Consider the following 70405-nt stretch of genomic DNA (forward strand, 5'->3'; position numbering starts at 1 on the left):
GGGACTGGGACAGCAGCAGTGGCCAGGCTGAATCCCAGGGCCCTGTCCTGTCCCACGGGAACCAGGCCAGCAGTGAAAAGAAGCTCGCAGCCATCCCACAGGCAGGGCCCCCTCCCTTGTGGAGGGCTGCACCTGAGTCTGTCGGAGGGTACCTTTGCCATTTGGGATGACCACACAACACCGTCAGGGCAGAGAGGAAAAATGGTGAGTTTTTCTCCTGAGCCACCAACAGCGAGGGCCCAGATAGTTTGGATAAACTTTCGAAGCTATCCAAATAACCTAAATAATCATCAGGCCAGATTCCTGCTGGCCCCAGCAGTTGCTAGTGGTTGTTCTGAAACAAATACAAACCCAATTCGCTCACGAAGAGTCATTCTTGAAGCACGAGATAAACTTCATCCTCTCCAGTGCTGCTGCCAGAGGCCAAGCAGTGACCCCTCAAACAGCTCCCGACCGTGCCTGGGGCTGGGTGTCCCCTGCCTGACATCCCTGGGCTGTCCCTGCAGGAGCCATCTCAGGGCCTCGTGCTCTCGTGCTGCCAAACGCTCAGAGCTGCCCATGATCCCATGGCTGTGGCCATCTGAGTCTTACCTGGGCACAGGTGGGGGGGCGGCAGGCAGTGGTGCCATCACCCCTCCCCACAGCCCCTCCTTGTGCCAAAGCATCACCCAGAGCATCCTGGCATGAAGGCACACGTGGAAACAAGGGACTGGCACCCAGAGCTGTGTGTCACCTCCCTGGTGCCTGGTGTGGGGTGGGAGTCCGGCCACTCCTGGCAGATTTTAATAGAACTTCAACTATATTTAGATGAAAAATAAATACATTCTTGGCCTGCACACACTTCTTGATGCCTGATGAATGAGCAGGACCTCTTTCACAGGAAACTATTGCATTCCTGGGGCTCTGCTGGGTGCAGGGAGGGGGGCCCTGCCAGCCTGTGCTCGGTGTCGTCACTGCAGAGAGCACTGGCCATCGCTGTTATTAATAGCTGCACTCCGTGGTTATTATTAGTGCTGCATGGGAATGAGGAGAGCAACTTGGGGATGCTGACATCCTCAGCCTGTGTGTTTGTGAGGCCCTAGGGGTGAAGGCAGAGGGACCCTGGCTGGGTTGGACTGTCACTGATGCTGCTTGGGGACAGTACCTGAGTGTGGCCAGTTCCAGCCATCTCTTCCCAGCACCATGACTAGAGATGCTTGGGGCCTTGGCCAGCTCCTGAATTTCTCCTTACAGACTTGCTGCCCAGGAATTCCCACAGTGTGGTCCTGAGCACACCCACCCCATGTGTCTGTACAGCTGCCAGGGGTACAGATGCCACTCAGGCAGCTGCAGCTGGAGCACAGCTGTGGCTCTCATTAAATTGGCTGTTATTCCAGTCCTCCAGAATCTGAGTAACCCCTTGGTGAGGCCCCATCTCACCTTTCTGCCCAACGGAGCAAATTCTGCTGGGTGAGCCCAAATCTTCCCTCACCACCCCCCTGGACCTGGGTCTTGGTGGGGTTTATAAATCAAGTTCAATCTTTTGACACCGCAGCCCCTAAATTCAATTTCATCCAATAAATATGAAAACCTGGTAATGTCTGTGCTGTCAGCTCAGCCCCTCCTGCTCTGGGCATCAGGGGAGTGCAGTGTGGCAGAGGGGAGGTGGGCAGATTCCCAGTGTGTTTGGCTGGGCTCCCTCCGTGGAATCCTTGGCAGCTCTGTCCTTCCCTGGGTGCTGAGCACACCGGGACACCCCAAACAGCTCCTCCCTGCTGGGAGGGATGCAGCCTTGCACTGAAGCCCAGCAGCTTCCCAGCAGCTCCCAGCAGAGCCTGCCCCAGCCCTGCAGCTGGTGTAGGATCTGCACCCCTTCCCCTTCTTCAGCTCGGTCCAGCTTCCTCCCTGTGTTTGGCTTCAAGCCCCTTTAAAATCACATTTCTCCAATTGCCCAGAACAGGTTCATTGCTCTATGTTGAAAAGCCAAAATCATGTTGAAGGAACTCCTCAAAAAACTGTCTCTTACCAGGAAAAAAATTCTCACGGCATTGATGTGTCCATCTCTCCTAGCACTGGGATCCTTCCCACGCTGACCTCAGGCCCTGCCTGCATTTGGGGAGGAAAGAGCTCTGACTTCGGCTGATTTTCTCTCCCCTTTCCAGGTCCTGAAGGGATTTTTCCCAGCATTGGGACTGTGCGGGCTCTGGGCTCTCAACATGGTAATATCATCCCTGTGTCCTGTGCTTGCTGGTCATCAGTCCAACTCCCATTTTAGGACATATCCTCCCTAAATTGCTGCCTTATTTGGCCTTTCCCTCTGTGATTCCGGTGACATCACCCACCAGGCAGTCGGTTCCAGGGCCATCACCCGGTGGGACCCTGTGAGGAGCTGCTGTGGAGGGAGGATGGGGTGTGGGGTCCCCTCCCAGAGGGACCTGGGGACAGCGGGGCCGTGGGCCTGGAATGCAGCACAGGCATGGTGGGTTGGGTTTGGAAAGGAGCTCTGAACCTCCCTCCACAGGAGAGGCCGGGTGCTCTGGCTGTGCGGCTGGCACGTGGCAAGGGGGCAACATCGGCATCCTGCCCGGGCACCGGGGTGTGTTCGAGGGCCACCTGCCCCAGGCCACCCACCGAGCCTGTCACACGTGTCTCCATCCCCACGGGGTGGGGCAGCCGTGAACGGGGCGCTGGGGACGAGGCAGCTCTGTGCGGAGGGGAAGGCCGGTTCTGAGGAACGTGTGACAGTGACAGCAGTGTCTTGACTGTCATTTACCCCTGGGAACAGGTGTTTTCCCACTGGAACTGCCACCAAAGTCCTGCCCCTGGCACCAGCGGGGCTATTCTCCGTGCCCATGCTCCCATCCAAGGATGATGTGGGAGAACCAGCCCATTTCCCTGGGACACTTTGGGACAACCGCCTTTATTTCCCCGCTCTGGAACTTTTGTCTTGACAAGTCAGAAATTCACAGCCCAACTCATCTCCTTTTGGCTGAAACCTTGCTATAAAAAGCTTTTGTGCCAAGAGCTAATTAGAAATAGAAAGACTGATTTTGAAAAATCAGATGAAGGGGACATTTCTGGGTTAGGGATATTTCCTGATTGCAGAGACACAAACCAAACCAAACTCTCATATTAATGGTTCTTCAGAGATAAATCAATTTATTTTGCTACATTTAAGAATGAATCTGAGTTATTTTGCTACCAGAAGTGGTGTTGCCAGCTCGTGCTGCTGGTATTTCTGGTGATACAATGGCTGAGGAATATTGAGTTTTGGATGTCCATTGGCTGGACCAGGACAGGGCCCGCATTTTCCAGGGTAAGCTGCTCTGAGAACCCATTTATCATGAGAAGAGACTTTTATATATTTAGAATTAATTTAGAATTAATGAATTTAATTTAGAATTTGATTTATTATTTTTATTTCTAATTTTCTATACTATTTATGTAGAAAACCATAACGAAAATCTCTATTGGAGGAAGGTTCATGAAGCAGCAGCAGGAATTGTGCTCATTCCTTTGGTGACTCTGTGGGGGTTGGAGTCCCCTTGACTTGTTGCATCTATTTATGACATGGAACCACTCAGATGGTGAAGATATCAGCTGGCCACACTTGTCCTGCTCTATCGAAATCAAGGAAATGACTGTTCCATGAGGGAAGGGAAGGGAAGGGAAGGGAAGGGAAGGGAAGGGAAGGGAAGGGAAGGGAAGGGAAGGGAAGGGAAGGGAAGGGAAGGGCAGGAGGCCCTACAAATGACTGCAAGGGTACAATAATCCTTCAGGCACTAAGAACATATGAAATAAATTGAATTTCATTCTAGGATTAAGGAGGAAAATCTAGGGAGGCTCCGAGACAAATCCGAGACCATGTGAGAGTTGCAGTTAATTGGAGTGTCTCAGACGTGTTTTTTCTTAACTGTTTGGAATTTGTTTTCCCAGAATTGGGATCTCTTTTGGAGAGTTGTGACTGGGGCTCACACACATCACTTTGAATTCAATACTTCAGAACTATCTGGGATTCCACATCCAGCTGCAGTTGAATGCAGTGCCAGGATACAGGGATTACTGTCAGCCTTTCATTTTCACAGGGGTTTTCTGCATGTTCTCTTCCTTTCCCGCTCTGCACCGGCTCATTCCCAGTGGAACAAGCACGGAATTCTGAGGTGCCCATGACACTGAGCACACAAAATGCCAAGGTGCCCACAAGCTGAGGGTGCAGCAGCTCAGCCCTCGGGGTGAGAGGGCACCACGTGCAGCTGTGTTATTGCTGAGGCAGATGTTTCACCACGGGCTCAGCGAATTCCTCCGCAGCCCCGCGGAAACGCTCAGAGATGGATATTGGCCCTGCACATGGACCCAACCAGCTGAACGAGACACAGGCCAGGGAATAAAGGTCTCTTTTATAAAAGAAGGCCATTAATGCTTTGCCAAGACCTTCCCTTGAGACTGCCTAAATAAATTTCCCCGGGTTGACAGCGCTTGCAGAGCAGCCCTGTGAGAGAGAGGGGACTCAGGGCCGCTCAGCTGGGAGGCACCTGCCTTCTGGGTGTGCAGCTCTGAATTCCCTCGGGCAAGGAAGGTCATTTTTCATATCCAAGGAAAACTTGTTGCAGCAATTTTTCTTTTCTGGTGACTTTACAGAGACTAAACATATTCTGGAAATCTCCAAATTAATAACAAGTGGCCTTTAATTAACTAATCTTGATAAACTGACTGTGCCTAATGTTGGGGGGTTTTCACAAAATTCCTGGCTTTGGGATGGACCTTCCTGCAGCTGGAAGACCACAGGGTTGCGACAGGCAGCTTTGGTGGTGCAACAGTGGCTTGGGAGAGGAGGGATCCTAGAATCACAGAATGGTTTTGGTTGGAAAGGACCTTAAAGCTCATCTTGGAGTGGAGTTAAACTCCCTTTTTTGAGGGGAAAAGAGCCAAACAGCTCTCACTGTGCTTCCTGCAGCCCCTGCACACATGCTTATGCCACAACCTGAAATTAAACGTTTTGTTCCTCTGCCTGTAATTCCCCAGCACTTCCTGCAGCTGCAGGGGCCGCAGAGCCACAGCTGTAGGGGCTGTGTGTGGGACAGACACAGCCCTGGGCTCGGGGTCCTTTTTCTGTGGGTGTCTCCAGGCTTTTCGGTGCCAAACCGCAGCTCCTGGTGAGTGCTGACAGCGAGGGCACAGGACCCAAACCGGGGGCACAGGACCCAAACCGGGGGCACAGTGTGGGCCCTGCCCTGCAGCTCAGGGCGTGCTGCCAAAGGGGACATGGCTGGGGCCACTGGTGCTCTGGGGCTGTGAGGAAACCCTGCTCTTCTCCTCAGACTCGCACCCAGGCTCCTCTCCTTGGGACATGAGGGAGTCCGGCCCGATTTCACACCACGTTATCAGGACTGATACACCAGGACCACCACCTTCCGCCTTTTCCAGCCTTTTCCGTAGTGTGCTAATTTGAGGAATGACAGACTGAACTGCAGAGGTGAACAGCTGGAGGGCTTCCTCACCCTCCTGCAAGCTAGTGCTGCCTGAGGACCAGCAGAGCCCCATGAATATTCAGAGCACAGCTCTCAACCTCAGGCTCCTTCTTTATTTTTGAGAGAGAAAAAACCCAGTATTTGCAGAGCCACTCTCCTAATATTTTGCCTGACCAGTTTAATTGTTTTTCTCCTCAGCCCTTAATCGTTGCTGTTCTGTGGCCACTGCTCAGGCATTCCTGCTGCAGATATTAAAGTGTGCTTTGTTTAAATCCCAAGCGCCGGTGTCAAGCCCCGAGCCCCGTGCAGCGGGAGGGGAGCCAGGCAGTGCCTCGCAGGTTGGAGAGGGCTGGGGCACAGCCAGGGCATTCAGAGGAATGAGCTGAGGAATGCTGGTTATATTTTAACACTGTCCAAATATTAACTCTGCCCAGAGGATGTGGAGGTGTTTCCTTGTCACACCAGCATCCGGAACAGCACCGGCCACTGCCAGACGCGGCATCTCCGAGACACCTCTTTAAATGCAGGCCTTGGCTAGAAACTCTGTGAAGGGAAAGGCAGGGAGTGAGCAGGCAGGAGAGCCCCTGGGACAGGGGTGACTTTACAGGACAGGCTTCTGCTGCCACTCCTGGGACACCACTGCCACACGGTGTCACTGGCTCCGGGAGCGGGTAGGCTGGACCTGCACACGGGACAGCGCTCAGGGTCTGGCCTTGCAGCAGTACCTCTTTGGAGCCACAATAAATACCGTTCCTGTATTTACCCTGCTTTGCTCCTAGTGATGTTAGCATTTTTTGTAACAGAGCCTTATTGTTTGCAGGTTGAAAAATGTGAATTTGTGTCACTTGAGATATTTCCCCACTTTCCAGGGAATTTTCAAAGAGAATGAGTATCCAGAGGGGTCAACACCGAATGGGAGGGACACCCAGTGCCTTTGCAGTAGCCCAAACCCCAGCTGTGGTGAAGGGTTGCTGGTCAGGCTCCAGCACCACTAAATGTAATTAAAGACAGAACAACCTGACCCCCAGGAAATCAGTTCCCAGGAGCTTCCAGTGATTTTGGAAGCCACAGCAGCTCCAGTCTGGGGGCAGCAGTTGCCCACCATGGCCACCAAGGATGCCTTTGTAGAGGCACATCAGTCACAGGAAAAGCCCCTTGACTGTTTTAGTACCAACAAACTGAAGGTTACAAATACCTTACCCTTTGAGATTTACTTTTCCCCATTGAGGGCAAAATGCAAACAAATGAATGTTTACAGCTGAAAGCAACCAGTGATGAGAGGGCAGCTCCTGCTTGGGTTACAACAGACCAGAATTTACTTGACTGTCAGGCAAAATATTTAAAGCATAAAGGTTCAAGAAATGACAAGTGCTTTCTGCTAACCATGGCAAATGCCACATGCCACCAAAGCACATGTCCTGCCCGGCTGCCCCCGTGTTCTTCTGATCCCCGGCACTGCTTGGCCCCTCCTGCTGGCTGTTTCACATCCCAGCCCGTAACACTTGGATGTAGATGGTTGCTTAGGGCAACAAGTAAAGCTGCTCTTAAAGAGGAACCTTATTTTTGGGGCTGCAGAAATCAAGTCAGTGTGAAAGGCTTTTTCCCTCTGGAAGGAGTAGGATGCAGCTGATGGCATCAGCGGCTCAATTCTGGTTTGCTTTGCTTTTCCAGAATCTCGTGCTTTTATTTTCCATGTCCCTGGGCACTCAAAATGGAACTGACCCATCTGAGGCTGCAGCCTACTCTGCAATCTTCAAGAAAAAACCTTCCTTGCCTTATATATATTTTTTCCCTTGGTCTGGCTTTAAACATCCTGGCATGGCATGGCATCTCCAGCTGCCACACCCCAGTCAACAGTCCCTGGTGTGACATAGCCATGCTTTAAAAGAGCAGGAAAGTGCCCTTGGATTAAACTCACTGGGTCACCTTCCCCTGTGGACTCTCGCTCCAGCCAGCTGAGCAGCAGCAGCGAAAACCTGACCTACTTCACCTGCAGGGAAGAATTTTGGCACCAGGTGTTGGGGGCTGAATAACAGCCTGGAGAGAGCTGGGGCTGTTGCAAGCACAAATCCTGGAGAGATGGAGACTGTAGTTAAGACTCTTCACGGCAAAGCAGAGAATTCCAGGAAGAATGTCTATTACAGCACCAGGAATTTTACCCCAGGATCTTTTACCAGCAGAAAGCCAGGATTATTCAAGGGGTTTCCTAAAAATGTTGTTGCCTGGGGAAAAAAAAACCATAATTGTTTTCAAAATCAGGACAAATTTTGAATTACCACGTGCAAAACCCTAAAGCTGAGTTTTGACCAATTTTGATTAAAATGTTGCACTGACCTTCCCTGCAGAAGCTGCTTTTTGGTGTCTTAAGTCATCAAAATGTCACTTGGAGAGGCTGCCAGGAAGGTGAGTGTTAATCTCCTGATCCTCTTCCGAGGGGGAGTAAGCATTCCATCAGGATTAAGTTCTGGGGTCACTTTTGGTTCCTGACTTCGCTCGGTTTGAGAACAAACTCCAGGCAGAGGTGAATCAGAGGCTGGGCAATTAAACAGCTCTAGCAGGGAGCCGGTGGGTTCGTGGGTTTCAGCGGTGGGGTTTGTCTGCTTGGGAAAGAGAGGTGGGACCAGGGGTGGGGCTGCTGGCATCAGCTGTGCCTGGCCATTGTGTGCCATGTCCCCGGCTCCATGCTGCAGCCACCACCCAGGGCACAGGGCGGAGGGTCAGATTTCCACAAAGACATCTGGCCAGCAGGTTGGCATTGAACATTTTGGGCTGGTTTTGAACCCCATCCCATTTTCAGCCCTGACCATCTGTTTGCAACCGAGACACAATGGGTTGGCAAAGCACCAGCCCCCTGTGGCAACGATGAAGGGATAAATCCAAGGACCCAAAGCAGATGCATTTGGTTGGAACAGGAAGCTCCTGGTCACTTCAGGGCTCCGATAAAGGGGATTTTCCAAGGGCTGACGATGGCCTAGGGCAATGAGCCCCTCGGTATTCAGGGCTGCCCACAGGCCATGCAGAGAGCCTGTGGCCTGTCCGGGCTGCCCCTCACAGCCAGGGGAATGCAGAGGCACCACGGCTGGGCAGGAACCCAGCCCCTCGCTCCGAGAACAGCATTACAGTGCTCTTCTTGTTTGGGCTGCTCTCAGCAAAAATTCCCACCAGACTGCTGCAGAGAGAGCTTTTCCTGGAGCTTCTGCCTGAATCCCAGAAACTTCCAGTGCTGCCAGCTCCTTCAGCATCCCCAGCCCTGCTCCAAGGGACACGGTGGAGTCGCTATCCCTGGAAGTGTTCAGAAGATGAGCTGGTGTGGCACTTCATGATAGGCTTTAGTGGGTGTGGTGAGTTTGGATCTCACTCCAAACCCCTGCCATGGGCAGGGCTGCTGCCCATTTACTTTATTACAACACCCCTCTGTGCATGGACATGCAAGAACATCAATCAGGTATTCCTGGGGGGAAGCACCGTGGGATGAGCCCTGTGCCCCAGGGCTGCTGGAGATCCTGAAATCAGGCAAAATCTACAAAACCATCACTGTGGAGAGGGTGATTTTTTGGTGATTTTGCTGAAGAAAGGGAGTTGAAAAGTAAATGAAAGCTCAAATTAGATTTATATAAACATAACCTCACTTTTTACAGAAGAACACACAGCCATATAGGCTTTCTTTAACTCTGCCCTAAAGTAGCAGCTGCTGCAGGTCTTGGAAGTTTCCACTGAAACACACCAGCACTTCATGAGTACTTGCTTTTTCACCTCTAAATTTTTCTCTCTGGGGCTTTTAAGCAAGTTTTATTGTAGTGTTTATACAGCCACCTCACTCTGCCTTTGGTTTATGTTTTTCTCGCCTGCAGCCACTGAATTTTGAGCTTTATTAGTTATAGGTACCTGAAATCACATTTTTTTAAAGAATTGACGGCCTAATAAAACCCCTTAAAAGTTTCTGTTTAAGGCAATTGTCCTCCACCCCAGGATCAGGTTCTTACTGAGTTATACCCAGGATCAACAACTTCTCTATGGCTGTTTGTTACCACCAAGGTAAATAACAAGAATCCCATCCATTCCAATAAATCAGGTCTGCATCAATTCACTGGAGAAGCATCGAAGCAAAGAGTTGTTTTTGGAAACAAACTGTAAAGGAGAAGGCTGATTTGCTTTTCTTGCCTGGAATGATACAAGCCAGAGCCCGAGCACCTTCAGTCCAAACCCCCACCCTGGGGCTCTGCTCTCACACCCAACGCCAGGCACTGCAGGGAAACACAGACCACTGTAGTTTTCCCCCCTCATTTAAGGATTTTCTGCACAGTTCCAGAAGCACAGGGGGTGCAGAGCTGGCTCCAGACTCCCCACAGCATCTGTGCCCCACAAATCCCTCCTCCTACCCACCAACCCCTGAGGACAGGGCTTCCACATGCGTCCAGTGCTAATCAATCAATCAATCAGTCAATCAATCTCAGTGTCCAGGTGTTTTCCATAGACCAGGGAAACCTGTTAAATGCCTCCAGACCTCCCTCTCTCCTGGCTGCCTGGAGAGACCTGTGTGGGGCAGTGGTGGGAGTGAGCCCTGCTGTGAGATGCCAACCAGCTTCCTCTGGTGGGTTCCTCTGGTGACCCCTGGCCTTGGAGTGGCAGCTCTTTAACAGTGAGTTACTGTCCTCCTCTCACTGGGACTAGGAGCTTTCTCTTATTCACAGGAGCTGAGAAATTGAATTTCAAGTTTGTTTGTTTTGGCCTGAATATTACAAATGTACACATGGAACCAGCAGTGACTGAAGGGCTCCCCCTGGCCCTCCCTCCCTCCCTCTCTGGGGTGTGTAACAGCATCGCTCCGGCCACTGCTCATTTCTCAATGGTTTCCTCCCTGCCTCAGCAGGTAAAGCTCCCTGTGCTCAGGTGCAGAGCACAGGCACCTCCCTGGCTGAGGCCAGGTCCTCCTCTGGTCCCACGGGACAATGGCCCCAGGTGGGGATGACCCCGGTGTCGATGGGGGATGTGGGGAGGAAGGTGAGCCCCACGCAGCCACTGTCCTTCAACAGCCTCTGCCTCTCCTGGGTTCAATCTCCCACATCACAGACAGATGGGCCCTTTCTCTGCCTTGAATATTTCTTAAAAAAAAAAAAAAAAAAAAAAAGGACACCACAAATGAGACAGCACTGCAAATATTTGCAGATTCAGAGCAGTTAAGCTCTGAAAAACTTCAGCTTGCAAAACTTCTACTGAAATGTGGCTTCAGCCCAGTCAGTGGCTATTTCTCTCTGTGGGGAGGCTCTGCCCTCCCTCTCTCCCACCCTTGCTCCTGGCTGGGTTGGCAGTGGGGGAGCAGGTGAAGGATTTTTGTATCCAGAAATACTTTATTTAAAGATTTAGGAACATTTAAATGTACTGTCAGTTGTATTTAGAACAACTATACAGAATGTTTTGAGTTTAAATTGGAGCTGGATGTTCACACAGGAGGCACAAATTCCCTGTGCTCACCTGCCCTGGTCATTGACAGGACACGAGGGGCTTTGTCCTTTGCAGCCCCACAAGTTAAAATACTGCCCTTGCTGGGGGGAGGATCAGCTCATGCCTACCCCTAGAATTTCCATTCTAATATCAACACTAAAGGCTCCCACATGCTTCGAGCTGTTTGATGCATTAATTTCACGCTTTTGCTCCTGACACTGGAGAGGCAAGTGCCACCCATGGGGGCTGGGAGAGACCTCACCCCTCTCTGCACCTCAGCACCTCCCTGCTCTGCTCCTTCCCACTGACTCCTGTAGGCACCCCAGTGTCCCCAGGAGCGTCACCACTCACAGGGGCTGTGACAGGGCTGCTCGAGGCACAGGAGGCACCCAGGAATGGCTGTGCCCCACATGGGGCTCAGCTGCCCCAGCACAGCCATGGGTTTGTCCCACTCCCCGAGGCAGGTCCACAGCTCACCTGCTCCAGCCCTGCAGCAGGTCCAGCTTCACCCAGCTCTCATCTCCCAAGTTATTTCAACAGAAGCAAGCAAACACCCACCAAATGGAGCAGGCCTTGAGGAGAAACCAGAGTCTGCTGAGCAGAAAGAGCCCCCAGCAGCTGTGAGCTCCATGGACACTCACCTTGGTGAGAAAATATTCCAGTTCTCTGGCAAATCATGTAGATACTCAGTATAACAAAACAGACTGAGCACAGGCACCTGCCAGCCTGGACTGCCTGATGTTTCCAGTGAGTACCAGAAGCATCACTGTATGTAGGGAATGAATATGATCCACAGGGACTCAGTGCCAGTTCCTGGGACAGCGCCACTGCCACCAGACCCAAGAGGCAACGGGAGAGCTGCGGGGCAGGGAGCAGGGCAGGGCCCAGGGCAAGGGGCTGCTGGCTCCGAGGGGAAGGTGCAGCTCCCTGGTACTTGGAAGGGTCACTGAAGTACTGCAGGGAAAAGTGACATTGCAGCATCTCAGGGACACGCACGCACGCACTCTGCCCCCCAAGACAGCTGAGGCTGTAAAGCTGTTTTCCACAAAATTGTTTACATTCCAGTTCCAGGGAGGCAGCTCCATGGGCTGAGCCAGTCGCTGCCCGGGCAGAGCCGTGCCCTGCCCCTCTCACCAGAGTGAACCCCTTGCCCTGTGTGCCCACTCCTTGGTTTTGCATCATTGCACAGGACAAAGCCCCAGCTGCGTGTGGTTGCGATTTTGTATCATTTGCTTTCAGCAAGTTGATCAAATTCCTCAAACCCACTGCTTTGGCACAGTGGCAGCAGCCTGTTAGCCTAATTCCAGTAAGGATTTAAAAACCACAAACACCCCTTGTTTTTCACCACAGCCGTAGGTTTAGTATGCCAGAGGTTATTGTTGAGATGTATTATTTCCAAAAGGCTATTGCAAGATCTTAGTCATAAGAAGGTTGGACACACTTGATAAAAACCAGCACAGACACAGCACAGACCCTCCGTTCCAGTTCCTCCTGGCCAGGTACACTGCACACCTCCCACCCCTGGGCATGAGGGCTCCCTGTCAGATCCAAGAGAACCCCAAGGAAATACTCTCCTCAGGCTGTGCTGGATGCAAGGGAACATGGAGTTGCTTGAAACTGAATAGTCAGACTGTTACATTTTCTAACCTTCTCCTTCTGCTGTATTTCCAAATGCCCCCAGTCCTGGTGGGACCTCGGGGAGCCCATGGGGCCCCAGCTGCCCCTGCTCAGACCCTGCTCTGGCTGCAGGTGGTGCACAGGAGGCTGGCATTGGCCAGGGAGAACGGTTTGCCCGTCAGCAGCGTCTCACACTCCAGGCAGGCAAAGTGCTTCTTGTGCCAGGTCAGCCCTTCCACCCGCTCGTAGTCCTCCGAGAAGATGATCTATGGGACAGATAGACAGACAGACAACTGCTTATTTCCACCACTACACCAAGCTGGAGGGTGGCTGGAGCAGGGAGAACCGGCCCCACACTTCCCACCAAGCCAATCAGCTGTGGAGGCCAGGCTTTGGGAATGGGTACATAAAATAATCACAGGATGGTTTGGGTTGGCAGGGACCTCTGAAGGTCACCTTGTTCCAACCCCCTGCCCTGGGCAGGGACACCTTCCACTAGACCAGGTTGCTCAGAAGCCCTGATGGGATCAGAGGGTCTCCAGCTTGTCCCCATGCTGGCACAGGGGGGGATCACAGGGACTCTGGTCAGTCCCCACGCTGGCACAGGGGGGGATCACAGGGACTCTGGTCAGTCCCCACGCTGGCACAGCTGGGATCACAGGGACTCTGGTCAATCCCCACGCTGGCACAGGGGGATCACAGGGACTCTGGTCAATCCCCACGGTGGCACAGGGGGAGCACAGGTCTCGGCTGGTCCGTACCTCGTCGCAGCCGGCGCAGCGGGGCCGGAGGCTCTCGCAGTAGTGGCGCCCGCACCAGGCAGCCCCGCTCTTCCAGAAGTAGATGAGGTCGACGAGGGGCTCGGCGCAGCGGCAGCACACGAAGCAGGCTGGGTGCCACTGCCGGGAGTAGCCGGCGCGGTCGGCGTAGACCACGGGGCAGTCCCCGGGCACCGGCTGCTTGCAGGTCTCGCAGCGCTGCAAGAGACAGGCAGCTGTCAGCGGGGCTGGGCAGCAGCAGGGCAGTGCTCGAGCCCACCACCGGAGCCCTGAGCTCTGCAGCCATGGGACAATATGTACGAGCACCATGGGCACAGGGGGAAGATGGTGCTGAGTAGCTTATTTTTGAGGGGCCTTTGGGACCCCTCCCAAACGAAAACCTTCACCAAAATCCAAAGGTTCTCGAAGAAAAGAATTCCTACAGCGCAGGAATGCAGCACATCAAAGATGTAATTTCGAAAAGAGATCAGGAATTTGGTCTCTTCTCATTGTTTTCTGTCTGTGCCTAACTCAGTTGTCACTCCACGGATTTCAGCAAGCGTTTTTCATTTCTAGCAGGCCAAAGAGCCAGAATTAGATGTGGTTAATCTCAAGATTAATGGCATCCGTGCACATTACACATGAGACCAACTGGGTTTGCTCTTTATCTGTGCCTGCAGAGAGATCCTGTGATTAGTGAAGAGCCAGTTTTAAAGCTCCACTTGAAGACTGGAAGGATGTTGTTCCAGTTCCCATTGAAGCTGGATAGTCCAGGTCAGGGTAAGAGCTTCTGAGTCTGGGCTTTGTCACTCCCTACAAGAAACTCTCTTCAGCAGCTGCTGGAATCTCTTCCAGCAGAGCCTTGCCTGGATTTCTACCAGCAATCCCGCAGCAGCCTGGGCGAGGCAGTGGGAGCAGCCTGTGTGTCACACGGGTTGTGGTTACACTGCTGTGCCCCATCAGAGCGTTGGCACAGCAGTGTCCCCCTCCAGCATGCTCCAAGTGGCACAGGATCAGGCACTGGGAATGTCCCTGTGATCAGATGGCGACTTACAAACACCCCAATTTAAGTCAACAGCTTCTAATAGGTATAATAATAGAACCATAGAATGATTTGGGTTGGAAGAGACCTTAAAGATGCCCCAGTTCTGACCCCCTCCATAGGCAGTGACACCTTCCACTTGCCCAGGCTGCTCAAGAGAAGAGGAGACGCAAACCCAAGATTTCTCAGTAGAAAAGGAAAACAACAGTCCCTGAGCTGCAGAAGGACATCAGGGATGGGGCAGGGACAGAAAAGAGACAATTCCCACCACTGTCAGCCCCTTGCCCCGGCTCACACAGGAGTGCTGGGAGGAGTACTGCTCTTTGCACTGATGGAGTTTCCTTCCCCTCTGCCCTCCCGTTCCAGTGGGGGCCACGGGGCATCTGCACCCCCCAGGTGGCTTTTCTCTGTTTGGCCACTGATCTTTCCAGCATCCCACGCATTTCACCATTGCCTCCTCCCTCCCTCAGCTGGGTTTTCAGAAACTGCCCCACTGTCCTTGGCATGGTTCCACCTCGTTGATGGGCATCTCCCATTTTCCCAGGAAATCCAGGCTGACGAGAACACGAGACAGAATGTTTCCTGGCTTGGCTGTTCTGTGCGGCTGAAAGGGGATATGTGTGCTGACACTGCTCCTTCCACCATGGAGGGCTTCAGACACATTTGCGAGCGCTCCCAGCCCCACGTCAGTGAAGGGGGAAACTCGGCACGGAGCAGGAGCTGTGGCGTTTCTGGGCTGGCTGAACAAGCACAGCACGGAGCAGCTGGCAGAGCTCTCATGGACAGACAGGCACTGAGGAATTCTGCACCCCTCACACCAGACTGAGGCCTTTTCGCTACGCCCCCAACACCTCCCTGAGGCACCAGATTTGGGGTCAGCCCCAGAGCCAGACCCTGCAGCTGCCTCTGCCCTGTCAGCCCCCAGAAGCCACAGACCCAGCAGCCCCAGCCCTGCTTATCTTGCAGGATCTAAAGCAAGAACAAACACAGCAGTTTCCAACCCTGAGCTCAAGTTTCTTGCCAACAAGAACTGTTAAAAAAACAACTTATTTTGCTGTTCCTTTCTATGGAAATTATTCACAGGGAAAAAACTATTCACAGGGCTTTTCCCAAGCATTGTATAACCTCCATATCCTGATATTTACACACTACAAAGAAGTGATTCTTCAAATTTGAGGTGGGATTACAGCTTGGTGCTCCTTTTACATCTCCATCATACAGGCAGAGGAGTGAAGACTTTATTAGCTGAATTACCAGAGGTGTTGGCCAAAACAGTGTCCTGTTCTCTGAAGCTTTCCCATCTCACTCTTCCCCAGCTCCTGTTCTGCAGTGCCAGCTCCCGTTCTGCAGTGCCAGCTCCCAGGGAAGGAGCTCCCAGACACCATCAGCCTTCCCCTGAGCACTCCCTGCATCGCTGGCCTCAAGCTTTTGGGAACAATGACTTATTTGGATCAACTGCCTCAGTACTTGATTTGATTCCAGTGCAGTGACTTGTAACACCAGAGCGTTTCTGGTTCTGGGGGGGTAAGGATTTTGTGCTCTGTGGAGAACACCCAGCTTGTGGGACAGACTTGCAGCAGGGATATGGAAGAAGATGAGGCCAGTGGTCAGCAGGGCCAGTGGCCCCAGTCCTTCCTGGGTCTGCCATGACCTAGGCTGCACAGTGTGGCTGTCCCAGTGGATCTGCCACTGCTGTGAAAGCTGCTCCATTTTTCAGCTGGTGCCTTGAGAGAAATGATGCTTCAAACTAAGGAGAATAACATCACAGTTATGTATTTATTTATTTGAAAGGACAAACTCGCAGTTTAAGTAAACCCGTATTGCTAGGATGACTTATTGATATGTTTAAAGGAAAACTTCCTTTTTTGGCTATTTTTTATCTTAAAATTCAGTGTTTTGTTGCAATAGTGAAAATCTTTACTGTGTCACTGGATTCGAAGTCAGAAGGACATTAACAGACCATGGCAGAGGGGAGACATTACCCAATATGGACTGAAAATGAAAACTGCTCTCAACATGTACAACCTCAGTGCAGGAATGGCAGGAAAGAATCTCCTCTTAAAAACACTTGGACACCATTTGTTTTTTCAGCTTTAAATCCTCTGCTGCAAGTCACCCTCACAAGGACCAGGACGAGGTATTTCCACTGACCATATTTTATGATAAGCATCTGTTCAGCAGCCACTCCAGACAGCACTGGGGGAATATAAATCTAAAAAGGTGTTGAGGAATCTCAGTCATTTCCCTGTGGAAGTGTATTTGTATGCCCAAGGGCACAGGGCAGCTGTTTACATCTCCCCAGAGCAATTACAGCCCTGGGAGCACTATCTCCATGTTCACAGCTCCTCGTTAATTGGACAGAGCCTTCACCTCCTGTCATTTGTGGTCTTTCTGGGCTGGAAGCCGACCTGGAAATACTGACTTGCATCACAGAACCGTGAAGGTTGGAAAAGACCTCCAAGATCATCAAGTTCAGCTTTCAACCAAACACCACCACACCCACGAACCATATCATCCAGGGACATGTCATGCCCAACCTTTCAGAGCTGCCGAGAACCCAGAGTTCAAACCAATTCCTACAGTGAGAATTCCCCTACCTTGGTGGCTCAGCAAGGCCTTTGCTGCAGAGAAAGGGAAATGAAAAAGAAGAGAACCCCCCTCACCAGCCCTGTCAGATGGATCCTTGTGCTCAGCAGGGCTGGCTGGAGCAGAGGGTCCCTCCAGGCTCTCTCACAGTGCTGCTCCAAAGCACCATGATGTGACCGAGCACCTGCAGCAGGCATGGAGAATCCCCTGCGAGCAGGATGGGGACAAGGCAGCACAGATCACCCTGGCTGCTGTGATCTCCTGCCCCTCGAGTTGAGGCTGACTCTATTCCCAGCTGCTCCCCGAGCCCGGAGCAGCCCCAGCAGTCCCGTCCCATCCCCTGGCAGCACTCACGTAGTGCCCGGCCGCGGGCGCGCTCTCCAGGGCCCCGTTGGGCGACTCGGGGGCTCTGCTGGGGTCGGTGCTCTTGTCCTGGAGCTTCTCCTCCTCCTTGCCGCCGCCGCCCTGGCCCGGCAGTGCCACCTCCCCGACTCCCAGTGCCTCGGCCTTGTACTTCCTCACGAACTCCTCCATCAGCTTCTGCTCGCCCTCGGCGAGGCCGCGGCACTGGGCCGGGTCCTGGTCGTAGAGCGGGAGCTGCCGTGTCAGCCGCCGGCGGCGATGGAAGGCCCCGTCCGTGCCCGCCACCGGCTGCAGCTCCTTGGGGATCAGCTCCATGTACTGCATGGCCTGCGACAGGAGACACGAGTCACCCGAGCTGCTGTGCCAGGGACACAGAGCTGGGCAGGGAGATGCTCCACTCCTGCGATGGAGCAGCAGCAGAAAACGGGCCCTTCCCCTCCCTTCTCCCTCTGAGGTGTTGGAGCCCACGGCTCAGAAATAAAAGGCTGAACTGGCTTGGATGCCAGTGGTAGCCAGGTTGTTATAAATAATTTCATCCTCAGAAAACAGACTGGGTATTTCGATGGTGTTTTAGATTACTTTTTGTTTGTTTGTTTGTTTAAAAACAAAACTCAGTCTGCCCAGGAAAGCAAAGCAGCACAGACAGACCTGCTTTGCACAAAAACCCCAGCACACACCCCCTTGCTGGCACTACCATGACACTTTTTCCATGAAATTTGATAACACAGCTGCTGAAAAGACTAAAAACTCATAAATATCAAAACCCATGAGCAGCTCTCTGTTGCCTTGTGCTGGGACAGGGAGAGCTGCAGGGAGCGAGTCGCCACTTGGAGCACTGCAGAGCCCCACGGGGCTGCGTGCAGAGCAGTCCAAAGTGAAAGATCATCCTTTATCAATTAACAAAATTATCATAATACAGGAAAAATTCAGATACCAGTTGGGTCCATGATACCAACAGCCACCAATTCCACCTGACTGCTGATTTCACAGCAGAGGGAAGGTGTTTGGTCACCGGTGCCCTGTGACACAGAAGGGAAATGCCCAGAGACTGCCCAAAATAAAGTCTCTGACTTAACTGGCCACTACCTCAACAGCAGAGTAAACCCATCTCAGTCTCAGGCTGGGTTAGTGCTTGTGGGCCACGGGGGCTGCACAGTTAACTTCTCCTGGCTGGGAATAAGGGAAGGGAGTTTCCCACTCCAGCATTTTTCCTATTGTAGTGTGAAGAGCGACAGGGCAGCCAGTTGGCTCCCTGCCATTCCCTGTTAGACCAGCATCCAGCTGCATTAGATTTGCTTCTTACTGGGTCAGCACTTGAAAACTCAATCTAAAAAAACTTAGCAAAAAGATTTAACTGTTTGTGGCACAGCAGCTGGCTCAGGCTGGGCTTTTCAACACAGACATGCCTGCACAGCACTGAACAACTCAGCATGTCAGGAGAAACTTCCAAGTCACTTCCACTTTGGCTACTCTGAGCCAGAGAGCAGCTCTGTCTCAGGCGGAATTCCTGACAGGAAATTTGGAACAGCAACAGATAATGATTTAATGGAAGCAGGGCTTCTTCCCCATGTCTTGGGGTGCAAGTTAAAATCACTGCACACTGGGACATGAGACATCAACACTCATACATTGTGCCCCTGTGCAAAGGTGGGCTTGATGTCCAGTTTCCCGGGAAGATTGTTGCCCTGTGCGAGAAGGTGGTGCTTGGGAACAGCTGGTTGGAGAGCTGTGGGATGCTGGGGCAGTGATCTGGTGCACAAATGCCTTTCACAGACGTGAGGAATCAATAAGAGGAATGACAGGAGAAAGAGACAGGAATTCCCTGACAGCTCCTCCCAGGCTCACACAGGCACTGCCCCACAACTGGAAAGGAGCTCGATGCTGTGTGACCAGGAACACCAGGCCAGCACGAGCTCCAGCAGAGCAGTAATGTGGTGGGATCTCAGTGGGAGAAATCCTTAATCCACTGATGTGCCAAGACTCATGAACACTTACACCAGAGCAAGGAGCCAGCACGGGCACCTGGAGCCTCCTGTTCCACTCCACCTCCAGGATCCCCCTTCCCAATACAAAGTGTCTGTGCTGAGAGTGAGAAAAGCAAAGCCCCAAGGCTTTTTTAAAGGCTTCCTTAAAGCCTGCTCAGAGGCAGGTTTCACTATCTGCCCAGACATGCAGTGGGATTTCACTCCCTGATCAAGGGAATGCTTACAGTTATAATTGCAGATGTCATAAAATGTGTCCAGAGAAAAGATTAGGGGGTGGAAAAAAATCCAACCTGACACCCAAAACTACCACGAAGAAAAAGAAAAAGTTGCTACATCTGCTGCTATCATTTATTGTTATGGCCAATGCTTCACTATGCTGCCTGAGTGCAGGTAATTTTGAGGAAGAGCATTTTAGGTTTTCACTGTTCACTACTGGATCTTGGAGCTATTTTATGATCTGTTCTTTTCACTCTCCCCAAGGACCTGAGTATCTACTTCATGACTTCTGCAGGCACGGCTTAAAGAGAACATGCCCTGAACTTCCTCCAATTATCGACCATCCACTTCAGCAAAACAAGGTTAAAAGCCATCCCAAGTTTCCTGGCTGCCTTCAGGAGGAAACCACTGGAGCGAGGCAGTTTTGCACTAACAGCTTTTTGGCCCAAATCCCTTTGAAACTATCCTGAGAGTGGCTGACATCCAACACTTCTCCTCAAAGTTTGTCAAGTTGATCTGCAAGCCGGAATTTATCAAGGTTGTCTCCAAAGCTCCTGCTTGTTGTTTACTTGAACCAAGATATATTCCAGCCTGTCCAGGCACTATAAAGAGATCAAAAGCTTTCATAAAATTTTTGAACCTCCCCCATCAGGAGGGTGGGGCTGGGCTGGGGGTTTAGTTTTGCATCCAGCTCCCCATCTCCCCTTTTTATCCTGAGTTCTCTTTATAAAACCTAAACAGATCTATTTTGTACCCTCGGAGCTGCCCCTCTGCCAGCAGCACAAGGATGGAGCTGGAAGCTGCAGGAGAGGGAGAACTGGGCTCTCCAGGGCTGCATTTGGGATCACCCCAAACACACACCCCCAGGAGGGTGGGTTCAGGGCCATGGAAGACGAAATCAGCCCAGGAGCCACAGAGTCTGGGCATCCTTTAGGGCAAGGGGCTGAGCCTGCCCGGGGCACCAGCAGCACCACGCTGCAGCCCATGGAACCCGGGTTCCTGACAATCCCAGGATGGCAGCGTGCTCAGTGACCAGGCTGCTGGAGCAGTGCCACCATTGTTCTCCCCATCCCTCAGCAGCTCCCTGATTCCCCCTGGTACCTGCGGAAGGCAAAGGCTGCTCACAAACATTCCTGCTGGGCCAGCTCCAAACAGGAAGGGAAGGGAAGGGAAGGGAAGGGAAGGGAAGGGAAGGGAAGGGAAGGGAAGGGAAGGGAAGGGGCACCTGTGAGCACCTCGATGGAGCATCCCCAGCACACAGCTCACTCCCACTGAGCCTGTCTGAGGCCCTCAGGGCAACTGGTTTTTCAGCAGAATTAACCACTCTGGCTCTGGGGGCTGCGGCTGCACTTTCACATCTGTATCCCCAATTCTTCTTTAAAACAGTCAGGTTGCATTTTCAGCAGCTTTCAGCTGTTTGTTATCAACAGCTTGCAGCTATTTGTTTCATTTGAGGAGCAGAGGCTCCTCACTGCCCACTCCTGACCGCGGAATACAGAACGGTTTTATACCATGGCACAGCGAAAAGCCAGCTAAATGCTTTCCCGCAAGAAATGCTCTGCTGGCTCACACTTCCACACGCTGAAAACCACTTCCACCCCTTCCCACACAGCTGGTCCAGATGGAAACCAGGCATGGGAGGGAGGTGGAGCTGGGCTGGGGGCTTGGTTTTGGACCCAGCCCTCGAAACGGGACCACACGCCCCATCTCGCCTTTTTACCCTGAGTTCTCTTTATAAAATATTTTTTTAGACCAGATTATGTTTAAACTGTAAGGAAAAAAAATTCCCAGATCCAGAGCTGGATGTGAGAGTGGTTCTGCCGGCAGCAGCACTGGGCACAGCTCCTGCCCACGCAGACAGGAGCTGCAGGCAGCAGCTCTCAGGCACAGAGCTGAGCTCGCGGCCAGGCTCGCACGCCCTGGCACAAGGAGCCCTCCCACTCCTGTTCCCGGGGGCAGGATCTCCACGAGGCTGCTGGAACAGGGATGGGCTGCTGCTGGTCTTCATCAAAGGGAGGGTGGGGGACCCCGGGAATGGGGCCTCTGAGCCCACTGCTCCAGGGAAGGACTCCCCCAGCAGCATAGGGATGCTCTCTGTGAGCAGGAGAGGAGAAGCCCTGAGGCACAACCACCCAGCTGCCCCCCAGAAGCCAAACTCCTTCCTGCTCCTCTGCTTGCCCAGCCCAGACACCCCAAGAAGGCCTGGAGGAATCATTCTCACATCCAGCCTGAGGCCTTGGAGCGGGCAGGGGCTGCACAGGGCTGCAGGACAGCAGGGATGGGATCTCTCCTCAGCCGTGCTTTTATTGCAGATGAGCTTCACTAAAGAGGGAGCTTTCTAGTTGTAAAATCCATTAAGACTTCTCCTAGAAATGTAAACAAACCCATAAAACCCAAAGGCATTCCATCCCCCTCTCCTACCTACTCTGCTTATTTACACAGTTTTCCGAAACACAGAGTGCTCTATACAGTTCTGCTCTCTGAGGCAAACCATGATTTACTACTTTTCCCCAATTACTTTATTCCAGAGCCGAGTTCCGTTCTGAAAAAGCGACCCCAGCCCACACCCAGCCCGCCAGGGATCCCCTTACCAGCTTCTGGGCGAGCCCTGGGGGAGCCCACTCGTAGGTGATGGTGTCGAAGGTGGGGTCCTTGCCCGAGATGTTGGGGTTGGTGACGATCATGCGGTTCCTCTTGTAGATGCGGATGCCGTCGCCGCCCTTGAGCCGGGCCGTGAGTGTGGAGTACTTGGAGTCCGAGAGCAGGCGCCCGATCTTGCGGTCATCCTCCAGCTCCGAGCTCAGGCTGTGCTCCTCCTGGCTGCACTTGCACGACTTGCAGATCTTCCTGTGCCCGACAAGAGAGCATCCCCTGGGTGTGAGCCGGGCCGCGGGGTCACACAAGGGCTCAGTCATGGGGCATCAGCCTCTCCCAAGGGTTAAACACAGCCTGGGCTTACAGCAAGGACAGAAAGCTTACCATGCAATTGTTTGGGTTGAAAAGGATCTTAAAGCCCAGCCAGTGCCACCCCTGCCATGGCAGGGACACATTCCACTGTCCCAGGCTGCTCCCAGCCCCAATGTCCAGCCTGGCCTTGGACACTCCAGGGATCCAGGGGCAGCCCCAGCTGCTCTGGGCACCCTGTGCCAGGGCCTGCCCACCCTCACAGGGAACAATTTCTCCCCAATAGCCCATCTAACCCTGCCCTCTGGCACTACAAAATCTGCTGCCTCCCACCTGCGGGGAGCTGTGGCTTCCCCTGAACTTTGGAAACCCCTTTAAGCATCACTAAATTGGAGATTGGTCTCCTCACCAGACTGCAACAGCCCAGCACCAGCCTCGCCTGTTATGAAGCTTTATGTGCCATTAAGAAAGTGACTGCTGGAAGGAACTGATGCTTAATTGACTGTAATAGGTATAAATCACCCAGACGAGTGTTTAAGGACACTCTGGTGGCCAGCACTGCCATCAAACACTAATAGCAAAAGGGGCAAAGTAACTCTGACACAACCCCGAGCATTTCAGCAGGATCTTGGAGTGAGAATGAGTCCAACCAGCCTTTAATGGAGTCAATAAAAAAAAAAAAAAAAGTTGTGCTTCCACCAAATGAGTGTTTTAAAGTTTGGATTTCACACAGCTGAGTTATCACAAGTGGGAACACAGCTGGACCACAGCCTCCCTGCACCACCACCACAGCCCACGCAGCCTGGGGAGCCCATGCTGCTCCTCAGGAGCAGAGAGGAGCCCAGTGTTTGTGAGGCGGCTCAGAGGGCACCAATTCTCTTTTAATTACTGACACCTGGACGTCTGCATTCCATTTTAAAGCCCCTTTGTAGTCCTGCTGGGGCAGGGAGCAGCCCCTGCCCTGCTCTGAGCCAGGCACTGTCTGGTCTGCTCCCACCAGCTGCTGCTAACAGGGCCTATTTACCCAAATTTGTGTTTTTAAGAGGAAAAACTGGAAATAAAGTATCAAATAATGAGATGTTCTGTCACTAAGCACGTTTCAGTCAGGATGCAGGATAGGACCAACGTTACCTCCAGGAGTGTGGCTCGAAGCCCGTGCACAGCCCTCTGCAGCGCAAACAAGGCACACCTCTTCCCATCTGTGGCTGGCTCCCCGACATCTGGAAAAGAGCAGGACACCGGGCTGGAAAGGCTTTAGCCTCAGAGGCTACCTGAGACAGCCCTGAGAGTGTATACTGTCCTTCAGACAGGCATTTCTTCAGCCATTCCTTGTGTTCCAAGAAGCCTCCGATCTCCCAAACACCATATGACCATATCCATGCAACCCTGATGTGAGTTTATTTAAGGATGCTCGGGATGAAGGTTTTCACTTCCAAGTGAGGGAAGATGGAGGGGCTGGCACATCAAACCCAGTGAACCTGTCCACACACTGGACAGCCACCTTAACCTCATCCACAGAGACCTCAGGTCTCATTTAAGGGCAGTTTTGATCCAGTCTATAGGGTTCATATATTGCACATGGATCTGTGCAAGTCAGAAGATCAGGCAGGAGACACGGAGATGCGCGGCCATAACCTGATGCTAAACTTGCTTTACTGCACCTTGGACCTCCTTGGTCTTTCTCCAAGTGTATTTTGGGAATGTGGCATGTTTCCATGCCTGTGGCACTGGACTTCATGGGTGGTTTCCACAGTGAACAGGAAATACAGTGGGGAAATGCTCTGGGGAGGAGAGGTGGTGGTGGAACGACATGGGGGGCTGTGGTTGTGCTGCCCTTTTTGCTGCTCACTGAAAACAGACGAAAGTCACTCATCCATGGGTGTTCACTGCTGCAGAGACATCCTAACAACCTCTCAGCAGGAGAAAGATGAGCAAAAATCCACACCAGGAGCCAGTAACATCAGAAAATAAACCTAGTGTCTGCCCCATGAATTTATCAAACATGGCTTTCTGAATGCGAAGAATGCAGGGGGTACAGCAGGAGACAAAAACAAAATGCTGCAGGAGGCATCAGGGCAAGGTGACACCACCAGACACTGAATTTATCTCAGCCTGGATGTTTATACAGGAGCTGCCAGGCTCCTGCCTGAAAGACATGCTTGTTCCCTGTAAAAATGAGCTGAAGGAAAACAAGGGCAGTCCCAGGCCCAGCAGGAGCAATGGCAGCACCACGGCAGCGTCACCCCAGCCCAGCACATCTGACCCTGTGCAGTCAGAGATCAAAGCACACGGCTTAACCCACCCTCCAGCACACCCCACACCTTTGGGCCCCAGGAAGCACTGCCAAGTGTCAGGGTTGGGCAGGTTTCTGACCACTCTGGGCATCACAGATGGCATTTCCCATTAGGGCCTGGGAACACGCACAGGTCTCGCAACTCCCGGCCTTTTTTGGGCCATTTATCAGATTTTGTAGAAGGTTTTTAATCTCTCTTGAGACCTGAGCTTGTTCTAGGAACTGACGATCCAGCTGTGCACACACCTTGAGAGCCTGTCTGACTCAGAATATCTGACATGGGAGGGACCCACAGGGATCATCCTCTTGCATCTCCCTGCTCCAGGACAGGCTCAGGAGCTCAGACCCCGGCAGAGCACGGGTGAGGCTGTGGAGGTGCCCAGTGCTGGAGAGGGCTGGTACCTGCCCATGCAACCTGACCCCAGTCCCTGCACTGTCACAGTCCTTCATTACAAGGTCATGCACTATTTAAATCGCTCTTTGGCACCTCGGAAGAGGCTGTCCTTGCCAAAGCCTATTTTCAAAGGGACAGATCAACAGCAGTGGAAGAACTGAAGCCAAAGAACAGATGCAGCTCCCCAGCCCCATGGGGACCATGGGCTGACCCAAGCTGTGTCCAGCAGCTCCAGGCTCTGAATCTCTGTTCAGAGGCAAACCCAGTGATGATGCTGGCAGCCCTCCTTCCTCCTGCTCCCTCCTACATCCACCTGTCCCACTTCCAGCACCAGGCTCCTCAAAGCTCCTGCATGGACCTGGGGCACCCTGAGCTCTCATCTGATGTTCAAACTCCTTCTGCAGCTTTTGGGAGGAAAAGGTTACTTGATGGCACTCAGGAAAGATATTTCACTTACTTGGAAAACACGATGTTGCTAACAAATACAAAGTTTTTATAAACAGATGTTCTAGAAATGACCAGATGTTTGTCTGCCAATTTCAAGGTAGATGACAGGACTTTACACGCCTTTTTTTCTTGCCCAGAACTATTAAGTCTCCACACAAGGCTGCTCATCCTGGAGAAATCCATCCCAAGGGGTAGGGAATGGTCTGTTTCAGCTCCCTTTGCCCCAGGACTGCTGTTTTATTTCTGCCTCACCTTTCACCTGTAATTTTCATCTCAATTTTCACCTGCAGTTTGTCCCAATATTTTGAAGCCAATGAAAAGACCTCTTACCCTCAGAGTTCATAAAAATACATCTTAAAAATGGCCCTAATATGCCCAAACACTCCCCTCTGCCTCTAATATCCAAACACAGGATGTTCTTGGTTCTTCAGCCATGTGCCAGCTCTCCAGGACAGATAAAGACACGGAGGATTCCCACAGGCCACTCACAACCCTGCCAGTTCTGGAGCCATGTGCCAGGTACCCACTGACTGCTGGGGCTTAGCTGACTCTGATCTTAGTGAGCCAAACAGGAGCTGAGTATCAGCAAGGGACTGCGAGGGGTGGTTTATCTAAAACATAAACATCTGGATTAAAGGAACTCATTTGGAAAAGGTTCATTACACACAAGGGAAAAGGCACAGGGAGAAGTGTGGTCAGTAGCACGAGGCAGCACCGGAACCTCCCCAGACAACCTGACCTCGAGTCATGGAAGTGTCAGTGCAGGAACTCACAGCCCTTTGGGGTGGCACCAGCCAGGGACCTCCACACGGAGGCACAAACCCTGTGTGCCACTGCACTGCTTCCCTGGGAACCAGCCCCTTTCCTGCTAACTTATTCTGCTTGTCCAAACACAACTCCTGCTCCCTGTCCAAGGTCCAGCTTTAACCAAGGTTAACTGCTCTGTGCTCCAAACACTGCCAGTGATGGCGTGGGCCCGGCTGTCCCTTGCCAAGGGCAGGGCGAGTGTCCTGCAGCCCCCAGGGGGCAGAGCTGGGGTCACTGGGGGTGACGGATGGACAGGTCTGACCAGTGGTCCCAATCCCAGGGGCCTTGGGGCTATAACCAAAAGCTGAGAACCCATTTCCTCAAGACAAGACTAATGAAGTCCGAGCCATTACTTTTGGGCACAAACAGCTCCAGACACATGCAGGCGACCTGACCACAAGCCCTCCCCCCTGGGCACTGCTCTAGCCAGGACCAGACACCTGTGAGACCAGAGGCTCCAAATCTGACCTCCCCATCCCTGGAAGTGTTCAAGGCCAGGCTGTACGGGGCTTGGAGCAACCTGGGACAGTAGAAGGTGCCCCTGCCCATGGTAGGGGTGGAATGAGATGATCTTTAAGGTCCCTTCCAACCCAAACCATTCTGTGATCATCTGGGGACCTCCTGTTACCAGTGTCAGCAGCAGGAGGCTCCTCACCTGAGCTGGAGCTACAGGAAAACACACGGGGGAACACTTGCAAACTGGGCGGCTCCTCAAGGCAACATGCGGCTCCAGGATGGCTCAGGCCTCCCTGCCCTTGGAGGTGCAGGTGTCCAGCAGCAGGGGAAGGTGCTGACATGGCAGCTGATCCCCACTGCTGCTCAAGTGATCCCATGGATAAACCTCAGGGACATCGCTGTGGCATGGGCAGACCTCTCCAGAGCACCAGGAGCAGCCCAGGCAAAGACACCTGAGCCCACCCCATGTGGGGAGGGGACACTGCCATGCCCAGCAAGCTCAGACCCCTCTGGGCAGCATCTCCTCGAGGTTCTGAAAGCCCAGGCAGGTTCTGTTTGCAGGAGAGTGCTATTTCTCACTCCTTCAGAAGCAGAGGGAGATTTGAGCCACACTCACTCCCATCCCTGAGCAGGGGCCAAACACAACAGGCGCCAGTGCCCGGTCACTGCACGTCCTGCCCAGGCACGGAGCTTCTCCTTGTGCTCTGCTACAGCTCCTCACATAGGCATAAAAGGAGATTTCTTCTTAAAAATTATGCAAGATACTGCAAAAAGCCCCAAACCCGTAAGATAATGTGAAACAAATGCTCCGACTGTCCCAGGCTCCACCTATGCCCAAGCCCATCCGGGAACTGCAGCTGAACTTCGGCATCACCTTAAGATAAAGAGTTTGGAGACATTTGTAATGCTTTAAAAAAGCGCCAAAAACCCCAAACCAGGCTTGTGTCAACAGACTGGGTGAAGAAAAGCAAATCCTGCTCACCAGGACTAGATAGACACTCCTTGCAAGATTTCTGTTTTGGCTTTCTGTGCCTCACAGCATTCTTGCTGCTAGGAGAAAGCATGTCAGGGCAGAGGAAATTCTTGGGTCGTGAAATGATAGGAAATCGAGGCTGTTCTACCCACAAAAACATTGCTGAGCAGTCTCAGGAACACACCAGTAATGCCATGGTTTGCTGTTACACCGGCCAAAGGCAGGGCCATCATTCGCTGAGCAGCTGGAAAATAGAGAGCCCAGAGTGACAAGTGACAAAGAAAGAACCCAAACATGGCTCCACCTTGGTTTAGAGCTCGAGGACTCCTCTGGAAAGGAGCACTGAGCTTCCCAGGCAGGTCTGGTGAGACAGAGTTCTGGCTAGCAGCTATGAGCAGGTCAGGCTCCAGCTGCACAGCCTGCTCTCTTTGCTGCTCAGCTGAGGCTCCAGAGAGGTCTTTGTTTTGTCACCTTCTGGCCAGCCCAGCACACCTTGGCCAAGGACCCTTTGCCGAAGGCTCTGCTGCAACCAGTTAGACAATTGGGTTTGGTGCCAGGGACTGTCCTCAGTGGCAGCAGAACCTGTAGAACTCAGGCCTGAAATCACATTCAGAGTTTCAGTAAGCTTGGCCAGTGTGGTGGTTAATCAAGGACCACCAAGGACCCATCACACATCCCAGCACAGCCGTCCTCACCACGGGCAGGACTTGGCTCTCTCCCACTGCTGTGCTCGATGCCAGCAGAGCACGAGTGTCACCGGGGCAGGTCCATGGGCAGGGTGAAGGGTATCCCACAGCAGTTATCCCTCCTGGCACTGCTGCCTGAGTCACCTGCGGCTCTCCAGCCCCCAAAAGGGCTCTGAGGACACAGTGCCACAGCCACAGGTCCAGAAGGAACTGGCAAAGGGGGCCCTCCTGCTTCCACAGAGGCTTCTGGATCCTGAAAGCATTTATTGCACAACACCCTATTTGGAGACTGAAAACGGTGCTGGAGACACGTAACTACCTCAAGTATGTTTTCCCCTCCTTTTTAGGGAGGGAAGAGGAAAAGCTGGTTTCCAAAAAGTTACTCCAAGTTCACAACAGCCCTTCACAGCTGAGGTCCTCATTTCACCTCTCCCCACAGCCAGTGCTCCCCAGTGGCCATGACAGGCTCAATCCAAACCCTTCCCTGCAGCCTCGGATCAGATACCCTACCCCTAAATCACAGCCATGGCAGGAGAGAGCTCCAGGGAGGCTGAAGGACCTCAAGAGCCCTTTGGGGGGTTCCTCCAGCTGCAACGAGTTTGGAAGATTAACAACCAACTCTGAAATAGACCCTTGGACAAAGGAACAGGGAAAAGCCACACAATATTCACATGGGTGGGACCAGTCTGCTGAGCACAATTGCTGAGGAGTTTTGGGATAGGGATGGACAGCAGATCATTTGTTGTCATTAATTGACTATAATAGAGCTAAGCTTGCATAATAATAGAGGGCTAGCTCAAAATTCATTATGGATTTGGGGCTAGCTCAAAGTTCCTTACGAATTTCCAGTAACTGGAGGGTGCAAAGGTTTACATCCAACAAAAGAGGTGTCTGTGCCAGCAAGGGGAATGCTGCATACTCCAGTTCACATATCGGGCATTTGGCTCAATTTCTCCTCTCCTGCTGATGCCCAACAAACAGAATGGTTTGGGCTGAAAGGGACCTTAAAGTTCAACATCCTCCTTGGCTGCACCTGATGTCTGGTGAGGTCCAGCCTCAGGTGTGCTCAGGAACCAACTCCCAGTCCTGGCACAGAACAGTCCAAAACATCCCCTGAACCTCCTGCAGGAGGGTTCAGCTTGGGTGGGACACTCGGGGCTGTTCTGGATTTCAGGAGAGGCTCCTTGACTCTGCAAGGGGAATAAACGGGTGCAAGGCAAGCAACTGCTCTTAGACGTGCATTAACCAATACGCACATTCACTACTGCAGTTCTGAGAACAGCAAAGGGATGTTTTATTTTCTTCTCATTTTCATAGAAAACATCCATTGTAGTCATGACCTGCAAGCAATTTGTTTCCCTGCCAGATTCCAAGCAAGCGCTATCCCAATTACCACACTCACAGGAAAAAAAATTCCCTTACAAAAGGCTGTCTTTCATCTCGAATTCTCTCTACTGGATTTATTCAAGGCACCAGTGAATGAGTTGATATCATCTCGAATACTGGAAGCACTTATTGTATTAAACTTTGCAGAGTAAGAAGTTTGCTGCCTTTTATTTTAGCAACATAAAGACCAGGGAAAGGCACTGATACTGGAGGAAAATATTTCAATGGAGCTGCCAGATCCCAACCTACAGGATGACAGAGCTCCAACAACCAGGGCCTCTGCAAATATCTCCCTCTTCCAAGAGCACATAGCTGGCAGCATTCCTTTCTTCACTAACAATGTGTGAATTAATGATAAGAGAAGGGCAAATGCTGAAAAATCAGATTTTTTCACGAGCCAGACAGTGCTTCAGATACTTGGACTTAATTATAAACCCAAACCAAGCTGTGAGGAAGTGTCTGGAATGGGAAGAACCCCCCTGAACCTAATTAAACAGCAGACATGCAGAGCTCCAGAGCACTCAGGTAAGAGTCTCGGTGATCTCCAGTTACCTGCCCAGAACCAGCTGTGTCCTCCCATCTCCCACAGGAGGAGAAGGTTCTGGATGCCACTGGGAATGGGGGGCCCTCAGAACCCTGACAGGATGCACCAATGGAGCTGCTTCCATCAGATTTCCATATAACAACTGATTTAGGACTTAGTAACTTCTCAGCAGTAGGAGAAGGATCTTTACAGTCGAGGAAACAGGAGAAAGCTGAAGGTGGGCACTTGGGCAGGGCCATGCCTGGGCCCCCCATCCCTTTCCTTCACCCTGTCCTGCACTGCAGCCTCTCTGTATCAGCCCTGAGCTTCACCATCTCAACACAATGGATGGAAAATAAAGTGAGGTGGTTTTGAGCAACACATTTGCAGGTCTTCAGAAACAGCATGAACAAGTCCAAGTCAATCTTGTGGCTGGTGATGCCCTGAAACCAAGGCAGAAGCTGAGGGACTGTGCCACCCCAAATACTGGCAAGACACAGGCAACCAGCCACGATGCTTTGGAGAGAATTTACTTTCCTGTGTTCATCTGATGGAACCAAGTGAGGGAGGCAAAGTGCTGGGAGTAGGTGAGATGGTAAAAGTGTGGGGAATCCAGCTGGTACCAGCATTAGGAAACTCCTGCTCTTCAAAAATTGCAAATAGCTGCCTGGAAATCTTTCCCTTTCTCTGAGCCTCATCTCTAAATGGAACAGTAGCTCCAAGATGGGACATCTGAGTACTGCCTTTCCTGGATGGCTGAAATACAGTATTTCCTTCTTTAAAAAAAAGGAGAAAAACCCCAGCCTAAACAAATATGCCAGACACTGCCTCCCTGCAGGACCAGAGGGATTTCTGTAATTTGTAAATTGCATTTTATTGGAGTCAGTTTAGCTCTGAGTCCAAGTCCCAAAATAAGGTCTTTAACCCCTGTGCTGCTTTATGATTTCATGTCTATAAATACTTGCCCAGAGCAGGTTTCTCTATTAAGATCCACATCTGCTTTCCAGTGGCAGCTGCTTCCTCCCGAGGACACTGCTCTGGGAGCAGGGATTTAGTCCCATGAGGACAAACCAGCTTTCAGGGCGGGTCACAGCCATCTCCCCAGGCCACCAGCCACGTGTGACCTGTCCCCAGCACTGGGACCAAGCTCCTCATCCTCAAGGAGTGGCTCTGCAGAGACAGTACCAGCTCCATAATGAAACCAAGCTTCTGCTAGAGGGGACTACAACCAGAAATGACAGGCATGAAAACTCTGCAAGGGACAAACAACTCCCAGGCGTGTAACTGTTCAAAGTCCGTGGTCCAACCCTACAGAGCTGGGATGAAGCTGTTTTGCAGCCCTGACAACGTTTACACAACAGAGCAGCAGCACCTTCAAGGGACTCGGGCGCTGCCTCCACAGCCCCTTGCTCAGCATCCTCACCAGCACCCACCCAAACTGCTCACAGAGCTTGGGGACACGACAGATGTGTCCCACAGAAAATCTCTGGGCAGAACCCCCTGTTATTTGGGAGCTGAGCATCCTTCCCACAGAGCCAGGCACCTGCCAGGCTGCAGGAACAGCTCGGGGCTCAGCCCAGGCACCCTGCACGCCCTGACCAAGGCACCCAGTTTGGGAAAACGTGAACGACAAAGCTGAGTTTCTAACTGCGATGGCAAGTTTTTAAAAGCTCCAAGTTTTTGGACTTTACCAATGGAAGCTCCCAGTCCCTACCAGCATTCCCATCCACATCTGCAGATACACGCAGAGGGCTCTTCAAGCATCCAGGTACTTTGCTGATAAAAAGGGAGCTCCTGCCTCTCCCTGAGGCACCAAGACCCCCAGACCATCCCCTGGAACCCATTTATCCCTGCAACAGCAGCACTTCTCTCCTGTCCTGCAGGATGCTTTGGATGTTTGCAAGTCCCATACTGAAGAACCGAAGAAAGAAAAAGTTAAAGAACCAAAATTTGTATTAACTGAGTAAACTTTACCTTGGCTTTGATGGGTGCTTTTAGCTTCGTGGGTTATTTTGTTCTGACAAGAAGGGACAGAGTTTAGTGAGAACAGTACACAAGCCCCAGGGCCCGCCCGGCCAGCTGGGCCTGCTCCAGTGCTCGCGCCGTGCCAGCCATCGCCTTCTCCCTGCTTTGAGCTTTAACTCTCCACTCAGAATTTAATCTAAACAAGCCCTGTGCCAAACAGAATGCTGTCCCACTCATGCTGCTTTAATTTCCTCAGAAAGAATCCCAGAATACGCTAGGCAAGACATCAACAATAATTAAACCCAACAGTGATTGAAAATCAAATTTTCGGGGCCTTGCAACAAGCTCTAATGAGTTCCAGACTTGCCTTCCCCGACTTGCTCAGACTGGCTGTGTGACACTGCCAAGCTAAATTAAAATTTGACAGTATTCCACACCATGCCCAGAAAAAGTGCCCGTCTTAGGATTCAGGAAATTAAACAGCCGTCTACTGCAGAGACACCCATTTATGTTTGGACATAGATTATTCAGACACTGATCCAGGGTCTGTATTATTCTTTTTCCTTGATTTCATTATGTCATTTCATATCCCTTTTGAAGTACAAACTAGCTGGGACATCTTTTTTTCATGCTGCAGTGTTCAGGTGAGAGGAGACAGGCAGTTGGGCAGCAGAAACGTGCAGAGCCCGGCATCCCCCGCCCACGCAGGGGCTTCACTCAGCACTGCCCACGGCAGCCCGAGAGGGTGCCCACAGAACTACCCCTTGCACTGCAGAATCTGTGCTACTGCCTCAGATCTAAGTGACTTTAAACGTGACATCTTGTCCTTTGCCCTGCCACCAATGGGAGCTGAGGGTCCAGCCGCACATTTTGGGAAGTCTCGGATGCTTTCTGCATTCACAAGCCTTTTGGGGTGCACTGTGAGCCCTCCCTGCTCCGTTCCCTGCAGATGATGCTTGAGAAGCTCCTGGGAGATGGCTCCAGTGCAGAAACAGCTTCGCCAGGGCACATCCCACAGCCAGGACTTGCTCAGTCCTCCTTGCTGTCCAAGTCCAGCCCTGCTCCTGCACTCCCTCCCCTGAGGAACCCTCAGCCTGGGGCTGCAGGCAGGAGCTTGGCCCTGCTCAGACCCCCCTGCTCCAGACAAGGCAGGAATTGAGCTGCTGCAGCAGACCCAGCCAGACCACAGCCAGCAGCCAGCACACAGCCCCATGAAAAAGGCTCAGTTTTCACTCCCGTGGGATCCATCTCCACTCAGTGCCTGGCAAGAGCTTCCTGAGGGCAACAGCTGGCACCCACGGGAGCTGTGGCAGGCAGCACCCTGTGGACATGCCTGAGGTATCAGCAGCACAGACCTGCTGGGAGAGGACACACTGCTCGGAGTCTCTGAGGATGGCACACCAGCAGGTCCCACCAAACCCCGACCACCTCCTGCAGGGACAGGGCCACCCTGCAGTGCCACGCTGGGGGTGCCTGCCCTTGTCAGCAAGCACTGACCGTGTCCCCATGGTGGGCAGCCAATGGGGTCAGCAGACAGGGAAGGAGGAATCCTGTATCCGTCAGCCCCACCTCAAAGCACTGTGTATTTCAGGGAGAGCAGGACAGGAGGATGCTGAGGAGCACAGCACAGCCCGGCCACCCAGACCGTGTCAGACAGCAGCTCCTGCTGCCAAACACCAACCTTTGCCCGGCTATCCTGCCGGATAGCCAGTTTTCAGTAAAACCTGGTACACAGTTTTCCTTGGGATCCAGCAGCGGCTCAGTTCAAACCTAATGGGACAGAAGGTGCTACACCTCGACAACAGCCAGGCTGACCTTCCCACCCCGACGGGCAGGATGGACCCCCAAGGCCAGCACTGGCAAGAAACTTCACGGCAGAGGGAACCACCCCCCATGCGGAAGGGTCTGAGGTGCCCCTGTGCCCTGGGAGATCCCTGGCCACTGGTCCCAGGGCACGGCTCTGGGCACTGCCCAGCGAGACGGGACCACACCAGGCTGATATGGGGTGTTGAACTCATCCCCAAACCACGCGGTGACAAAGGTGCAGCGAGGAAGGTCATGAGAGCAGCTGCTCCCGTTCCACACGCTTTTATCCGGCAATTAGAATCCCCTCCATCCAGCTCAGTGCCTGCCGGCTCACAGGACACTGTGCTAAGAGCCGGGATTTCTTGGAGTAAACACTTTCCAGAGGGTCTAGAAGGGGACAAGCAACTCCCTCACTCCCTCAGACTGTAGCTCAGCACAGCTGTGCCGTACACGAGTTAATTCAGACAACAAACAGTTGCTTTCCCAGCAAAAGCTTTGGTGGGGCGATTTTTGCACTGAAAAAAGCACAAAGGCAAGCACGGAGTTGGGCAGTCCCAGAGCCGGTCTGGGGACTGCAGCGCACGGCTCAGGTGCCTGTGAAAGGGCAGGAAGGAGGGAAGAACTTGAGGGACGGGGTCTGTCCCCCGCGGCCCCGAGTGGGGATGTCTGTCCCGTCCCAGCCCCGGGCGGGAGGGTTTGCCCGCTCGCAGCCCTGCCCAGCCGCCGGTACCGGGCGGGCTACGCGGGCAAGAAAACCAGGAGTTGAGGGATATTGGGAAAAAAAATAAACCCCCGGCGTTTCTCAGCCGTGCGGTGCCCGGTGCGCACCCGCCCCTCCCGGGCACCTCCGGACGCGGCTCCCGCTCGGGCGGCCCCCGGGAAGGGCAGGGAGCGCTCGGCCCCGGGCACCGCGCTCGGCCGGTCCCCGACCGGACCGCATCCTGTCCACCTGGACTGTCCCGGCACCGGGATCGCTCCCGCTGTCCCCCCGGGCTGTCCCTCGATCGGGATCGCTCCCGGTGTCCCCCCGGGCTGTCCCTCGATCGGGATCATTCCCGCTGTCCCCCCGGGCTGTCCCGGCACCGGGATCGCTCCCGGTGTCCCCCCGGGCTGTCCCTGGATCGGGATCATTCCCGGTGTCCCCCGGGCTGTCCCTCGATCGGGATCATTCCCGCTGTCCCTGGATCGGGATCATTCCCGGTGTCCCCCCGGGCTGTCCCTGGATCGGGATCATTCCCGCTGTCCCCCCGGGCTGTCCCTCGATCGGGATCGCTCCCGGTGTCCCCCCGGGCTGTCCCTCGATCGGGATCATTCCCGGTGTCCCCCGGGCTGTCCCTCGATCGGGATCATTCCCGCTGTCCCCCCGGGCTGTCCCTGGATCGGGATCATTCCCGCTGTCCTCCGGGCTGTCCCTGGATCGGGATCATTCCCGCTGTCCCCCCGGGCTGTCCCTCGATCGGGATCATTCCCGGTGTCCCCCGGGTTGTCCCTGGATCGGGATCGCTCCCGGTGTCCCCCGGGCTGTCCCTGGATCGGGATCGCTCCCGGTGTCCCCCCGGGCTGTCCCTGGATCGGGATCATTCCCGCTGTCCCCCCGGGCTGTCCCTGGATCGGGATCATTCCCGGTGTCCCCCGGGCTGTCCCTCGATCGGGATCGCTCCCGGTGTCCCCCGGGCTGTCCCTGGATCGGGATCGCTCCCGGTGTCCCCCCGGGCTGTCCCTGGATCGGGATCATTCCCGCTGTCCCCCCGGGCTGTCCCTGGATCGGGATCATTCCCGGTGTCCCCCCGGGCTGTCCCTGGATCGGGATCGCTCCCGGTGTCCCCCCGGGCTGTCCCTGGATCGGGATCGCTCCCGGTGTCCCCCCGGGCTGTCCCTGGATCGGGATCATTCCCGCTGTCCCCCCGGGCTGTCCCTGGATCGGGATCATTCCCGGTGTCCCCCGGGCTGTCCCTGGATCGGGATCATTCCCGGTGTCCCTCCGCACTCACCTCCGCCCGCTCCGCTGCTCGCGCGCCGCCGCCGCTCGCGCTGCCCGAGCGCCGCATTTCATTGGCGCGCGCGGGGGCCGCGCGCCGCTCTCAGCCAATCCGACACCGCCCCGGAACTTTTCTGGCCAATGGCGTGCGGGGGGCGGGGCGCGCGGGGGAACTCGCGCACGTGGGCGCGTGCCCGCGGCGGGAACGGGGATCGTGGAAAGGGGGACAGGGACAGGGCGGGGGGAATGGCTTCGGAGAGGGCACGGTGAGATCGGCAACTGGAGAAGAATCCTTCCCTGGGAGGGTGGTGAGGCCCTGGCGCAGGGTGCCCAGAGCAGCTGTGGCTGCCCCATCCCTGGAAGAGTCCAAGGCCAGGTTGGACGGGGCTTGGAGCAGCCTGGGACAGTGGAAGGTGTCCCTGCCCTTGGCAGGGAGGATGGAAGTGGATAAAGGTCATCCTTTTCAATAACCAAACCATTCTGGGATTCTGTGCTAGGACAGCACAGCCCCCGGGGCTTAAATAAAGAGGGCAAAGAAAGAAAAGAATGGTATTTATAAGCGTTCCTGCCCCAAAGCAGCGGTGCCAGAGAGGGGTGCGGAGGGGAGGGATGGGGCTGTTGCTTGTGGGTACCCAAGCACTGTGCAGCCCCTGGCTGGGGTGGAGTGAGCTGGCAGCTCTCCAGCCAAGCTGCCTGTTGTGGCTGGGCTGGGACTGTCCCGCAGTCCCTCTGTCCCGCGGTCCCTCTGTCCCACTGCTCCACCATCCTCCCATCCCAGTCTCTGACACCAAGTGCAGGGAAATGGATTTCTGAATCAGACAGGAATGTGCTGGGGCAGTTTATCACAGCAGACGGACACAGAATGTTTTTAGCAGAAGAAACTGCCCGAAACCATATTTCTCTTGTTATTTCAATGGATGTAGAGCACTGAATGACAATCTATTGCCTTTTGTATTTTGGGTTTTTTTTAACATGGATTGGTGAGGTCTTTACTGCTTTAGCAAACATTCCTGCCTGCTCCAACAAACATTCCTGCCTGCTCCTGCTGTGGCCAGGAGGTCCAGCACAAAGCCCCTTTGTGCAGGTGAGGGAGGGAGGGCTCCACATGCTCCCAGCTCACTCCCCCGCTTCTCCATTTCCCACTGATCCCAGCCATTCTCCCTTCTTCATTGTGCCTTCATTGAGTCCAGGGAAAACCCTGAAATAACAGAAACCAGGATCCAGCTGCCTGTTGTGATTTGGGAGCACAACCCCTGCTCAGAGCTGAACTGTCTCCTTAGAACTGTAATCTGGAAAAAAAATCCTAAACTCGTGTAGATTTAATTTCTCCCATGTTGGTACATTTTTTTTTTTTCCTGGGATTTCTCGCAGCATTCCTTCACAGAAGGGGAACAGGGAAACAGATATCCCAGGATCATTTGGACTTGGATACGCTTTTCCAAATGAAGGAATAGAATTTACAGCAGCCCTGTGGACAGGGAAATGAGTGAACAGCGGCAGAAGCCGGTACCTCACTGGGGGGAGATGGGAACGCAGCACAGGACTGTATTTGCCGTCCCCAACCCCGCTTTGCTTCCCCAGCAAGAAGAGGACTTTCTGCTGCTCCCGCCTGTGGGGTGTGTTGCCCGGGTGCGTGCAGGGGCAGCTGGGTCACTGAATTCTCCACTCGAGCCTCAGAATCCGCTGGGACAGCAATGCCATCGCCCTCGGCGGTGAGCGCTGGGCTCCCGCGGCCCCGGGCACTGGTGGGGCTCTCCCCGGGCGCCGGACGGAGCGGGCAGTGCCCCCGGGATCCGGCCCTGGGAGAAGGGATTCATCCTCTTCAGGACAGAGAGTGCAAGGAGCCGGGGAGGTACAGCAAAGAGGCCAAGGGCACTGGGGGCTGGCAGCCCCTCCGCAGAGCAGGAATGTGCCCCTGAGTGAATGTCTGAACATTCTTAGAAGAGGTATTTGAACATCCTCAGAAAAATCTGGGTTAAAAAGCAAAGACAGAAGAGAAATTCTGGAGAGATAAAATCCCTCCAGGGAGGGTGTTTGAACCTGACCTTCCAGAGGCATTTTGGGAGCGAGCAGAGAGAACAAACAGCACAGGGATATTGTTTTTCAAACCCATGAAGGGCTTGGCAGCCCCGGGAAACGTTTGACATGGCAATGGGGTGACATTATCTCCCTTTCCCAAGGCACACACACACGTGGCGACCTGGGACTTAGGAAAGAACTTACCAAGGGATTTCAGGGCACCACGAGGCACGGGGTGACAGGCCAGCACCCAGCAGGAGCAGTGGCACTGCCATGCTGCCTCCCACCGCAGGGACACTGTGGCAGGTCCCTGTCATCCCCCGCGCTCATCAGGAGCTGAGGTCATGCGTGGGACAAGCGTGGAGGGGCAAATTCATGTAGCAGGGAGATGTTACATGTAAAAGTGACAGATTTGGCTGAGTTTTTGTTTGTCGGTTTTAGTTTTAAGCAGCAGTTGCAAAACTGTGCCCCCGCAGGCTGCAGGTGCTGGTCAGGACTGGGCAGCCAAGGCTTTCCAGCAGCATGGAAACAGCTCGACACAGGGTGTAATGAGGCTCTGTGCTTACTGAATGTTGGAAGACAATAAAACCAACATTAGAATAAGAGTTAAAACCCTTCTAGATGCTTCCATTTACAATAAAATACATCTGGAACAGTTGTAATTAATGATAACACAAATAAATCATGACAAGTGATAGTGAAACATAGGCAGAGTGAGAAGGCACACCAAGGGCAGGTTATTCCCAGCGTTCAGAACCTCCTTGGGAAGCCCCTGATGGTGGGAGCTCTTTGGGATGGGAAACGCAGCCAAGCTGGATGGGGACTATTTTAGTTTCCAGGTTTCTGAACGACTCAGCCTGTCAATAAACAGGAATAAACAACCGTAAATGCTGTCCCCGAGGGTGCAGTGTGCTGCAGCGTCCCGGCAGGCTGTGGAGCAGAGTGGGGCAGCCAGGGAGAGGTGGAGGTGAGTTCCAGGCGGCTCCGAGCATGGGAGGGACGCCAGCAGCGGGGATCACTGCTGAGTGATGAGGCTGGGCTATACTTAGCTCTCTGCTAGGAAGAGACAGAATCATCCTATGACTAAACACAGCTGATCCCTGCAGGAGTCATTCCCCGTCACTTGCTGACAACCGGGCAAAGATGCTCCATTATGAGAATCAGGGATTTCAGCTTCCTGTTGATTCACTGGCAGCTTTTATTAGGACAAAACTATCCCCGCAGAGGTGTCACCAGACAGGGCTTCCTCAGGTGCCCTCGGGGTCTGCTGAGCTCCGGGGGCAGCAGCCTGTCCCTGGGCAATCCCGTTTCTGCTGGCAGGATGGCACCAGCAGTGGTGTGTGATCCCAGCTCTGCTCCTGGCTGTTTCTGACGAGCTGCTGGAGGTGAAGCCAGACTGCCCTGCTCCTCTGAGCTCGTCTTCATCGGTCCACGAGGTCAGGAGTTTATTGGAGTCACCGAGGACAGGGGAGGAAAGGATGTATGAGGTCATCTGTGAGAACACCATTCTGTGATTTAAAGCTCCTTAAGCCATCCATATCTCTTGGTCAGAATGGCATCTGGGAGCTGCCTGGCTGGGGACTGAGGGGGGCTTTGGGGGGACCAGGCATGCACGGAGCAGGCCAATGAGGTTGGAGCCCGGCCACAGGGCAGTGGCAGAGTGGGGGGCACAAAAAGAGATTCTTAAGGATTTCACGATTTCCTCAGGAATCCCACGTGCAGGAAAGGGCCAAACTTCTGCCTGGAATTGATGCTGACCTGCTTTGTTGTGAAGAAATAAAAGGCATCTGTGGAGAAAGGGAATGAAACCTGGCAGCTGGAAGTGAGGTTTGCTGTCCCCCAGGAGACTGAAGCAGTGGGGCTCTGGAGCTGATGAGCCCAGGGAGCCCTGATGCTACCACCATCCATACCTTGGCAATCCATACCAAGAGTGTCCATTTAAAAGAGCTGCTTGAATGGCTCCTTGATTAATTCAAGTGCAAATCTGACCCACAGACAACAGAAATGGCCCAAAGTGATGAATATTTCTGATGTTGTGGGTTGGTGAGGTGGCAGCCAGCACACCCTGAGGTGCCAGCAGGGACCACCCCAGCAGCACCTCGTGGGACGGGGCTTTCGGCCCTCTGAGAGCAACGTTTGTGCGCTGAAGAAAGAGACGCTGGTGCTGTGGTTAAAGGGATTACTGCAAACTCTGCCGTGTTTTCTAGGGAGAGACTCTGGTATTACATTCTTGGCTAATTTTCAATTTTTCTCTTTTGTAAAAACATAAAGGGATAAATGAAGTTGAAAATACGGCTCTGCAGCTGCTTTCAGTTAAGTGTTTTCCCCCCTTCCGTAAGCATAGTAGTAAAGCTACAGATTTGGTTGAAGTATTTCTGAAGAATTTTCATCTCCTGGATCCCCAGTTGGAGCAGAGCAATCAAAGGGAACTGACAGGAAAATAAATGGAAGAAACGAATCAAAAAGGCAGACAAAGGCCACTTAAATCCAGGCAGCTCCTTTTCTATTAAATATTGACTAAGAAAACCTAAATTTCTGTATGTGCTGATTTTGCCTGTGGTTGATTTAAAGAGATATAGGATTGAAGTAGGAAGGAAAGAAAATACTGCATCCACTCTAAGAAATATTTTGTGGCCACACACACACACACACAATGTTTTTTCACTGGTTGTGATCAAATGAGTCATCCCATTTGTAGTCAAAAATAGCTTCAGTAATGTAGATTAAAAAATAAACCAGCAATACGTGTGGTTTTGAACACAGCTGTTACGGTAGGGCTTTCCTAATTTGGCTATATTCATGCAGGATCTTTCTTCCAAAGTTTACGCAATGGTTTCATCATCATAAGATTATTTGTAGTGAGTAAAGCCCTTGAAATCATGAATCAGTTGGAGGCTTGGAACTCTGTGGGCCTGTCTCTAAAGTGAGAAATGACATGCAATGTCCATGAAGAAAATTAATTACCTTTTGCCCTTTTATTTTGAATCAAGGACTTCCTTTACTTCTGCCTTTGCCGTGCTGCCCAGGGGAAGCTGCTGCAGCACAGCTGGACCCGTTGGGCTTGGCTGCCTGGCACAGCCAGCTCCTGTGCTGGGGCACGTGGATGCCACTGGGGCTGGCCAGCCTGTGCTGCCCAAACCCAGCTGGAGGCTGCTCGGGGACTGTGGCACCATGGCCAGGCTCCAGTGGGAGCATCCAGCTCTGAGATGGGCAAAGCTCTGTGGTTGGCATTGGCCTCGCCTGGTGCTGAGGGCAGGGGATGTCACTTGGGGCTGCCATGTCCCATCTCCATCACTGGGCTGGCATCCTCTGTCCTGCTGGCCCCACTGCCCAGGAGTGACATTGTCCCACCTCGTAGGAAGGCAAATCTAGGAAGGGAGGAGTTGAATCTGGAGGAGGCCAAACCTCTTGAGAAAGATGTGGGTGTACACAAAGAAAAGAAGAGATGTCCCAGAAGGGATGTTTCAGGGTGAGGGGCTGCTTAGCTGACATCTGTGGCTGTTAAAGGTCAGCAGATGCATCTGGAGGGCACAGGCCAGTCACACGGCTGGGAAGGTGGTGGAAATGAGGAAGGTGGTGGAGATGGTGAGAGTGATGGGGATGCTGAAGTTGGTGTAGGAGAATGAAGGTGGTGGAGATGCTGGAGGCAGAGGGGATGGTGAGGGTGGTAGGGCAAAGATGACCTATTACAGAAACTACCAAGGGACCCAGTTGTGGTGCTGGAGCCACAGTGCAGCTCTGCTGGAGCAGGAGGGGTTTGTTCTGGGGCTGTAAATCCTTTAGCCTACAAATGACAGAGACCTGCTGACCCAGTGCCCCCGTCCCTTATTCGGCATGGAAAGTACATGTAAATAAAGCCATGGTCAAGTGTCTGTGACACCTCTGTGTGTGTCTGTGTCAGGCTCTTGGAGCTGTCTTTGAAGACTGAAAACTTATGGCATAAAAAACTTAACTACCAGGGAGAAATCTTAGAAATGCAAGAATGCAAAAGAAACAAAAGTAATTTTGCAGATCATTGTAGTTAAAAAATAGAACCATTAGCAAAGCAGGACTAACCTTATCTGATGCTCCTCTTTAGAATCTGGCATGTAGTTTTATGGATTAAACTGTTTTTCAATTTGACACTAAGAGCCCTCTTTTAACTTTCCAAAAGGCACGTCTGAAAACAGCTCAGGAATCTCAAAGAGAAAAAGAGTTGAAAACAAAGATTCCTCCTCTGCAAAATATCTTCTTAATTGAAACTTGGCCACAAAGGTCTCTCTCCCAGCTCCAAACCTTGTTTTGGAAGAAATTACGAGTGGCCTTTTGCAGATGGAGCAGTCCTGCCTGCCCACCCACGGCCCCGGATGGACAAGGATGGAGGACTTCTCTCCACAGCCTTTATGAGGAGAACACAGATACCCATGTTCAGGTTGTGACTGTTTTCCCACTTTCTGATGATTTTGTTGCCACTTGCAGCGTGTAACAAAGGTGCCTCACTTGGGGAGTGTCTGTGTGACGCCAGGGGCCATTGGAACAATCTGCTGCTGCATGGGAATGGGTTCAGGAACTCCTTTTAAAAGGCTGCCAGATCACCCCCATTATTCACTGCAGAAGGACCCATTGTGGTTTGATAGGAGGTGTCCTGTTTCCTTAAATTAATGATGCACCGTAGGGCTGCACCATATATTTAAATTGCCATTTACTATAGTAATAAATATTAATCATCCCCTAAAAGAAGAAATGGGCCATTGTCAGAAGGAAGTAAAGGAACATTTTATGTTACCCCAGGCTGCCTTGTTTCTGCAGGGACACAAGAAAAATTGTGTTTATCATCTGGTATTTCAACAGAAAAACACTGTAGGGCCTCTCTAAATCCATCCAGTTTAACTGGCTGCTCGCAAGTTCAAAAAACAACTATGGATTTTAAAGAAAGTATTTATTTCCCTATAGTTTAGCTAGAGCTTATCAAATGTTCTTGCAAGCCGAAGCAGCACGTGGGAATGAAAGGCCTTGCTGTGCCACGGGGCTGTGCTCAGCAGTGACCCAGGGGAGACTTCCCAGTATTTGCTCAAACGGTGGCCAGGGCACCAAAGGATGCCACCCTGAGATAAGCTCATGTGCCCAAAATGTGAGCCCAAACTCTGCCCCTGCCTGCATCCTCCGGCAGCTGGAGGGCCTTTCCAAACCTGGCTCCAGCAGAAGGAGCAGCTTAGGTTAGCAACTCTTCTTACCGTGAACAGTGAATTCCCTTTCTTTTCCCATTCATTGCAGAGCAGATCATTCATGCTCTGGGAGCACAGCATGGGGTTTATGGCTGTGATTTAGTCTAGGTGTGAGTTACCAGTGCCTGCCTCAAACACGTTGCCCAAGTGTGGCATGTAACCCCTCTGACATGACATGGGCGTGCCCCACGTTGATCTCCATCCCTCTGTTAGTTTTGTGTTAATCTTGTTTATTACCTCGTTGTTACTCTCTAGAAGCTGCCATCTCGTTCATCTCCCCGAGGCTCCCACTCAGATGCTGTCACTAATTTGATTTAAGGGGCTGTAACTCTGGTCTTGTCTCAGGGAAATTGGCCATCCTTTGGCTCGTGCTGCCTTGAGGAGCTCTGCTCTGGATCCGCACTGGGATGGAGGGGTTGCGACCCCTCTCTGTCCGGAGGGTCTGGATGCAGAGAAGCACAACTGAAAATGATACTTCCCAACAAGAGAAAAATGAGAGTGCTGGAGTTGGTACTGGATTTGACTCAGACTGTTCTGCCGGATGTGAGGCAACAGCCAACATCCAACCTGCAGCTGGCACAGGGCAGGGAGCGGGGAGCCCTCGCAGCAAATGGGAATCCCTGCAGCACATCTGCCATGGATGAGAGCATCAGGGGTGCGTGATGTTGATACTGAGGATGAGGAAGTCTAAAGGTGCTTTTATGGCTCATGTGATGATCTGGGTTATATATGGAGAAGGTGCTGTTGGATATTAAACTTACTTATGAAGTACTGGGAAAAATTGGGGAGGGAGGTAGGGAGAGAAGAGGAAGGGGAAGGGGAAGGGGAAGAGGAAGGGGAAGGGGAAGGGGAAGGGGAAGGGGAAGGGGAAGGGGAAGGGGAAGGGGAAGGGGAAGGGGAAGGGGAAGGGGAAGGGGAAGGGGAAGGGGAAGGGGAAGAGGAAGGGAAGGGAAGAGGAAGGGAAGGGAAGGGGAAGGGGAAGGGGAAGGGGAAGGGGAGGGGAGGGGAGGGGAGGGGAGGGGAGGGGAGGGAAGGGAAGGGAAGGGAAGGGAAGGGAAGGGAAGGGAAGGGAAGGGAAGGGAAGGGAAGGGAAGGGAAGGGAAGGGAAGGGAAGGGAAGGGAAGGGAAGGGAAGGGAAGGGAAGGGAAGGGAAGGGAAGGGAAGGGAAGGGAAGGGAAGGGAAGGGAAGGGAAGGGAAGGAAAAGGAAAGGAAAAGGAAAGGAAAAGGAAAGGAAGGCTGGCACTAGTTGGCTGTGCCCGCGGTGTGTGCGTCCATCCATCACAGCCTGACATACACACACATTCACAACATGGCTTTGGAATGTAGGTCTTGGCCACAGATGAAGCAGATTTATGGCTCTGAGCTCCACAGCAGCATGTGGAGGTAAATCGGGGCAAAGGAATTTCTCGTACCTGTCATTGTAAAGATTTCACACAGCACAGCAGAATTATTTGCCTCTGTAATCACATCAACAAGAGAGGAAACAGTGTTACGTAAGGGCCGTGGAGGGGTTTGCATCTGAGAACGAGATAATGCAGATCCAGGTCCCTGTCACTGGACGTGGGCACAGCACACACAGATTCAGTTGCCTCCTTCCCCAGCGGGCAACAAGAGCTCATTAGCCCAGGAGACACAGCTGGGAGCAAGGGACGAGGGAATGCCCAAAGGAAAGGTGTTCCACAGCCCCAGACACAGGGAAGTGGAGTTTGCCATTTCTAGGCAGGAACATTTATTTTTTAGAGGTGATAAAGTAGTGAAATAAGTAACTTTGCTAACCTTAGCACTACAGCCTGACCATTATTCTAATTCCTTTAGAGAATGAATCTTCTGCCTTTCAATGAATTCTGGTCTTTGGGGTTGAATTAGGGAACAAATAAGTGGTGATTAAATTAAGGATAGTCCTATGTCACTAAATAGAATAAAGTGGGACGAGGGGACCCACTGAAGCAGCCCACACATGCTCTGTAAGGAATATTCTTCCCTGCCAGGGAAGTAACAATATAGTTCTGTAAACAGCGGGGAAGAAAAGTTGGGAATGTCACAGCTGAAGGGATTCTTGGACAGGAATTGGTGCTGTAGTGCACATGAAAGGGGGAGAGAGAAACCCAAGTGTGCAGTCCCAATCTGAAGGTACAAACTCTGGCTCCCTGGGTCAGTCCTGCTCGTAACAGGGGTCTCTGGGTACAGAGGGACCTTGGGGCTTTGGGCAATCCAGCTGAAACTGGCAAATCAGCTGAAAAATTCCTGCTGGGAGAGGGGCTGAGGAGCTGCAGAGATGGCACAGCCACTCGCACAGGGCAGGCCTGGTGTGCCTGGGGGATCGCATCCTCAGAGGTCTGGAGCGAAGGGGGGATGCCAGTACCAGTGAAAGTCTGGGGACATCGGGGCTGGGGACAGGGGGCCTTTCCCACAGAGGGAAGGCAGAGCTTTACTCGAGCCCTCGAGGGCTGGGGAACGGGTCACTGACCTCCCTCATATTTGTAATTGCTGCATTATGAGGAGTAAAGGGCTGTGCAGCCTGAGGGACAAAAAAAAGGCAAGCAAACAAACTTGAGTGTAAGTTAGAGCTACCCAGGGATTTCTCTAACTCATTTCTGGCCCCAGTTAGGGTTTTATGTGTCTCTTTCCTCCAAGCAGTCAATAAAAACAGCCCTTGCTATGGAAACTGCCTCCTTCATCATTCAGAGAGACCCAGCACCCCTTCGAAGGATGCTCGTGCCAGTTAGCACCGAAACTTGTACACACAAAGCACTTCAGAGGAGCTGCTCGGTCACAGAGCATTTGCCATTAACATCTTTATTTTTAACCACTCAGAATGGGTGTGAGAGCCAATCCCAGCTCCTGATGGGATAATGGATATCCTGCAGGGATGATGCGTGGTGGGAGGGAAGGTCCCATCCCAGCCTCGGTGCACACTCAGAGCTCGTCCATGAGTACTCCTGTCGGAAATCCCAGCCCAGCCCCATTCTGAATCCACAGACAAAACTGCCTTTTTTAATGTTCCCTGCAGCCCGTGCATACCATATTTGCAAAGCAGAGCTTGGAGTGCCTGCATAACTCATTGCTGTGGAAAGAGTCATCAGGATGATGTATTGAAACCCAGCCATCTCCATTATGGTATGCCATGTATGTTTTTAGAAGCTATTTTTAATATTAATAGTACTCTGTAGTGCTGATAAAGTAGAAAGCATTTATAATTTGTTGCACTCCCAACCTCTTTCTAAGCCCACATTAGTTCACTTTCCACTTGACTGAAGGACAATTTTTTAAAGATATGATGGTTTGGAATTTGTTAATAGTGTATTAAGGGAAAAAAACCTTTGTTATTTAATGAGTACATCGCTCTGAAGTGTTCTATAAAGGCTGTTGTGCTTCCTTTCCACCACTGATTTACGTCTCGATATTTTATGGCAGCGTTCCCAGTGCTCACTGCCACAGCAACACTCCCCGTATCTCTCAGGCTTCTTGCTCTTGATCAAGGGTGGGATGAGGTTTGGTGACGTGGAACAGGGAGCTCTGGCTGCTCCATGTCCCAGAAAGAGTCTACACACATGGATGAATGTCAAGGTGAGGAGTTTAATCCTGCTGTGGGAGCTTCAGGAAAGAGCACTTTGCAGGACACTGAACTTTACCCACATGGCACAGACTGCTCTTAACCATGGGGTTCGAAAGCCTTGCACTTCCAAGAAAGTGAGATTCTGATGGTATCCTTTGGCTTTCTCCTTTGAACAGGCATCTCCCTCTCTCCAAGAATGGGACCTCCTGGCAATTTCCCTCTTTCCTGGTTGTGAAGCCAGGCCCTGCAGGAGCCCAGTGGAGCTCTGTGCCTGCTCCCGTCCCCCTGTGCTGTCCTTCAGGGCCCTGCTGTGTGCCTCATACTTCACCCAGCCCGCTCTCCGCCCCATCCCTGCAGGCTCTGGAACTCCTGAGCACTGAGAACTCACAGGTGCTCTTCTACCAGGGGTTACCAAGGAGCTGGAGCAGCAGGGACATTCCATAGAATCACTGGACGCTAGAAAGGTTTGTGTTGGAAGGGACCTTAAAGCCCATCTCCTTCCATCCTCTGCGATGGGCAGGACACCTTCCACTGGAGCAGGTTGCTCAGAGCTCCCTCCAGCCTGGCTTGAACACTTCCAGGGATGGAAACAGCTTGGTGTGAGAATGATGCTCCCCGGAGGGAGCGGGTCCAGCTCTGTCCCTGGGTCCCTGCCTGAGCCCTGTGCTGTCCCCTCAGGCTGCTGCAGCATGGCCCGGGGGCTGAGGCTGCTCAGCTGCAGCCAGGTGAGGGTGAAGGTTGGGCTGATGGCAAAGTTCATCCCCAAGGATGTGGCACCTGTCAGCAGCGGCCACCAGGACCCGGTCAAACCCCGGCTGATCCCTGCTCTGCCAGAACCACACTATGCAGGACAGCTTGGACAAAGACTAGGGCATAAACAGAGTTGATCAAAATTATTAATGGTGTTTTTCTAACCTTTTTAATGAGGAGACACTCACTTCCAACAGCACTGCCAGTGTTGGCATCCTTGAATTTTTTTCTTTCCTAAGAGGTTTAATTGAGCTAGGTATAAATAGCATATCAGTAAACAAGACCTTTTGGCTCTGTGAATCATGTCTAAAATATTTGAAGCCCTCCACAGCCTCTCTAATGGTGAAGAATGTGCTCATTAGGCTGGTCCAGATGCATTCTGCAACCCAGTGAGGACCTCACTCTGCAGCAGATAAATCACAGCAGTGTTAATGTTCCTGTTTGCAGCCACGGAGCGCCCAAAGCTCTGGCACCCGCTCCAAGGACCTTGGCACGTGTGGCTCTTAGGCCTTCCCAGATTTTCAGAGTTTCACCCCAAAATAGATTGGACACAAGAATTGCAGAACCCGAGTTTATTTCATTCCATTGACTTCACCCCCTGCCCCAGAGAATTCCAGAATGACTCTAAAAATCCCATAAACAATCCTGTACTGAAAACAAAATGGACACTGGAAAAAAAGAGCAACTTTTGTTCTGAGTTTACTTTCTTGGGAATTTCTCAGCTAAGCGTTTACATGACAAACATCTCTAGTTAATCTTGCTTTGGTGATGTAAGTGAATGGTCCCATCGTCCCCAGAAATGCATTTTATTTTCCTTCAGTAATCTCCATGGCATTAATTACGTCTGGTTCAGGGTATGTGGAAGTGTTTGCTGCATCGGAAACTTTATTTTTAAAGTCACACTAGACCTAAAAACATGTATACACATGGATTCACACCTACCCCCACCCAAATAACTGCCACAATTATAGAACGGATTGTAAAGCTGGAGCCCAGAAGCAGAGAGCAAATGCCTCTGAGGTGAAGGGTGTAGAGAATTGTTTTGACCTGAATAATAAAACTGAAATGCCCAGCTCTAAAAATATCCAAGAATATACTTAGGTCCCAGATTCTTCAAATTGCCTTAAAATGCAAATATGGGGATGGGAACTTTTCTTATCTTGCCTGATGCCTCTTGGAAATAGAATTTGTTGCATTTATAGCTTGCTTTTATCTGGGTGTTTCAAAGGCCTCTGCTGATATTAATTAAAACTTGGATGTGGGGCTGTGTAAGGTTTAGAACTCTTGATCAAGGTAAGGAAAACAACTTCATAAAAAAAAAAAAAAAAGAAAAAAAGAAGCCTCCAAGGCTGACAGCAGGCAGGAGAGCAGAGCCAGGTCACCTGCCCAACCAGCTGTGGGTAATTCCTTCACCCACCATGGCAGCAGGATGCCCAGTCCCTCTCTGAAGGGAACAGGGGCTGTGGGAAGGCAAACCCAAGCACTGTGCTCGGTGTGGGCTCTGATGATGCTCCACAAGCTTCACTGGCTGCTGCTGCTTTTAGGTCTCCCGAGAGTAACACACAGAACAGCAACAGTAAATGCATTTTATAAAGCTTCCCTCTCTGTTTCAGGGCAATTGCATTATTACATCTCGTAGTTTATCACTTCTGCTGGGGATTTAATAGAATAAAACTGAACTCATGCATGTCATGGGCTGTGGCCCAGCTGCCCTTCTGGGTCAGGCGTTTGGGGGGTGATTTTGCCGTGGGCATTTCCATCCTTGTGCCTCTCCCCATCGTGGGGAAGTAAATACACTCTGACTGTGAGGGGTGGGGAAGGTCTGCAGGGTCAGGGCTGGACATTGAAGAACCCCAGCACAGCTCAGTGAGAGAGGAAATCTCAGGCCATAAATATTTCCATTATTTTCAAGCCATCTGTATCTGTTCTATCCCAAACCCACGAGCAGAGTCCTTGCTGTGTGCAGGAGATGCGCCCCGAGCTCTCACGGGTGTGAAATGTTCTGAGCTCAGCCCGGTGCTGCTCACCCCTGGCACATCCCGCTGCTCTCAGCCATCCCCCTTTCCTCCTGTCAGCAATTAGAGCCCATAAACATCTCAAGCATAAGGAATGGATTTACTATGGTTATCTTAGTGCTAAGTAAACTCAGAGATAAGAAACACGAAGATGGTCCATAATCTTAAACTGCTTATTAAATTATTATCTTTTAAGTATTTTACAGGCTGAGGAGAACAGCATCAGCTTCTGAAATTGAATCCCTCGAAGAACAGCCTGGTATAGTGGAAGGTGTCCCTGCCCATGGCAGGGGGCTGGAACTGGATGGTCTTTAAAGTCCCTTCCAACCCAAACCATTCCAGGATTCCATGAGTCTATGAAAGAATGATTTAATGGTTGGACTCAATGGTCCTAGAGGTCTTTTCCAACCCAAATGATTCTGTGATTCAGTGAAAGAAAGCCAAGCACAGGCTGCACTCAGAACCACATGAAAAGGTCACACGGGAGCTAAGGCTTGTTTGTTCATAAATCCCAGGTTATATTTGCAGCCAGGAATACCCAGGCTCAGATTGTCCTTCAGGAAAAGCAGAAAGATTAAAAAAACCCTTCTTGACCATGTCACATTCCCCTGGTGTTTAATTGCTGGTGACAATGTCCCTAATGTGCCCAAGCCCAGCCCTCAGGCTGCAGTGTGATGCGGAGCTCTGCAGGAGGGCTGGTGGCCCTCAGTTTATGTACAGAAAGGTGAATTCTTATGGATTACAGCATTTCAGAGGGCGTGGAACAGGGCAGGTATTATTTTGTTACTGTGGTGGTCTTTGAGTGCCTTTAATTGGACAGGATTAAATGACATCATCAAGCGCCACTTCAAAAACACATAAAGAACGTTCCTTAGTTCTCTTGCCCATTTCCAGGCACTGCACTTCCACATGCTGGGAAAGCTCACATATTCCAATGAATCACATGCCTTTTCTTGTCTAATCACCAGATCCCTGACCTGGCACAGCAGTAACAATTCACTTAAACTATTTGTAATCGTGGAGCAGTGTCTGTAAATCAGCCTCTCTCTGCTGACTCTGCTGCAGCTGCATGGATTTACTCCAGGTCTGGATCTGCTATGTTCATTTTTTAAAGTGAACCTTTTTCTTTATTGATGTGACATCTGCGAAGGTCACAGATATGTCTGTGTGATGCCATATGAAAGGAGACAGTACAAGGAGATATTGTTCAGCAAAATCCCAGACAGTTCATTCCAGTTGATGCAGAGAAATTGCCAGAGCTGCTACATACTGCTATGTTCCATCATTGGGAAGCATCAGCTGTAAATCTCTGAGTCCAGCCATGGTGTAGTGTTCATTCATCCCCGGATAATTCTGCTGAAATGGTCAGAAAAGTGCAGGTTTGGTCCAAACTGTGGTCCTGCCTTCCGTGGTTTGGTCACGGGGCTGTTGAGAGCCTCTCACTGGGTTTGTTTTCCTATTTCAGCAGTACTGGGGTTCTGTAAATCCGGAGAAAACAGAGATGGGGCTAATGTTCAGAATATGGAAATGGCATCTTGCTGACACCCATGAAGGTACTCGTGGTCTGGAGAGCTCTGGGTGAAGCGGGGTCCCCCCGACCTCCCTGCTGCGGGGGTTGCGGCACGGCAACTCCGGATGGTGATGCGCTGCAGTCCGGGCTACGAGCACAGCCAGCCTCGTGGCCAGCCCTGCAGTGCCGCCAGCCCCGCAGCCCCGACCCAAAGCAGCGCCGAGGGACAGCTCCTGGCAGGGGCAGCGTCCGGGCAGGCGGCAGCTGCTGCCTCGGGAGCCACAAGGGAAATGCAGGGAGCAGCCACCCGGGAGAGGCGCTTCCTGCCGGGGCACGGGCTCACAGGGGCACTGAGGCTGGAAAGACCCTCCCAGCCCATCGAGTCCCAGCTGTGCCCGATGCCCACCCTGTCCCCAGAGCACTGAGTGCCACGTCCAGCCCTTCCTTGGGCACCTCCAGGGATGGGCACTCCAAACCTCCCTGGGCAGCCCCTGCCAAGGCCTGAGCACCCTTTCCATGGGGAAATTCCTGCTGCTGTCCACCCTGCCTGTTCCCTGTCCCAGCCTGAGGCCGTTCCCTCTCCTCCTGTCCCTGTTCCCTGGGAGTCCCAGGGACTGTCACCCGATTGCTCCAGGCTGGACACTGGGGCTTGGAGCAGCCTGGGATAGTGGGAGGTGTCCCTGCCCATGGCAGGGGTGGCACGGGGTGGGCTTTAACCATCCCCTGATTCTGTGTTCACTGAAAATGCCAGGTGAGGAAATGAAAGCAGAGTTTATTCCTGCAGCAGAGCTCAGCTCCTGCTGCAGACTCAGCCCAGCAATACCTTGACCACCACTACAGCAAACCTACAAGAAATTTATTCAATACATCCTGACTCATTTTCTTGTCACAATTTGCCAGTATTCACTATTGAGTTCATCACAAAGTAATTTTGGCAGACAATTCTTGATCTGAAGTTCATTTGTAGTTCATCTCCAGAATTAATTTCTTTTTGTTGGACACATTAATGGCATATTACTGGTAATGCTTCTAATGAGGCTTCCAGCATGAGCACTCACATCTGCAATCTGAAATAGGGTTTATGAAAATATTCCCCACTAGGTTAAAATTGATTTACAAAAAAATGTCCAAGTAAATTGCTAAATATCCATGAGAACTGGGTATAAAATACCCGAGCAAATGTGAAAACAACCAAAGATTTTGGGGATCCACTTCTGGCTCTTTGTGTGGGTTTCCCTTTCTACCTCTGTGACTCTGTGGTGCCATGGCTGTGTCCAGCACGAGGCACCTTTGGCTCCAGCTCTGGCCACTGGCAGTTCCTGCTCAGCCTGCAGAGATCCCTTTGGACAAATCCATTTTTCGGATGCAGCTGGTGAAGGCTCCTCCTCCCTCTGTTTCCCAAGAACATTCTAGGCTACACATTATCTCTTAGCAGACTCACTTTTAAATGCTTTTAAACTTTATCTCCAATTTCTCATTAAAACTTGCCTGCATTGATGTTTTAAGCGGTTCTGTCGGAGATGGTGCCCTCTCTGTGTTAAACACAGAGTGAGTTAATGAGCAGCTCTGCTTCTGTATTGAACCTTCTTCATTTTTTTTGGTTCAAAAGCAGAATCGATAATCCCTGATCAAGAACATGGAGATGTCAGACAAAAACACTTCTCCCCCCTCTGTTGAGAACAGATGTGTTCAGTGCTTCTGTGGGGACGCCAGGAACAGAGTCAGGATTATTTTTGTCAGGGCCTTGGCCAGATTTCTCCAAACTCTGTGTCCATCAGCAAAGAAAAGACCTTATTTAATGGATATAATCTGTACCAGTGCCTCTGTGGGTGAAATCCCTGCCCCTACAGACAAAGGCAGAGCTCTCACAGAGTCAGCAGGTGTGATGTGAGGGGGGTTCTTAGTGGCATCTCCGCGCCCTGGAAGGCAGCTCTGTCCCAGCAGGAACATTCAGTGGTGGATTTAGCTCCTGCAGGGGCTCTGGGGCTCGGGGCTCACCCCGGTCCCAGCAGAGCTGGACAATGCTGCCCCACTGCAGAGCAGAGCCCAGCCCCGGCCGCGGGGCCAAGCAGGACCCTCGCTGCCATCCCGGGTTCCTCTGCCCCGGCAGCCCGCTGTCACCCCCAGCCACTGGCCGGCCCCTGCAGCCAGCAAGAAACCCCACCTGGCTCATCAGGATTTTGTGCTGCAACACCAGAGCCCTGTTCCTGCAGAAGCCTGCCTGGAAATGTGATGCTCCCTTCCCTGGCCAGCAGGGAATTTGCTCCAGCAAAAATAAAATCAGGTGAGTGCGGTTCTCTCTAATCCTCACTTATTCTTTGAAACAGCCAGGGCTCAAAGGGATTTGCAGCAAGTTTCTGAGGATGAAATAACAGGTGATTAACATTCATGCCAGGGCTGCTCATCGTGCATCCTTAATTTCAGGTACACTGAACAACGGCCAGATGAAAGGGAGGTGTTGGGATCACAGGTGAGCAGGAAGCGTGGCTGGAGGGCCTGGAAACGCTTCCAGCCAGTTCTGTGTGAGGCAGAAGAGCTTCCAGGAGCTCTGCCGGCATCTGTGGGACATGAATTACAACGGAAATAACCCCAGGTCAAGGAGAAGTGGCAGCTCTGTGGGGAGGTTAAGGCTTGGCGCTGCCCTGTCATGCCAGAGGTGTCAGAACAAATTCCATTTGCCGGAGGAGAACTGGTGTGAGCTCGTATTGCCCTGATTTTTGAAAGAATCAAAGAATATGGAGAATGGAAAGCTGCCCAGGCTCATAGCAGAGCAGCTTGGGAATGCAAGGACGGGTGACAGCCCTGGCAGGTGCCAGAGGCAGCCCTGGCAGGTGCCAGAGGCAGCCCCGGTGCCCCACGGGCAGGGACAGCCCCAGCCTGGGGCTGGTGCCTTACACCTCCCCTTCCTCCTTGGGAAAGCACTTTGGGGGGCACGCTGGTGCCCCAGCAAGAGCCCACTTGCCAGGCAGCCAGAGCGTTCCCTCAGTGACCCTGGGCAGCTGTGTCCCACATCATGGCTCATCCTCCAAAGAGCTTTTATTAATGATTTAAACTTGGCCTTGTCCTACTGTATCTCCTTTGTTAAAACGAGTGATGACAGATCAACTGGAATGTTGATTGAGGAAGTATGGGAAGGTTTGTCTTTGAAAAGGGAAGCTCTGACCATCCAACAGCAGAATAGGGAGCCCTTGCCATAGACAGTAACGAGAACCCAGAAATCAGCTCAATCTGTCAGCTGGCAATGTCAGTACCTGACCATACATAATTAATTTCACAGGTTTATATCGTTATTTTGCACATTTTGTAGCATAAGCCTTTTCTATAATTAGGTATAAAGACGGTTTGCTGTAAAGGAAGCAACAAAATAAATCAAGGGTCTTGATAAAAGTCAGCTACTCATGGTTATCCAATTACAAGCTCCTTTTAAATTTAAAAAAAAAAAGGACGAGAATGAACCCCAAAGAATCTGTTTGTGTTATGGAGAACAAAAGTGTAACTGTTTTATTTAACAGACTGCATTTTAACAGGGATGCAGAGAAATCTCTGTAGTTTTTAAAAACGAGTTGTCTCTGGAATTAAAAGTTAATTTTGTATTTTTTAGTGAAAAATAAATTATTTGGAAGGAAAAGCTTCTCAGTGCAGTGGCCCATCCAAAGTACACCTGAAACTTGCCCATCAGGAGGGAAATCTGCTTCTCCATCAGTTCACTCTGATGTGATGGGAAAAGCTGCCCAGGTGGAGATCCTGCAGCCTCCCAGACGATTCCTCCCCTCTCCAGCTCCCGGTGATGTAACTCGCAGTGACAGGCAGGAGCAGAGATGGAGCACGAGGCGTCTGCTGGGAAATGTAAAAGGAAGTTGCTCTTCCACCACTTAACATCTGTAAATATTAAATGGGCTTTACAAATATTTTCCTAGTTGCTGAAAAATTTAGAGCTTGAAACATTTAAGGGAAGGAAGGAAAAAAGGGTGGGATGAAGGGAGGATGATACTGACACTGGAAACTTTTTTCTGTGTTTCTTTGAAAAGCAAACACATTTACTTCAGGGTTTTTATTTGCCACATGGGAAGGTAATGCGGCATCAGCTGTTCTGGGATTTGTGGCTTTTTTGCCCTTTCACTTCAAATTAATAATATGGCTGTTTACATCTTTGTATCACTTTATTTTTATTTATTAATTTGTGTATTCTTGACATGGGATTTTGCAGGTCAGGAAGAGAAGTGGCCAATGATACCCTCGGTGAACAGAACTGCCCTCCCTGCACAGCAAAGGAAGAGCTCATGTCACTGTCCAGCATGTCCTGTCACTCCATGTCCTTGGCAAAGTCCCTCAACAGCTCTCAAAGGCTCCTGGTTGAAGAGGCCACGGCCCCTGGTCCGTTCCACTCCCTTCACAGGGATATGATGTTCTCACCTAAATCAGCACTGGAAGTTTTCCTGGTGTAAATCCCTGTTCCTCCAGGGCACATGAATCCCCCTCTGATGCTGCAGCCTGGAACATCCCATTTCCTTAGAGAAGTGTACAAGCGTAAAAGCAGGGATAGAGCCAGGCAGTGCTGTCCCTGAAGCTCCTAAAAACGCAGGAGCAGGAGGAAGGCAGGAGCAAAGGTGGGACGGACTGTTCGGATTTATGACTACAGACACCACAGAGGTGATAAAGAGCCAGACAGACTCATGTGGAGATGGTACCTGTGTTTGGAACACCTGAACAGCGTCAATCTGATCTTTTATTAAAACCCTCTACTGAATGTATCCATTATTAATTAACTCTGGACATGAGCCATGTCTCTCCCTGAGCGGGTTCTGAGTGCTGTGAGACTCGTGATGGGGTGAGGAGAGAGGTGAGAACTCGGTTGCTGCCTGTTCGTGCTTGGCTCCAGGCTCTGTCCTCACACCACAGCCAGGCCTGCATTTGGGAATTGCTGTCACAGAGCAAGGGGTCCATATGGATGCTCTCTGCCTGCTCCAGGCTCTGGAATGCCCCTAAGCCAAGGCCCCAGCATGCCGGAACAAGGATTTTGGCTCTTTTATTCGTTATTGCTCTCTTTGTCAGACTGCAGCCCCTCACAGGCAGGACTTGTTTATGTTCCATTTTGTATTTATTTATTCTCATGTTCAATGCTAATAATGGGGAGCTTGAGGACAGACTGTTGGTTCCTATTTCCTACTCACATTTCAATGTCTCCTCTTAGGCGATATCTAAATTAATTCTTTATTCTTTATCCAGCCATGATCACGGATGTTTCATGGAGGAAATCCTGGAGCAGTGACCTGAGTCCTTTCTAAATCAATGAGAAAACTCCCAGAGAATGAAACCTAATCTCTACATAGACTCCCTCCTTAGTCTTAACCACAATTAGGGATTGATTTACAGCCTGAAGGCTGAGGTGTTTCACCTCCTTGTGTGGCTGCTCTGAACATGTCCTTGCTCCTTGCACAGGAAAGTTTGACAGATGCAAAATTCAGGATTTTAAAAATTGAAATATCTTAAAATCTTTGTAGAGTTAGGGTGGGTTTTTTTTCATACTTGCCACTTACGTCCTCTTATAATACACAAACACTTCTAGCACACAGATACTCAGAATTTTTAACTAAATTACATGAGCGTAAATATTTTTGTTACTCCATTGGAACATGAGGGCTTGCCACAGATCTTTAGCACTGAAGCACAGTTTTGCAGGCAGCTCCTAGGAAGGGTGTGCAAGAAAGTCTTGTCTCTAAATCTACATTTGAGATGGGAATTTCCCTTTTGTTTTGTGTAGCAGAAGAAACTGAGGGTATCAATCAAGGAAACTGAGGAAATCAATCACCTACTGCTCAGACCCACCTCCAGAGAAGTCTGGAGTCCCACTGAAAAGAAACAGAAAATTAAACTAATCCACAAAATCGAGAAGATGCTCCAGTTCAATGCATGAACTGGGCTTTTTCCTTTTACCTGAAAGGTCTTTGGCAGGACCGAAGTGCAGCCCAGGTCAGTTACGACTGTTCTTCCAGCAGCTCGGTCCTGAACGGGTTCCTGCAGGACAGGTGTGGAGCAGAGCGGCTCCTGTGCACACCCTGACTTGAGGCAGATGCTGATGTGTTTGGGCAAAGACACACAGGACACCTCTAGCAGGATCATAAAGTGAAGCACAACATCCTCTGGACTAGACTCCTGTTTTCATTCTTAGGTCAAGCTTCTCTGTGTGACTTCTACAGAAAATAATTGATACTAAATGGGAGAAAACCTTCCCTGAAGTGTTTTTGTTGTCGTGTGACCCAGCATTGCAGAAAAAAGTGCTGTTTGATGGAGGCCTGTTTGATGGAGGAGGTTTCACAGCAGCAACAACGTTGTGTGGGGTGGGACAGACACACGGAGCTGCCACTCTGCGCCGTGGGACAAGGTCTGTGCTCTTCCCTCGGGAACATCCCCGGGAGAGCGCCGGCAGCGGCTGTGAGGAGTCAGTGTCTGCTGGGATTTACAACTCCAAGCGATGCTGGTGGCTCGTCCCATTCTGGAGCCTGGAAATACAGAAGGAAATGTTGTTTTCTGGAGGAGCAGCTCAGGCCTGCAGGCTGGGATCGTGTGCCTGTCAGCACGGAGCAGATGCTGTGTTTGAAGGAGGGAGGCACCGCGCTGAGCTGTGACGCCTGTACATGTCTGTGTAACCTCGTGAACCATTTCTTTCTCTTTCCCGCAGTTGCTGTGCCGTATTTTCCCAATATTCCCCGTGCTACCATCGTGCTTCCTTTGCAATAGTGTGTTTATTTTTCCCATATGCTAAGACTGAGGGAGTACTGCACAACCCAAATCCCCGCAACGTCTCCCTTTCCTCCTTGCCTGCAAGGAAGGGTGGGAATTCCCTGTGTCCCGAGCTGGCCGGGGGCTCCCCGGGTCCCTTCCCGTCGGGCCATTAGCGGTGCGTGCCCGCAGCCCGGTGAGCGCGGCTCGCAGACCCCGCCGGGTGGCACTGTGGGAGAGCATTCGGGCCAGCAGCCGCGTCCGAGCGCCGCCACGGCCCGCAGGGACGGACAGGACACTTCGGGGACCTTCAGAGCTCGGAAAATAGGCTGGGCTTGTGGGAAGAGTATCGGTCTCTAACGCAGCCGAGGATGCTGTAAAGGGTATTTTAGAAGATCTGCCTGTTGCTACAGCCCTGAAGAGTGCGTTTAGTGCTAATTGACATATGCTTTTAAACCCCGTGAAGCTGTAGAGCTAATGATGAAACCCAGAGTGAATACAGTATTTATGAATAAAACCTCATCACTCGGTGGAAAAGCCTGGGCCACCACTTTGGCTGGGAAGTCAGCACTGCAGGCAGTGATGGACAGGCTGGGTTACATAAACCTTCCCTGTCCACGGCCGTGAGGGAAGGGGCAAAGTGTGAGCAGGAGCTCAGAGATTGCCCTGAGCTGCTCTGGCTGACACATCAGAGGCCACCTTTTAGTCTGGTTATTGTTCTGTATTTCTCAGGACTGCAAGCAAACCCGCTTGTTTTTAAATGCAAATCCTCTTTTAAAAGCCGTAATGTTAACAGGAGACATCTGAAATTCCGAGCCACCGAGGCACGTTCACAGCAGCAGGATAATGAATGTCAGGGTTTGTACAGTATCTCTCACTCACAGCATCCCAGGGGGACTTTGCAGATAATGCCCTGCAGAAGCTGAAACAAAATAACAGCTGGTCCAGGGCACTTTAAAAATGCCATTTTAATTCCAGATCTGCTCTCCCCTAAAGCCACTGGACTGATTTGCCTCCCAGAGTTGAACTAAGCCCTTTGTTTACTTTTGGTCCTTTGAAAAGAAAAGAGAAATGAATTACTGTAGTTTTGTTCAGCACCTCTTGTGAAGACCAAGTTCAGACCTGCCCAGATATCTGCCTGGCACACAGGGAGTGTGGCTGGGCTTCCAGATGACACAGCCTGATCACAAATACTGTTCCAGGGTTCTGTGGGACATCTGGAAATTCCAGATAAGTGTTACAAGGCTTCCAAATCTTGACAAGGCCTCATCATCTGAGCAAACCTGAATAGATTTGGTAACCTGATGAGTGGCAGTAGAGGACAACCCCCAACCCTGTTCACCCTCTGCTCACAGAGCCCCAGAATCAGGAATGTTGATATAAATTGTTTTCTCCCCATGGGTGTGAGGTGCTCAAAAGTCAGGTATTTGACAATGCTTGGATGCTGCAAGCTGAGCCTCCCAGGTCAGGGGATGCAAACAGCTTTTCTGGATAACACAAAGGTAGAAGAACACAAAGTTGTGTCAAAACTCTCTCAAGTCTTTGAGGGGAACTTGCCTAGTGCTCTGTGCTATCAGTCACGACGTGAAAGGAGGTGGAGAATGAGAGGGAGAGAGTTGTCTAGGAAGGGATGGAGGGGGAAGAAAGGAAGCTTGATTGTGAGAAGCAGGACAGAATAGGAATCATGTAAGTGGAACAGGCAGAAAATGAAAATAATGAAGAAAAGGCTGGCAAAGTTTCTTAGAGCTGCAAAGTTTCTCTTCACGTCTACTTTTATTGCAGGTGATTCACAGAAGGCACAGTTAAGGTGGATGTAAATCCCCTCATCCTGCCTGAAGGATTCACAGCTATGGAAAAGAACGAACAAATCCAGCAGCACCTGGCTGCTCCAGCAGAGACTGCCCCATGGACACCAGAGTGACCCCTCTGCCTCCAAAGGCATTTTCCATCATGTGGATGGACAGCAGAGCCAGCTGGGGCTGACAGAGGATGCCTTTCAGTGACACCATCCCCATCATCTCCACAATTGTTCAGATTGCTGTTAGTACCTCAAGCAGTGATGCTCTATCCCTACAGACAGCAAACCGAATGAATTTGGCTTTTCTGGCTGTTTTCCCTCCCTGGCTTGTTTTTAATGTGCTTGAGGCCATTCACGGAATGTGCTGAGGGCAAGAGCTGCTTCAATCGCGGCGCCTGTGCTGCTGCTGCCTCTGAGCCAATATAAAAGTCATCTTCCTCGTGTCCTTTTATATCTTGTAGCTTGTGAATCTCCACAGCACTGCTTTAGAGAACAGCATATTCTTTGCCTTTGTATTGTCAATGCTGAGATGCCTCGTTCTGCTTCAGGGGGTTTTGCCAGGGGCCTCTCCAGGGAGGTATTTCCACTCTTGTTCCTGCAAACCACACCAGCAACAGCTGGAGAATGAAAGTCTGAACTCAGAGGGAGGACCACAGCAGCAGCAAAATATAACTTATCCCAGTTCCTAGTGATATCACCTAAAGGATTAAACTTTGCTTAATTCTGCTAAAATCCTAGTGGTTACCAAAAGACTGTGGTTATATTTGGTCCCAGGTTGGATCCAGTGCTCCCGGGCAGGGGCATGGATCTGCTGGCAAATGTGGATGGAGCACAGCTCAGGGAGGGCACAGGGCCAGAGAACTGCTTCCCAAAGATTCTCTTACACCCTGAGTATTAACTGTGCTTTCAAATTTGAGGGGAAGAGAACCATGAGATACATTTGGGTTTGTTTTGTAATTTTTAATCCTCTTTTTCTCTTACACTTGTCCTTATCCACCTTCTGTGAGGGTCCTAAGATAGCACCTATGCCCTGAGATGGTACAACTGTGAGGAGTATGGAAGAGAAACATCTTGGAAGGCTTAAAGAGAATGACCATGTGATAATGTTGTCCTGCTTCTAATTACAACACTGTGTATCTGCACACTTAGCTGTGTTCTGAAGTGCTCTGCCACCAGACCTGCGCCTGCTGAGCAGCACTGAGCAGGGCTGATTTAAAGGTATTTACTTAAGCAAGTTAGTTGTGTGCAAGCACACTTTGGGGGATAGTTACTCACAAGGCTTTCACAGGACCCTAAAGGCTGCAGTCACTCGAATCCTGTTGAAATTCAGTAGCAGTTGGTTCCTTCTGTGTTTGAATTCAAATAAAGCTTGAACTTGTCTTTACGCTTTATCTCCCTTTCTGTTTAAAATGTACCAGCTGCATTTGACCTTATGGATCCTAAACTCTCCTGGGCCGATGGGAATCTGCAGCACATCCATTACTGCCCCGGAATCTGCTGTTGTTTGCTGGAATTTAGGAGGTTTGCATCCAGGAATATTTTAATCTCTTCCTCCAAAGAACCCTCTTCATCCCCCAGGGACACCTTCTCTTTGGGGTTTTATGTTATCTGGACTACATGACGCTGCTGGGAGAGCTGGAGCGTCAGCACGTGGCGGATTTCCTCGTGAACGTGCTGCTGCTGCTGCATGGCCCAGCTTCGCCCCAAGCTGTCCCCAAGGCGCTGTGCCTGTCACACACCCGCAGCTGGATGAGCAGCGATTTTCTGTAGCTGCGTATGGCAAAGACAGGGAATGTTCTCCGGCCCCATGGCAGCAATTAGCAGCCACAGCTCTCAGTGCTTAGGTGGCATTCGACTCCTCACGCCTCTCCACTTGCAAACACCACTACAGCAGGTTCTTCCAAAGTGGAAAACCCAAATACTCCCAGCCTGTTTCCCTAATGTCTTCCCAAATACTCTTGTTGTTCTGCCTTTGTCCAGCACACCAGCTCTGCTCTGCCTCTCACAATTTTAACTAAAGATTAGGATCATAAAGAACTCCAGATATTGCAGGAGCCATCTGCTGAGGCTGTGACTGCAAAGTGCAGAGCAGGGAGCGTCAGCCAGGGCGGGGCTGGAGCCCTGCCTGGAGCTGTCCACGGTCTGATGTACAAATGAATGGCAGCAGCAGGAAAATGGTCCTCGTGTCAAGCTTTACTCTGGACACCCGAGCTGTGATTGTGCAGGAAGCTGCACAGGTGAGAGGAGCAACCTGTGTGACTTTTCTGCTGAAACTGCCAGGGACTGAGACCATCAGTGTGGGACATGTGGAGCTGCTTGTGAGTCTGAGCACCAGGAGTTTCATTCGAAGACCCTTGAGGTGCATGGAAAAGCTTCTACTGATGACAATGAGATTCGGGCAAAGACCCATGAAATACTGCTGAGATAAAAACAACCATTGGCTGTTTCTGACTTGAGCCCCGTTTCCCCCAGAGCTGCCGGGAGCAGTCCGGAGTCCCACCCATTCCCTGAGCCCTGCTTTCCTTGCCCAGTTCAGAGTCTCAGCCTGTGTTCCATGGAGTCTGATTATTGGTGTCACAGCTCAATTTAATTATAGATACTCAGTTACATAACTCTCCTCTCTTGAAGGACTTATTCCTTCTGTGTTAACGACTTCATAAACAGAGACTGTGACCGTGAGGGCTGGGAAGTGCACGTATGGCCAGGGAAAACAGCCTGAAAGCTTGTTCTGGAGAGATGAGTCTCCAAGAGACTCGAGTGAAGCGATGGCCTTTATGCATCATGCATGCAGACATTTCATGCAGGAACATGGAGCCATTGTCCCTTCCCCGGGAGATTTTCTGTTTGTTTCAACTCCAACATTGAACTGTAAATTTAATTTTTAAAATATAAGGTGCTTTCACCTTGATATTAGAAGTCAAATCCCCACTCCGTTGCAATTACAGGAGTGATAATGTTGGGGATTCTGCTAGAAAAAGCAGATGTCTGTCTGAGAACCAGGAATCTGCTTTTGCCCGTGATGTCCATGCAGCATTTATATACAACCTGGTGGGAGCATGAGGAGTAAGAACAGTCAAATCCAGGTTCTCCTGTCACCTGTATTGCTCAGCTCTGTTCATGTCTCTTTATGGAATGCTTGGATGGTCCAGAGCTCTCTCAGTAGCAACAGTTTATTTGTTTCATTCTTATGTGTCAAAGAAATGAATAAATACATCTCACACTTAACCATCCAAACCTCCTGTTCTAGGGGCATTTTAACCCTCATGGTGTGCAAATGTGTGGTTAGAAAACAATAGGAATGTTCTCCTCCCAGTGTGTGATTTTCCAATGAGACCTGAGTGTGAAAGGAAAAGAAATGTTAATTATTAAATTATTTTTAAATTTAATTATTTCAATAAATTATCCAGTTATTTCAGTCACAATTTCTACTCCTTGTAATTCAGATCCAGATGGGAAATAAGCAGTTCACGTTCAACTGCAGCTGGTGGCAGATCCTTTGCAAGAGCAGCATCAGGTTTTGATGAGAAGAGGCTTTTTGCATGCAAATGTTTATCTTCCACAAAACTCTGGAGCTCAGTAACTGGGCAGGTCCTCAGCACAAAGAGAGCTGTTGGCAGCACATCCTGACACGCTCACAGGTACCAGGCTCTGAAATATGGTGAAATTACTTCATTTGCTGCAGACAGCTCAGGATTTATTGACTGATTTATTTATTGCTTTGCCACTGTACTGCTGGTGATCATTGCCCAGTCTGTTCCAAAGGGAGGGGAACGGGGGTTTGAAATAAACCTGGGAAGCAGTAACAGTGATATCCTTTCTCCAGGACTATTCTTTCTTGAGTCAATAGGGGGTAAAAGGCATCCCACCTCACCTGCATGTCACTGTGCTCAATCTGTTCCCCGTCAGCGCTGACCGGGCACCGCCATCCATCTGCTCCCCGGCAGCACACGCAAAGTAATGAAGGAGATCATTCCTGCAATCCCTGGAAGACATTTTCTGCACTAGAGCAGTTGCTGTCACAGTTCTCACCAATTAACTCTTACTGGCAGGCTCAGAACTGGGGAAAAATGACCTGGCCCCAAAAATGAAGTGTCTGTTCAGCACTGAGTTCCTTTGCGTGAGCCCCGAGCCCCGCTCACAGCTCTGCCCTCGAGGATTATGCTGTGCATGGATCCAAGAGCAAATGCTTCTTCCCCAGCAGAGTATGCAGAACTAACTGCTCTTCTACACATACTTTCATGACTTTTGTACTAATTAGGAGTTCCTAATCTTTAGTTTTCTCAGTGCTGTAACAACTCTTGGCTTTGATAACCTTTTGACTTTGGATAACACAGCTTCAAATTGTTCTGTGCAGAGGAATTATGTGTTATCCATTAGCAAATTGGAATTCTTGCAGCATTTTTTTTTCTTCCAATTTTCAGGCTCACAAGAAAAATGGCTTTTTTAAATTTTATTTTCTCTTTCTTTTTTTTTTTTTTAGCTGTGGCTCCCAGTTTCAGACAAGGTCACTCATCCCAACAGATCACCGGGTTTAAATTGCCTTAGTGCTTGGTGTTCGCCCTCCCTGCTGCTCCTGTCCCTCCCTGCGGCCGGACCTGCTCAGTGCGATTGTCCTCAGCTGTGCTGGGCAGCCCAGGGTGCGCTAAAACCCCGGCCCCAGCTCCTGCTGCTCCCAGCTTGGAGAGCTGTTCCTGCCTTCCTGGCAGGGGCTGGAGCTCAGGGTGGCCCCTGCAGCCCTGCTGCTGCTGCCTGGGGCTCACCCCTCGTGTCCTGGGGTGGCCAAAGCCCGCAGCCCCGGGGGAGCTCAGCCTGAGTGTGGAGGAGCCAGGTGGGAGCTGTGGGGTCACGCTGAGCTCAGGGGGAGGAGGCTGTGGGTGCTGGGCACTCAGGTCCCCCGGGGATGAACCCCAGTGGGTGGTGAGCAGCTGAGGAGGGCTCGGGTGCCCCCTTACCCTGTATGGGGTGGTGGCCAAAAGATTGATGTGGCGATGCACTGGCACAGAGTTTGTCCCACCCGTGGGTTTCACCCTGGGTGATGCACATTTTCCAAACAGTGTCATCATGCAGAGTAAGAAATTTGTATCTGTAAGGGCCACAGCAGTCAGAGAACTTCCTAAACTAACTGTAGGACTTCCCTGGAGGATTTTTGGAAACTAAGGGCAACTTGGGGTTTCTTGTAACACCCAGAGAAACAAGGAAGGCAAATCTCTCTCTAGGTTAAATTCTGTAAGAAGGACTCAATCATTGGGAAGTTTAGTTGCTGCTTCTGCCTAGAAAATGAGAGGACAAAGGCAAGTTGCTGTGTGATGTGAATGGAGACCTTGGAGTGCAGCAAAGTTTTTCCTGCTGTTATCCTGGCCTGTAGAAGAGCCTCTAAAAAAGATTAAGAATTGGGAGAGAGTCTTAGATATCAGAGGTCTCATTCCCAGTGCTTGAAAGGCCCCAGGGAGAAGTAATTGGAAAATACTTAAGATCATATGGTTATAAACCAGCCACATTTTGCTTTAAAATTGTAGTGCAATAATCTTCTTTACTGATGGGAAGAAGTTTGGTGAATGTAAAGAATACTGATAAAGAGCAGTTGGGAAGGGCTCTGTTTTCAGTGGAAATGAGGATGTAGCTGTTGCTTGTAGTGCAGTATGGAATATCACAGTGTACTGCTGCAGTGCTCCAGCCTCCTGGACAAACACTGCAGGTGAACAGCCAGGGTGCTGAAGGAGTTGTGACAAATCCCAGCTATTCCCTGCAGGGAGGAAGGGTGGCTTGGGAGCGGGGTTAGTGCTGCCTCGAGCTGATGTGAGCAAACAAACTTTGTGAGATGGAGTCTACTTGGAGAATAAAAAGCGTCCCCCTCGTCACCTCTATCGCGACTGAGGAGTGACAGGAAGGTGTTGAAGTGTCTCTGTTTCCTGCTGGCTGTCGTGCCTCGGTGCCAGCAGGAATTGTTTGGGTGCGGTGCTCAGGAGGGCTCCAGGCCCAGCGGTCCCTGTGTAGGGAAGGAGCGCTGCTTTGGGGTGTCCTGAGGGTCCTCCTGCCGTGTTCAGCGTCTGCCCCACGTGGCTCCAGGGCTGGGGGCTTTCCTCAGGCTCCCTGGGATGGGATTCCCTGTTCAGGAATCCCCGGGGATGCTGCAGGGCTGAGCCGAAATCCCTGCGCTGCTCCCGGAGCACCTGGGGCAGTGCTGCCTCTCTGATCTCCTGAGCTCCTTTTCGGCTTTGTTTCTCTGATTCCATGACGCCACTTGCATTTTTTATGGTGTTTTCTTACAAGGGGCTTAAATAATTCCTTACTCTTGCATTTCTATGGCGTTTTTGCCAAGTTAGCCTTTCCTCGTGTGTTGTGATGTGTGGTTGGTGTCACAAGATTTTTCATGGAAGGTGACAGAAAATGTCATTTTTTTTTGGCATGTTATTTGATCTCAGACTCCCAGGAGATTTAAGGGAATAATTATATACCAGGAGCGAGTAGGCTGAGCACAGAAAGGTCATGATTTACACAATGTTTCATGTGAAAGGGAGGGCAAGAGCTGCTCCTACAGTGGAGACAGCGATGTAGCTGTGAAACCTGAGAGACTTTGTGGTGTTCCTCACAGATATTTTGTGTTCTGATGTGAATTCTTGACATGTTGAAGCAAATTAGTTCATTATCAAATTTGAAAAATGAGAATGCTTACACATGGCTTTAAAATACCTGTGCTGCGTGGCAAATAACACAACTGTGAATGTTTCCACGAGCAGCATGAGAATGTCAAAGCAGATATTGCTTCATTTTCCAAAGTTCTGTCTTTAGTCTGTTCACTGTGTTTCATTACCACTTCTAGGTCATTAGTGAAGTGACACCCGAGGGGGAAGAGAGAAATCAAATGACAGTGTAGGTGATGTCTGACATTAGCCAAATGTCAGACTTTCTGATGGAGGCATCAAAATTAATCTGAAAATGTTATACCATTTTAGTCATTTTCCTAAGAGATTGAAAATACAGGAGGCAGGCTGATGACATTTTGATTATAGTCTCAAATTGCAAAGACCTTGCAGAACACACCTTCTCCTCTCCTCTCATGTAATTAAAACCTGCTGTCACCTTGATCTTTATTATATTTTTCCATGTTCTGGCAGGTCTCTTGAGTTCTGTGTGCTATTGATCCTCATTGTTTGAGCAAATTCAACACGTCAGCGTTGCTGAGATGAGCAAGTGGCTCTTGCATTTTGCATTTAAGGGTAAAGATGGAGAGAAAACACGGCAGAAGGAGCATGGTAAGAGTATCGAGCAACAGGTGCACAAACAGGTGCAAGAAAGTGAATTCAAGTCATGGCTCATGAAGAGCTTTAAGCCCTGAGGGTGATTCCAGAGGGATCCCTGAAGCTCTCCTTAGGACCAAGTATGCTGTTTGTAGGAGCAGCACCCCTCTCTGATGGGCAGAGAGAGGAAGATTATTCCCAGTTCAAACCATTTTAAAGCATGTTTAGTTCTGCTGCCTGTTGTAAGCAGTAAAGCCTCCTGCCTGAGTGTGTTAAAGTGGCATTTTTATGGTGACAGAATAATGGGCTCTGAGGGAGCTGGAGGATGCTGTATTTTACCCCAGCTCTGGTGGTACCTCTGGGTGGCTGTGGGTGTGATGCAGAGGAAGGGATGGGAACCCCAGGGCCAGCAGGTGAGATGTTTGCAGAGCAGCTCTGTGCAGACCTTTGGGGAGGGATCCAAAGTGTAATTTCTGAAGGAGAGGTTCTGGCCCTTGTTTGTACTTACCAGCCCTTCAACTCTAGCAAGGCTGGAAGTTGCTGTAGTGGCCCTAAAGATGGGAGCTTTGTAGGGCAGGAGTTCCCTCTGTGTCCTGAAGATCCTGAGTGACTCTTTGCTGTGCTCTTGGTGGTCCCTGGGCTTTTACCTCTTCTGTCACCCTCCTCATACTCAGATGAGGACTGAAGAAATCTGCTTTGTTTTGGTTTAACCTCAGCATCTGGGAGTTGCTGCTGATGTTATTGAGGATGTATGCCCTGTTTGAGGGAAAGGGAAGGTGAACTCTTGGTGGTGGCTGCTCCTGGCACTGAAGTGCTGCCGGGGTGGAAGCTGCACAGCTGCAAGTGCCACGAGGCTGGTGCAGTCCAGCTGCTTTCAAGGCAGATTTTTTGTTGTTTCAGATGTGCTGCCCTGCTTCATCTGCTGCTCATCCTTCCTCCTCTGGGGATTCTGACACCAAATAAACATTACTGAAGCCTGGCAGGGCTTAGCTGTGCCACTGCTTTGCATTTGTGAAGTCTGACATCACCAGCTCTGGCAAGGGATGTTCTTGGAAAAGGAATGTTTTGTTATTGGATCCTCAACCAAAATCCCAATTAGCTGTACTGGTGTGGAAATATTACAAAATACTGTGAGCCCGTGTTTGAAAAATTGTACAAACTTGTTCTGAGGGTTTGGGCTTTGTTTGACATCTGCAGGGAATATTTTCCCATCTTTCTTCCTTTGCTTTGTAACTCCCATCCCTCAGTGGGAACAGCTTCCCATTTCCCACAGTTTTCTTGGCAGTCTCAGAGCTGAACTCCACGGGGTGGTTTCTACCATGAGGATCCTTTTAGAGAAAGAGGAGATGCCTCTTTCCCCCCAGCCCAGCTGCTGTGTGTGGGTGCTCATGGCTCACCTGATGTTCCTGGAAAGCCCTGGCTGTGCTGGGAGAGCCCTGCCCGTGTTCCATGCGGGTCTGGCTGCCCCTGGCCAGGGTTACCTGCACCAGGGCCGTGGGTCAGGGCACCTGGGCCCGTCACTGGGGGACAGAAGGGAATTCTGCCTTATAGGGCTTGGTCCTTGCCAGCACCAGTGACCCCAGGGCATCTTGGTGGGTTGGATGTCTCTGCTTCAGGCCCAGGACAGTCCCTCTGCTCCAGGAGCTCTGCCAAATTCCTGCTGAGTTAACAGGACTGTTCTGGGCCGGTGGAAACTGAGATAGATGCAGTGGAGGACTGTCAGAGGGATTGTGGGAATGCAGAGCCTTTTGTCTGAGGAAGGACTACAACTTCACTGGAAAACGTCCTTCTGGCTTTTGGGAGGGGGATGATATCCTAATTAATTGGGGCACAGCATTTCTGCCACCACAGATGGGGGGTTTTCCACACAGCTTGAGTTAAAAAGATGAGTAACTTGATTAAATTAGGATCAAGTGCAGCTGAAGTGATCACAACGGGGGAGCAGCTTCCCCTGTCCCAGCCAGGAGCTGGGGATTGTGCTGGGCTTCAGGCTGAGCCTGGCAGTGGGAACAGGGCTGGAATGAGGAAGGTCCTCAGTGCCCGTCACCTCCTGAGGTCTGTGAAAGATCTCACGTGAGCTGACATCCTGAAGAGTTTTGTGGCTGGGTTTTTTGCTTTAAATGATTGGCAGGGAATGAAAGCCAAGTGTGTGTAATGTAGGAGTATTTTAAAATAGACTGACTGACTATTGGCTGCAAATCTGATTTTGGCAGTAAATTCTTCTGCAAGGGGAAGCAAGGGAGACTGTCCCAGGAGGCTTTTCTGGACTGCCTTATCCCAAAGATTTGCACAGGGTTTCCTGTCAATAGCTTTTATTTTCTGGTGTTTCTTCTGACAAATGCTCTCTGAAAAGTAAGTGGTCTTTAATTCAGCTATGCTCAAATTTGCATTCCCTTAATGCAAAACAGATGCTCTGATATCACCAGTGGCAAGGAGATAAGCTCAGTCCAGAGTTTTCTCAAGGAAATTAAAATGTTATGGAAGACAAATGCCCAGACAGGAAAAATCCCACAACAGCCCTAAAGCAATCAGGGAAAAAATTATGTGGATATTTGGACTTTACATTTTAATGAGACTCTTTGGAAACCTTAAATCCATTTGCTTTTCCTTTTCTAGGCTTACAGAAGGGACGAGACAATGACTGTAAAAAGAAAATTTGGCATTAATATCAGTGAAGAAAGGGGCTATGTTCAGTATTAAATTCCTTTGCAGATACCTTCAGCATATAGTGAATAAGTAGAAATAGATTTAAGAAACACTGTAAAATTAAACTTTATAAGATTACTTTTTTTATGGAATATGCAGTAGCTGCCACATAGAATAAATGTATGTTTTTCATTATATTTTTATTATGCATTTAAAGCACATTAAGGAGCAAACAACCATCAAAGAAAAAGAAACTTATTAGATTTAGCAAGTAATCATATCAGCTTTATGTATGGTTATATTTCGTGAAAGCAGGGAAAGATGCATGTCAGGTGTCCTTTCGGGCTATTCAGTGAGCCATTTTTCTTTGGGAGAACAATATTAATGGCTCTTTGGCTCTGCTCCTGCTGTATTGCATGAGCATTTTGTCTTCTTTATTACAGTTTCTTATAAGTGTGCCATTACAGCTGGAGCAACCAGGAGCATCTGGAAAAATGTATCGCTTTGGTTTTGGTCTCCAAAGGGGCCTTGGTTTGTGTGGGAGCTTCTGAAGTGTTTAAACATTGAGGGAAACACTTGTGGGTTTCTGAGTGGTGTTGAGGAGTTGTTGCACGTTGTCCTCTAGGACTGAAAGCTGTGCTGTGATGGGAGGGATCCGGGGATAAGCCCTGTCCTGGCACATTTAGGGATCCAAGGTTGGATTCATCTCTCGGTTTCTCTCTGGTGGATAATGCCATTTGTCATCCATTCTTCGTCAGTGTTAAATCTGCCTCAGCTCTTGGTTGCTCCCAGACCAGCCTCCACTGATCTCTTTCCTCCCTGTCCCCCAGCTGGCTCTGCCTCAGCTCCGTGGCTTCAGGACATCCCCCTGCCT

The 70405-nt window shown here is 51.1% G+C and overlaps 1 protein-coding gene and 1 long non-coding RNA gene across 3 annotated transcripts; one reads left to right on the top strand and one right to left on the bottom strand.

Annotated features, from left to right (window-relative positions):
• Positions 1–12223: 12223 nt before the first annotated feature.
• On the bottom strand, positions 12224–36127 carry LMCD1 (LIM and cysteine rich domains 1). Of its 2 annotated transcripts, none has more exons than XM_032120891.1 (6): positions 36088–36127; positions 23492–23580; positions 22048–22303; positions 17247–17582; positions 13268–13483; positions 12224–12772 (listed from the first exon to the last, which is right to left on the bottom strand). In XM_032120891.1, the coding sequence occupies exons 2-6, from the start codon at positions 23578–23580 to the stop codon at positions 12617–12619; spliced, it is 1053 nt and encodes a 350-aa protein (XP_031976782.1). In that variant the 5' UTR covers positions 36088–36127; the 3' UTR covers positions 12224–12616. The 2 variants fall into 2 exon arrangements, with proteins under 2 accessions (XP_031976782.1, XP_031976783.1); XM_032120892.1 differs by lacking the exon at positions 36088–36127 and adding an exon at positions 32300–32381.
• A 19213-nt stretch (positions 36128–55340) lies between these two features.
• On the top strand, positions 55341–61031 carry LOC116449548. The gene is made up of 2 exons (XR_004242431.1): positions 55341–57766; positions 59632–61031. It is a non-coding gene; the product is annotated as an uncharacterized LOC116449548 (long non-coding RNA).
• The last annotated feature ends 9374 nt before the right edge of the window (positions 61032–70405 follow it).

Source organism: Corvus moneduloides, chromosome 11 (assembly GCF_009650955.1).
Source record: "Corvus moneduloides isolate bCorMon1 chromosome 11, bCorMon1.pri, whole genome shotgun sequence".
Lineage (NCBI taxonomy): Eukaryota > Metazoa > Chordata > Aves > Passeriformes > Corvidae > Corvus > Corvus moneduloides.

Coding starts and splice junctions, on each gene's coding strand:
- LMCD1 (XM_032120891.1), bottom strand. CDS start 23,580: ATGTCGGGGAGCCAGCCACAGATGGGAAGAGGTGTGCCTTGTTTGCGC. Junction 22,304..23,491: donor TTCGAGCCACACTCCTGGAG/GTAACGTTGGTC, acceptor TGTCGGGCACAG/GAAGATCTGCAAGTCGTGCA. Junction 17,583..22,047: donor CAGGGCTCGCCCAGAAGCTG/GTAAGGGGATCC, acceptor CTCCTGTCGCAG/GCCATGCAGTACATGGAGCT.